A 72,089-nucleotide genomic window follows, 5' to 3' on the forward strand; every position below is an offset into this window, starting at 1 on the left:
GTATAGCTCAGTGGTAGAGCATGTAGTTAGCATCCCTGGGACCTTGGGTTCAGTCCCTATCACTGGGAAAAAACAAAGAAGTAATACCTTTTCCACAGGACTATTTTAGGAATATATGAAATATACTCATGAAGTACTCAAACATTAACTATCACTATTTCTATAGCAACATCTGCAATGGAAGGATCTGTCTGGGACTTATTAATGGTTTTGATAAAACAGACTTTCATTCAGATTTGCACTTGTATGAGGGTGGGAGAGAGTGGTATCAGTGAATCAGTGCATTATATCTGATATAATTTAAAAAGTATCCATTGGTGAATAAAGGAAGCACTTAAAATCAATCACTTAGATTGATTTATAAGATTAATAAGTACATGCAGAGTCTTTCCATCTGTGGAACAATGACCAAAATTAAAATATGTATATTTTTAAGCTTACCCAACACAATTCAACTGACCGAGTTTTATGTTTATTTATTTTTGGTACTGGGAATTGAGGCCAGGGGCATTCTACTTCCAAGATACATCCCCAGTCCCATATTTATTTATTTGGTGGTACTGGGGATGGAACCCTTCTACCTCTGAGCTACACTCCCAGACCTATTTTATATTTTATTCAGAAACAGGGTCTCTTAAGCCAGCGAGGCTGGCTTCAAACCCGCATGATCCTCCTGTCTCTGCCTCCCAAGCGTGGGGATTACAAGTGTGCACCACCATGCCCGGCTTTTTAATTTATTTTTTATTAGTTTTTTTTTGTGTGTGGTACTGGGGATTGAATCCAGGGGCATTCTACCTCTGAGCTACACCCCAGCATTATTTATTTATTTATTTATTTATTTATTTTGTTTTGAAACAGAACTTTATTAGGTTGCTGAGAACCTCCTATGTTGCTGAGACTGTCTTTCAACCTGTGATCTTCCTGTCTCAGTCTCCCAAGTACTGGGATTACAGGTGTGCACCACCATGGCAGGCTTTTATTTTTTATTTTGAAACGTCTCTCTAAGTTGTTGACATTAGCTTTGTATGTGTGATCCTCTGGTCTCAGCATCCCAAGTACTGAAATTAAAGGCATGTGCCACTACTCCCAGCTACACTCTCCTTTAAATGCAAAGTTGTTTTATCACCCGGGGTCTCTGTTACCTTTTTTTAAAAAAATTTTTATTGGTGCATTGGTGAGGATGTGGAGAAGTGGAAACTCGAATACATTGTTGGTGGGATTGCAAATTAGTGCAGCCATTTTGGAAAACAGTATGGAGGATCCTCAGAAGAATGGGAAGGAACTTACCATTTGATCCAGCGATACCGCTTCTGGGTATCTACCCCAAAGAATGCAAACCAAACTAACTAATGCATGTGTATCTATGTTCATAGCTGCACAATTTACCACTGCCAAACTATGGAACCAGCCAAGATGTCCATCAACAGATGAATGGATGACAAAACTGTGGGACATGTATACAATGGAATTTTACTCAGCCATAAAGAAAAACACAATTATGGGGTCTCTGTATCTACTAAAGCCTTTAGTATGGGGAGGGGGATACAAGTTCTTCATTTCTCAAACCCTCAATACTTTATACATTCCATGAACTGCATTTAGTACTATGGATACTCCAATAAATAAAATACAGTCAGTACCTCCACATAGCTACACACAGAAATAGGAGATAATTTTAAAGCTAAATGTAAGGTGCGACTATCTTAGTGATGTAAAAAGTGATGGCAGCATGGGATGAGGGTGGAGAGATCATCCACCCTTGGGTAGAAGAAGGGAAGAACGTTTTTCTGGGGTGGTAATGGCTGGGCTGAGCCTTAAAGGTTCATCAGAAAACGGGAGAATGAAGAACGTGCCGGAGCAGAGATGGCCGGGCCTAGGCACGTGGGAAGTGCCGAGTCCGTCCAGAGGAACAGCAGTTCCCTTTAGCTGGGGAATAAAGAGCAGGGCCTGTACCCTGAGACGTGGTTGGAAAGGAAGCCAGGATCTTCCACTTTAAAGAGGTATTTCTATTGACCATTATACCCCAAACCCAAGAATAGCCAGTCTTCACTCAGAGCTAAGGCTCGGTCCTGATTGTCCTTTTCGTTGTCATTTCTTTCTCCATGATGTTTAGAACATCTTCTTTCCGAGGGTGACCACTAGCTGTCGCTATTGAGCAGTTCTAGCTCCGGGGCTGCTCTAGGTCTGTTCTTGGGCGGAAGCAGTGACTAACTAGTAGGCTCTCTGGTTGAACCTGGCCTGGAATTAGGGAAAGAAAGGTGTGGTGCTCCACACCACCGCATGCAGCCCCTAGGGGGCGCTGCCAAACCCCCCCCCCCCCCCCCCCTGCAAACAGAGGCCTGTGAAGGAATGTCTTTGGTCTGGACTTTGCTCTTCGGGTCCACTGACACCTGGGCGCAGGTTACCACAGGACAGTTCAAGAATAGCGTGAGAGGCCTGGAATCACCCCACCTTTACAGTCCTGCCAATCAGTCTGCCTGGAGATAAATGACCATTGCCATTTCGTGTGTCTTTGGGCCTCTGCCGTCATAGCTCTGGGCTCTTTGTCCTGTCTTCACTTTGTACCCTCTGGTCAGAGGTTATGCAACATGCACATGTGTTCTCTATGTCCCTGTTTTTGTGTTTTTTAAAAAACTTCTCAGAAACTCTTCAGCGCAGCTACTGTTCATCAGCCACTTTCAAGTTTTCAAAATTTACTTATAAGCCAGATGCAGTGTTTCATGCCTCTAATTCCAGTACTTGGGTGGCTGAGACAGGAGAATTGAAGATTGGAGGCCAGCCCCAGCAACTTAGCAAGACCCTCAGTAACTTTGCAAAACCCTGTTCCAAAATAAAAAATAAAAAAGGTCTGAGGGTGTAACTCAGTGGTGAAGCACCCCTGGGTTCAGTCCTCTGTACCACACACAAAAAGGATTTATTTATATAAATGAATAAATAAATAAATAAACGTATGCCCTTACAATATTTAAAATATAAGTACTTATATATAATTATGTACGTAATTACTATAATAAAGCAAATTAATATTTCCTTTATCTCACGTAGTCACCTTTTGTGTGTGGGGGAGGAAGGGGATAAAAGAACCTAAAATCTTTCTTAGCAGAGTTCTAGAATACCATGGAATATTATTAACTACAGTCCTCCTGCTGTTGAAGATGCCAAAGTTCTGCCATTCTGGCATATTTACTACTTAAAGGCTTCAAAAACAGCAAGGACAAGATCACTGTGATCTTTGAATGCTTTGTTAAGAACAGAAGTTACAACTCCCATGTGAAACACATCCTCTCTATATTAGGAGAAAAAGTAATCATCAAGGACAGGAAATTGAGGCCAAGAGAAAGTTGCACAAACCAACTTCGGTAAACTCCTCTTCCTCTTCTCGCCACTTCTATACCCAGTTAAATCCCTGGGCCCAGACCCCTTTGCTTGCCACATTTTCACGTTTTGTAATTCTTTGTCCAATCCAGCATGTAAGTAACTGAACAACTGCTTCTCTAAATCTTAATTTCTGGCCGGGCGTGGTGGCGCACGCTTGTAATCCCCACGCTTGGGAGGTGGAGACATGAGGATCGCACAGGTTCGAAGTCAGCCGCGTGCACTGGCTTAGGAGACCCTGTTTCCAAATAAAAATGTAAAAATAGGTCTGGGAGTGTAGCCCGGAGGTAGAAGGGCTTTCAGGAACCCCAGTACCACCAAAAAAATAAAAATAAAATAAATAAATAAAAATAAAATAAATAAATCTTAATTTTCTTATGAGACTCCCCTGCCATGTAAAGCTTGTGTTAAATGCTCTTGAAATGCTTTTCTTGTACTAATCTATTTTGTGTCAGTTTAATTCTCAGGCCCAGGAGGGATCCTAAGATAACAGAGGTGGGATTTTGCCACCCATACACTGTAGTTAGGCTTATTTATCCTACAAAACCAAAACTTTGTGCCCTTTGGCTTCCATCTCTTCATTTTCCCTCCTTGTCCCCACTGGCAATCATCATTTTATTCTGTTTCTATGTATTTGAGTTTTTAAAAAATAAGATTCTACATAAAAATATGGTTATGTAGTATTTGTCTTTCTTTTGTAACTTTTGCGTGTCTTCTAGTCTCATCCATGTTGTTGCACATGGCAAGATCTCTCCCCCCACCTTTTTTTATTTTTGCGGTACTGGGGATGGAATCCAGGGGCATTCTACCTCCAAGCTACACCCCCAGCCCTAGTTTTTATTTTTATTTTGAAACAAGGCTTCACTGAGTTGCCAAGGCCCTCACTAAGTAGTAGCTGAGGCTGTCTGTGAACCGTGATCCTCCTGTCTCAGCCTCCCAAATGCTGGGAATACAAGCAAGATCTGTTTTTTTAAGACTGAATAATAGTCCTTTGTACGTGTGTGTGTGTGTGTGTGTGTGTGTGTGTGTGTGTGTGTGTTTCAGCAAGGAAAATGACAGAAGAAGTAGTATAACACTAGAGCTGATGCCACTCTTGAGTTCAATCCCCACTGTTTAGTATGATACAGATGTTGGAATTATCAGTCAGGGAATTAAACACAATGAGTACCACTATGTTGAAGACTTAGAAGGGGGAAAAAAACAGATAACATACCAGGTGGATATTGTCAGCAGAGAAATTGAAACTCAAAGGAATCCAAAGGAAGTGCTAGATATAAAAACCACAGCGACAAAATGAAGGCTTTTAATAGGACTGTCTCTAGATCTAACAAAGAATCAGCGAAAAGACTAGTCAAAAGAAATGACCTAATTGAAAACACAAAAAGATTTATATAAAAATTCATGGCATTATATCCAAGTTCTATGATAAAATATCAAGCAGCCAAACATCCATGTAGGTGGAATGTCAAGAGGACGTGAAAGAGAACACAGGCGATGAAGGAGAGTTGGTGTAGGAGTATTAATTGAAAAATTAAAGTCCCCAAAGCAAAAATATCAGTAGATGTGTGTGAGGGACTCAAAGGTTGACTAGTCAGGACACAGGATCTTTAGGGCAGTGAAGCTACTTTGTATGAGGCTATCTGTAGTGGTGGGCAGGTATCATTATATATTTATCCAGACCTGTAGAATATGTAATAACAAGAGTGAATTCCAATATAAAATAAGGACTTTGGGTAGTAGTGATGTACCAATGTAGACTCTGGTCATAGCAAATGTGCTAACCTGGAAAGAAATTTTGATAACAGGGGAGGCTGATGGGAACTCTACACATCCTGCTCAGTTTTTCTGTGAATCCCAAACTGCTCTCAAAATATAATCTACTACTACAAAAAAAAAAAAAAGGGAAAACCTCTCTGCAGGTGGCTTTACCTTTTGCTCTAGGTTCATGTCTTCATCCTTCGTGTTCTGGATCTGGTTCTGGATCTATGTAAACTTATTTTTGTGTCTTCTGGATTTTTAGCCTGTGGTCACTGGAGCTCTATGTTCTGTTTCACTTTATTTGAAATTCTCTCTTTTCTCATCTGCCTTTCCTCTCACGCTTGCCATATTCCCATCTCATCCCCTACCAGACCCCCTTTTTGAAAATGAGAGAACTGAGATAGGGTTAAAAATTACTGAAAGGAAAAGGCTGTTACATGTCAGAGTGACCTCAAACTGCCTTGGCATTTGCTATGAACCCGTGACCCTTGAGAATGGACAGAGAACTGGGGGTGCTGAGATGTTGACAGTGAGGCAGAATTACCGGAGATATGAGCACCCGTATCAGAGTGGCCAATTTGTTTTCCTTTTCTCTTAACACTACAAATTATTTTGTTTGCATACTTCTCTTGAGAAATTAAGGGATACTTAATTTATGTATGTGTTCCAGGGCTCTGGGCTGGTCTGAATGAAGAAGCATGTGGATTCTTGGAAAATTCCCTGGACTGTAGGCATTGCCAGAAAGGGTCATAGGTTCTATCCTATAGCACTTGATGAGAGAATGGAAGCTCGCCTTGAGCCAGGGAAAGGTTCACCCACAACTCAAGTCCCAAAAGACTAGTTAAAAACATAATATATGAGACTTCTGGGAAGATGGCGACCGAGAAAAGCGGGGCTTAAGAGCCCCGCTAACAACCAATCTCTATTACCACAAAATCAGTGCCTTTCATAGCCAGAAAACACCATCACCAGAGAAACAAAAAAATCACCAGCCCCAGAGAGGAGGGGGTCTCAGAACGGAGCTCAGAGCCACAGAGGAGATACACCGGCCTCACGCCCAAGGACGTGGCAGCAGCGTTTTACTGCCGGCGGCAGCAGCAAGTTCACCGGACGGCTACGGCTACAGACCAACACACTCAACAGCCCACCAGGCTCCAGAGAGGAGCGGCGGGAAGCCAGCCGAGGTGAGCCGTTGTGGATCAGCCCAGCGGGATTCGGCAGATTTTTCGGCACAGGGAGCGTCTAAAGCTCCCAGTGGCTGGGCTCAGCACATGCTGAAGGCACTCAGAGTGGAGCTCAAAACCAGAGAAGAAATACGCCAACCTCACGGCCGAGGGCGTGGCAGCGGCGCCATATTGCCACTGGCGGCAGCAGCAGCGAATTCACCGAGTTCATTACAGCTCCATCTGCATATTCAACAACAGTGAGTCAAATTGCGGGCCCCAGAGGAGAAATCCTAGTACTGACTACCAGGGACTTGACCCAGTGGGGGAGTGGCGGTGGCAGAGATATCACACCATAGGAGAACACACAACCTGGCACCCCCCCATAGTCTAAAGCAGCCTCGATTGACTCCCTGGGTCTGAGACTCTGTGATACAACCCAGTAAAGGAGTAGTGGGGTCTGAGATACCACAGACTCGAGATCCAGAGAGCCTTAAGTGAAGTTGTAGTGACCCAAGGGAAGAACCCAGAGAAGGCACAAACTTCCGAAATCATGGGAAAGAGGAATAACAATGGAGCAATGAATGCCCATAACCCCACAACATCAGAACCCGATAAAACAGAAAATCAGAGATTTCTAGAAGAGCAAATCAGGAAAATAACTGTAGAAATAATAGAGGTGTTTCAAAAAGAATTCAGAGAGAGCCAAAAAGAGATAAAGGATGCAATTAATGAAGTAAAGGCCTCAATTCAAAGTACAAACAACCAATTAGGTCACATGGAGAATAGAATCTCGCTCTTAGAAGATGAGCAATCCAAAAATGAAAGCATAGTTTCTAATCTAGAGAAAAATATCCGACAGTAGGAATATGACATTGAAGAAATATGGGCCCATTTTAAGAGAGCTAACCTAAGAATAATTGGAATAGAGGAGGGAAAAGAAGGTGAAACCAAAGGGATCAACAATCTCTTCAAAGAAGTAATAGGAGAAAATTTTCCAAACATAGAGCAAGAGGTCGATACACAGGTCCAGGAAACATATAGAACTCCCTTTAGACAGGATCAGAGAAGAGGATCCCCACGCCACATAATTGTCAAAATGACCAATGTGGAAGCCAAGCAGAGAATCTTAAAGGCAACAAAAACAAAGGGCCAGGTGACATTCAGAGGCAAACCAATTAGAATCACTCCAGACTTCCCAAACCAAGTCATGAGAGCCAGAAGGGCTTGGAGTAACATATTCCAAACTCTGAAAGAAAACAACTTCCAGCCAAAAATTTCCTACCCAGCAAAACTTTCTATCAAATTAGATGGAAAAATAAGAAGCTTCCATGACAAACAGAAACTGAAGGAATTTATGTCTTCAAAACCAGCGCTAGAGAAAATACTCAAAGAGATTAACTACAAAGAAGAAATAGGTAACACACACCAGAACCAGAGAAACAAGATTTTCCATCCAACAGACAACTAAGATTAGTTATCTGTGGAGATTTATTATTTATGTTAGTCTTATACCTATCTCTGAATTGTATTGTTTGCCTTTATTGTTGTTAATTTTTAGGATTTCTAGTTGGAATATTAATATACCTTCAGATACAGCATTTGGAAATATTTTATCCTATTCTATCTGTAACTTTTAACTCTGTTTACATTGTCTTTGGATATACAATATTTTATTTTTTAGTGAGTTTTTATACCCTTCTGTTGCCTGTGCCATTGAAATCATATCCAAGAAATCACTGCCAATTTCAGTGTTGTGAGGTTTTATGACCCAGATTTATTTCTAAAAGTTTATAGTCTTAAGATTTATATTTAGGTCTTTTATCTATTTTGAGTTAATATTTGTAAATATGTTAGGTAAGGGTCCAATTTTATTCTTTTTCATGTAATTATTATTTTTCAACAATATTCAGTTAAAAGATTATTATTTCCACCACCAAATGTTCGTGGAAACCTTGTCAAAAATAACTTGACAATATATGGAAGAATGTATCTCTAGGCTTTTATTTAACTCCAATGGTTTATATATCTGCCTTTATAACAGTACTACACTGTTTCAATTATTGTAGCTTTATATGGTTTGAAATCAGAAAATATATATCTTCTAGCTTTGTTCTTTTTTGAGATCATTTTGGGTATCTAGAGTCCATATTCCATATTAGGATAGATTTTTTTCTGAAAAACACATATATAAATATATGATAGTTTTGCCTAAAAAAAAAAGAAAAAATATTCTCTGGTAAGAAAGAAAGCAAAAAGAAATATTGAAATGTTATCTTTAAGTTATCAAAAGCTTGGTATCAGACAAATGAAACTGTAATGTGAGATTATCATTGTTAATTTTGGATAAATTGCTATAATACTAGATGTCAACCACTAAGCCAAGCATGGGAAGGAGGGATGGGGAGGGAATGGGGTGGGGATTGGATGGGGGCTGACTTGGCGATGTGTGCATGTAAGTCTACAAAAGATTTTTTGTATCCCACTATGATGTATGAATACAGTGCACCAATAAAAAATAAAAAAACATGATATATGCTGACTTCTTTCTTTAATGCAACTGTAAGCCATGGTCTCCAAAGGGGATATGTAAGAGAAACTACTGGTGTGTGAGAAGAAAATATTGGAATTTATACTTATTATTATTATTTTTTGGTGGTACTGGAGTTCCTGGAAGCCCTTTTATCTTCCAGACCTACTTTTTATATTTTTATTTGGAAACAGTGTCTCTTAAGCCAGCATGGATGGCTTCGGACCTGTGCTATCCTCCTGTCTCTGCCTCCCAAGCGTGGGGATTACAAGCATGCGGCACCATGCCTGGCGCTCTACTTAATTTTTATCTTGTCTTTTAAAGAATTCTATATCTGCCTATGTTTTATGTTGACAAATACTATGTGCATATGTTGCATAATACACAGCAATCGTGTCTCTCTTATAAGTATATATGTTTAATTATGATTTTTATGATTTAATGATGAAATATTTGATCAAAATCTTCGGAGAACATGACTCTGGAAAATCTTTGATTCAGTCCTTTGAAGCGGCCATAGACTATTGTCTCCATCTGACTTCTGTTGCTAGAACTGGATACCATAGACTGGAAAATTTATAAAGAAAAGAGACTGGTTTGGCTTATGATTCTGGAAGCTGGGAAGTTCAAAGCATCCTCTTACACCTAGCCCCAGCATCTGGGGGGGGGGGACCTCTTTCTACATCATTGTAACATAGCAGAGGATATAGGGTGAGACTGAGCAAGCAAACCAGAGAGCTTGTTTCCACAGATGGCTACTCCCATGTAAGCTATTCATCCATAAATGCAGTGATCTATTTGTGAGGGCAGAGCTCCCTTGAGTACACATAGTCCAAAGATCCCACTTCTCAACACTTGAGGACAAATTTACCATGTGAATTTTTGGGGAACACATTCAAACCATGGTAACTCTGCTCCGAAGTGGGTCTGAGATGCTGGACCAAAGTGGTCTAGCCACAGAGAATGGTCCAGTATGCATGGAGGACTGACGGTCTGGGGAGATTCTTCGTGGTAAGGTGAGACTTGTCCTTGAGAAGTAGCTCCTTGGAAACAGCAGGTGGGAAGTCGGTAACGGTGCCAATGTGAGTCACCTTCTCTAAGATCACCTTGTCAGGCTCCCTCCTCCCAATATCCAGAGCCTTTGATTACATTCTTCACTGAGGAGAGGCACTAAGAGTTTCCCAAAGGGAAATATGAAGAGGTGAAGGGCCTAGTATGGCCTCTATCATGGGTGAAGCCATGCTCAATTAGACCCTCCAGATGATCTTGGGAGCAGATGCTGTTACCATGGTAACAGCCTAATTTCTCCTCCTCCTCTTTTCCCTCTTTCTTTCTTGTTTAAGATACTGTAGATAGAGCCTAGGGCTTCCTGAATGCTAGATGAGCACTCTACCATTGAGCTACATCCTGAGTCCTTTTTTTTCCCCCCCTCAGTACTGGGGACAGAACCCAGGGGCATTCTACCTCTGAGCTACACCACCAGCTCTATTTTTTATTCTTTGTTTGGAAACAGAATCTTACTGAGTTGCAAAGGGCCTCACTAAATAGCTGAGGCTGTCTGTGAACTGTGATCCTCCTGTCTCATCCTCCCAAATGCTGGGATTACAAGTGTGTGCCACCACGCCCAGCACTCATTTGCTTTTCCATATGAAATGTATTAAATGAAAATGTGTTTTTCTTAATAATATCATCAGTAGCTGGAATTACAAGTGTGCCACTGTGCCTCTTTGAGAGCCTGGAAGTCATCTTAGGAATTATGTTCTTTTGCTGATTCTATCTCTCTGTTTCTATGGTGACTTATACTCATGACAAACACTACTTGTTGCCTAACAGAGCCTCGATTTTGTTTGAGATGGCAAACTGCCCAGCTGAATATGTCATTTCTCAACCTCTCCTACAAAGGAAGGTGGTCACATGGTTTGGCTGTGGACCATGAAAGGTAAGCTAAAGTTCCTGAATGGGGTTTTCCAGGATGCTCTTGATCAGGGCTCTGATTCAGCTCTGTGCACCTTTTGCTCTTCCCCTTCCCCCTTCTCTTGCCTAAAACAGTGAGTGATATTGAAGGTGGCATCACCACTTCTGGACCACAGAGCTACAAGGAGGAGTGTGGATTTTGAGGGGAGAGACAGAAGAAACCTGGGTCCCTGAAGGCCCTGGAGTGCCCCACCCAGACCTTTGTTATGGGAGGGAAATAAATCTCTTCTTTATTCAGTCGGGTGTTTTGTTACTGGGGAATGCAGAGCTAACAGACATGAAGGTCTTGACCGCAGGACTCTGTGACATTTAGCTGAGGATGTGGGTTCCATGTGAGTGGCAGATCCCCTTAGAATTGAAGAGCGAGTATCCCATATCTGTGTCAACGCTGGCTCTACTCTCCTTCTCTAACAATTGGGAAAAGATTTTCTGTCACTCTGCTAGTCATCTCGGTCATGCTTGCTGACAGAAAATACACACATGCGTGAGCACGCGCGCGCGTGTACACACACACACACACACACACACACACACACACACACACTTATGTACGATTAATCAATGTGCTTAGAGTTCAACTCCAAGCCGTAGCAGGGAGAGGCAATGAACTGGCTCTTTAAGACCCGGTTCTGTCAGGAGTGTGGAAGGTGAGATTGACTGTGATGTGCCCAAGCTGGCCCTGCAGGCTGGAGAAAGCGATGCTCTCCAGCTCTTCCTCACCCACAGGCAGCCATGTCACACAGGTAGCTTGGAACACCTGGCTATGATGAGAATATTTACGTCCTAGAAACAGGCAGATGCTACACATCAGCAAGTAAGGCCTTTCCCCTTCCTTTAACTGGAGTACTGTTTGTTAAACATTGATCAAGCTCACCCTCAGAAGAAAAAAAGGAAAGAGCTTTAGTTTATTAACAAATGTAGATATCGGCTCATAACTTCCATGCTCTCTAAAAAGTCACAAGTGGGGAGCATCAGGGAAAGGGTGATTTATACTGAACCATCCTGAAGTCTTAGTATGTCCTTGGGCCTAAGCAGAACCTGTAAGGGTTCAGGTTGAAGGCAAAAGCTAATTTTAACTTGACTTTGAGTGTAGATTTGCCTTCTGATCATGTTCCAGTCTCAGCACTCTTCTCCTAATCAGCCCTCCTGCCCCATCCTGCCCTCAATCAATGGGTCTGCTCTTGCAAACCTAGCTTCTTGTCCATTTGGAGTCAGACTCGGATACCCTGGCTTCTGGGTCTTGCACGACCGCTAGTCACTTGCATCCAGACACCTCCTGGTCTCCTCTGGCTCAGCACCTATGTTCCAGGTGTTTAGATGCTGGAGTATAAGGAACCCAGCAGACAAGACTCCTGCCCGCATGAAGCCATAAGTGGCCACCCCTTTTCAACTTGTTCTTTGGCATTCTAAATTCTAAAGAAAAGACACACCTCAATGATTTAGATGCTAACTGCGAAATAATCTTCCCAGAATTTCTAGTGACCATCGGATAACATCAGAATGTTTAACGCTACACCCCATTCTTTAATTTAGTGCATAAGTCAGGTGTGGTGATGCATTCCTGTAATACCAGTTCTTAAGAGACCAGAGGATCAAGGTTTGAGGTCGGCCTCAGCAACTAGCAAGACCCTCAGCAACTTAACAAGGCTGTTTCAAAATTTAAAAAAATTTAAAAAGGGGGCTTGGGTCTAATTTGGAGATAGAATGTCCCAGGGTCCAATCCTCAGTACCAGTAAAATAAAATTAAGAAAATTAAAAAAATAATAATTCAGTGTATCATCTAACCCTAAGAGTGTGAATTGCCATGATGTTGAGCTTGCAGAAAAGCAATATGTTTGTAACTAGCCTGAGACACCTGCCCTGGATGACAAGTCTTGTGAATTGCTCCTCACACTTCTCGTTCCCCTCCCTATAAATTTCTCTGCACCCCTGAATTCCCCAAGATGGAGCTTTGAAGGTGATAGTCCTTCCATTTTATTAGGGTTGGCCTTTAAATACATCTGATTTCCTTCCCATCAATTCTCATCTCCTGAAGATTGCCTTTCAAGTGGTGGGCATTTAGACCTGGATCCTTAACACAACCAGTTCTAATAGGGAGACTGTGGCAGATGGTACTTTTCAAAGATGTCTACCTTAGATGTAACCTATCTCACATGTTCTTATGATATGACAGAAACATTCTTCCAACAAGAGATAGAATTTGTGTTCTCTCTCCTCAAAAATGGGTGGCTCTTCAAAATTACTTTGACCATGGGTGTATGGCTGGCAATCTAACTTCTGTCTGGCTCTTTCTCTTATAACTTGTGCCTTTGGAGTCCCAGGGCTCTGTAAGAAGTCCAGCAACCCTGAAGCTGCAGTTCTGAGGGACAGTAGGAACATAGGTATGTCCAAGATGCTATAGCTCTGCGTATTCAGGTATTTCTATAACAGGAGTCCACTTTGGGGCTTCTGATCCTGGCAGCTCACAGATGGCCTGTTTCAAAGCTGACATTTTCCCTCTCTCCAGTCTTTCTTACTTCCTCTATCCATGTTAACCAATAACATGCTCTTATCAGTTTACTGACTAAAGAGATACAGTCTTGAAGACCTGGTACCCATGGGTATGAAAAAGAACTAACTTAAGACACCAACATGATTTGGTTTTTTTTCCAATAAGCACACTTGTATGATCCTGAAGATCTGTTAAAGGAGACATGATTCTTGTGTTTGGAGAGAATTTGGGGGTTGGTCCTGAATATTTAAGTTCACTGGTTTCTCTAATTTGCTAACCAAATCAATAAAAATTTCTTTTTCCTTCTTCCCCAAAATAGGTATGTCCCAATGATTTGATTTGATAAATTTGAACAAATATCGAAATTTGGATTCCTTTTCAGCAGAGGCACTGAACATCTGCAGGAGCAAGTGCATGATGATCCTAGCTCCTGACCTAGCCATCACAGCTTCACTGATGGAGCAGAAATGAACTATCCTTGCTAAGCCCTGCCCAGGCTGCAGGTTTATGAGTGATGCAAATGCTATTTTATGTTTTAAGCCATCAAGGTTTGCAGCCATAGTCACTGGAGCAGGAACAGACAATAAACAAGATAAATGAGCAGAAAGATAGATAATTATAAGAGATAAGGAGGAAAAAATAAAGCAGAGAAAGAAGTTGTAACATATCTAAGCAAGTTTTATTTAGGGTGGTTAAGTAAGGCCTCACTGAAAAAGCAATTTCTGAGTAAAGACCTGAAGGAATAGAGTTAGCTGGCCTCGTGGGTCACTCTAGGCACAGAGGAGTGGAAAAATGCTTAACATATTCCAGGAATAGGTAGGAGGCTGATGTGGCTGGAGAGAGGAGGGGAGGATAGTAGCAGATGGGGTCTAAGAGAAAATGAGGAACTATATCATGTAGGATTTGTAGATTTCTGTAAGAACTTTGGTCTTTTATCTTTTTTTTTTTTTTTTCAGTACTGGGAATGGAACTGGGCATTCTACTTCTGAGCTACATTCCAAGCCCAATTTTTTAGTCTTTTTATTTTTTTTTTAATTTTTTAATTTTTTTGGTGGTACTGGGGTTCCTGGAAGCCCTCCTTCCTCCGGGCTACACTCCCAGACCTATTTTATATTTTTGAAACAGGGTCTCTTACGCCAGCACGGCTGGCTTCGAACCTGCGCGATCCTCCTGTCTCCGCCTCCCAAGCGCGGGGATTACAAGCGTGCGCCACCACGCCCGGCAAGTCTTTTTATTTTTGAAACAGGGTCTCACTGAATTGTGAAGGGCCTCGCTAAGTAGCTGAGGCTGTCTGCAGACTGCAGTCCTCCGGTTTCAGCCTCCTGAATACTGGGATTACAAGTGTGCGCCACCACAGCCAGCCTTTTGTCTGTATTTCTACTCCTATCTTGGAAACCTTTGCCCACATTTAATTAATGTTTAAATTAGATCACATATTTGTATCAGGATTCCTAGAAGTGAAATTCCAGGTCAAGGGGTGACTTGCCTTTGTTGATAGCCTGAGGTTATTAATACTGCCGTATTCATTTCCTGGGAATACAGAACACCACAAACTGGCTGGCTTAAAACAGTAGAAATGTCTTAACTCACCATCCCAGAGGCTTGATCAAAATCAAGTTGTTGGCAGGGCCACAGTTCCTGTGACATCTGTAGAGGAGGGTCCTTCCTTGCCTCATCTTACCTGCTGATGGAGGTGTACAATCCTTGACATTTTTTTCCTGCAGCTGTGCCACTGGAATCTGCCTCTGTCACCACGCAGCCTGTGGTGTGGTTTTGCTTTTACAGGGCCGCCTTCTTGTAAGGACACATGTCATATTGCCCAGAATGACCTCATCTTGAGACAGGGACCAATCTGGGTTGGGCCTGGATGAGCTTTCTGCCATGGACCCATCGCTTACCTCAGCTCCTATCTTCAAGAGCTAAAGAATTCAGTTTAGCCTGTGATCCCAGTACTTGGGAGACGGAGATGGGAGGGTTGTAGGGTTGAGGCCAGCCTCAGAAACTTAGTGAGACCTTCAGCAACTTAGGGAAACCTTGTTCAAAACTAAAAAATAAAAAAGGCTATAAATGCAGCCAGGTGTGGTGGCGCATGCTTGTAATCCCAGCATCCGGAAGGCTGAGACTTGAGGATCACCATTTGCGGACAGCCTCAGCTACTTAATGAGGCCCTTTGCAACTCAGTAAGACCCTGTTTCAAAATAAAGAATAAAAAAATAGGGCAAGGGGTATAGCTCGGAGGTCGAATGCCTCTGGGTTCCATCCCCAGACCTGCAAAAAAAGAAAAAGGCTACAAATATAGCTTGAGGGTAGAATGTCCCTGGGTTCAATCTCTAATACTGTTAAAAAAAAAAAGAAAGAAAGAAAAGAAAATTCAACCCAGGAGATTCAGGAGTCAGAGTACAGTGTTTAATAGAAGGAAAAAGGAAAAGGCAGTGGGGCTTCTGAACGGGGAGAGGGGTCCCCAAAAGGTAGCTGCACCCTGGGGCTCATGCTGGGCCTTGGTTGTAGCTGTTGCCAAGGAGGTGCCTCTGTTGCTGCTACTCTCGCTGCTGCTCCCCTCTGCAGCTGCAAGTGTTGCTGCTGGTGGTATAGTGCTGCTGCAGCTGCAGGTAGAGCCCGAGGGCTGCAAGTGTTCTGCTCTTTTTTTGTGTGTGTGTTGTACTGGGGTTCTTGGAAGCCCTTCTACCTCCGGGCTACACTACCAGACCTATTTTATACTTTTTATTTGGAAACAGTGTCTCTTAAGCGATCCTCCTGTCTCCGCCTCCCAAGTGCGGGGATTACCATGCCCGGCTTGCTGGCCTTATAGCACTGCAAGTGTTGCTATTCTATTGCTGCCACCTCTCCTCTCTGGTTCTTCCTCCCCTCTTCTTTGCTGCTCTCTGGGTTCTCCCTACCCTCCTCTTTTCCTGAGCCTCTCCACTGCTCTGCTTGAGGCTAGTTTATATAACTGGTAACTCTTCTGATTGGTCCTTAGGTCTAGCCCCTGAATGGTTCTTAGAATGGGTCCTGACTGGTCTATTTTCAGACCCTCTCTGGTCAGACCTGAGCAGAAGTCAGGGAGTACTGCCAGTGTCAGATCTTTCCCTGGCTCACTATCCTTTATTAATCTTATTTTTTTTTTCTTGTTTGTGGTATTGGAGTTGAGCCGAGGGACATTCTACCTCTGAGCTACACCCCCAGTTCTATTTTATTATTATTTTTTTAAATTATAAAACTTGGTCTCACTAAGTTGTGCAGGGCCTCACTAAATCTATGGGGCTAGCGGCAAACCTGTGATCTTCCTATTTCAGCCTACCAAGTACTGGGATTACAGGTGTGTGCCACCATACTCAGCTCAATCTTGACCTAACTTATTACATCTGCAATGATCTACCACATAAAGTCACATTATAAGATATTAGGGATGAGGACTTCAGCATATCTTTGGGGGCATACAATTTATTTATTTATTTATTTTGGTGGTACCAGGGTTCCTGGAAACCCTTCTACCTCTGGGCTACACTCCCAGACCTATTTTATACTTTTTATTTGGAAACAGGGTCACTTAAGCCAGCGAGGCTGGCTTCGAACCTGCACGATCCTCCTGTCTTCGCCTTTCAAGCGCGGGGATTACAAGTGTGTGCCACCACGCCTGGCTTGGGGATACAATTTATAAGTCATAACACTACCGCTTTAAGAATCAAAAGTTTTTTCCTCCCAGAAGTGACATTCCTAACTGTGAAATGCCTTTTGCTAGTTAGCCTTCCAGTCCCTCACCCACCCCTGCCCACTCCATATGCCTTGGAGGTTCTTCTGTATGAGTACATATAAGTCAACTTGATCCCTTGTTGTTAGGACATAGTGATTTCATAATACTGATGTCTTCTGATTTAAACATTTTCTTGTGGTTAGGCATTAAGGTTGTATTCATTTTTTTTTTTGCTACTACAGATGTAATATTTGTTGAAATTTCTTTTTTCCTAGTAGGTAATATAATAATTCATTGTGGGAAGATTTTTGTTTAAATAAAGATATTGCTGGGTGGCCTCCAGCTAGAGCTAGTATCAAAACTATGCATGATAAATAAGAGAGAAAAAGGAGAGATTGGACTCTCTGGTACTCTGATTCAGAAAAGCAGGGAAGCTGGGAAGAAGCACTTTGAGAGGGATTTGGTAAGGGGAAAGCTACAGAGTTAAGTGAACACTGAATGAATGTAAACTCAATCTTCTGTATTCCCTTCCCCCAAATACTGGGAAAATGCTGTACTGCCCACTGATGCGTATGGTGATAGCAGAATTACATTTGGAGTTTGCAAAGAGATGCTGAATTTTTTTTATGTTAGCATAGGTGAGAGGTGCATGATGCACGTCTGGATTCCACATGGGATGTGAACATGGACCTTCTTGTACATGTGTCATGAAGTTCATGAGCAAGTGAGTTAAGAAGGACAGGTTCTTTTAAGTAGAACTTGTCCAGTGATAAGGGCTTGATGGTACTCCTGAAATTAGAGCTTGGCTTCAGGGGCTGAAAACCATGTCACTCCAAAGAGATGGGGCAGGCATCCAAGTGGCTGGGGAGCAGGTTAGAAACGGAATGAGAGTTCTTAAGATGACCTCTTGTTTAGGGCTTGTTGAATGCTGTCTTTCTGAAAAGAATAGGAACATCTTGATAAAGCAAAGCTGGATTCAGTCCTTACCCAGGTGAGGGGAAGTCCTACCTTGATAGAGCTGTAGCCTTCTGGAGTCAGGAGGGCAGAGCCATGTTGGTGGGGTACTGGTATCTCATTTAAGGTGGGCCTCAACAAGGTGACTGTGTGAGGGCTGGGTAAGGATTGTGATGCAGAGTTTGAGATTGGTGAACTCGCTGTAGCCAGGGCTTTGAAGTCAGGGTTCCAAAGAGTGTTGAGGAGTATCCTGCATCTGTTGTTATCTACTGAAAAATTGAGGATTTTAAAATAGGAGGGCTTATATTATCTTCAAGGTAAAGAGTTTCTTAGAATAGTAAAGCTGCATTGACAAGGACAATGTAATTTTAATGCCATGTTAGTGGAGATAATAAGCTAAGTGGGTGTGCATGGTTTCAATTCTCAGACCTACTTTTGGAGATCTTTCCCTCTGATTCTGGGGAAGCCTCACTTAGAAGGAGGTTTCACCTTTCTCCAAGCCAATTCTAACTCAACTTTAATATTGCCTTTATCCTTCATGAAAGGAATTACTGTGCTCTCCCTCCTCACTGAGAAGGGGAAGCTTCATTTCTAAGAGAGACCAAGTGACATTACTCTGATTGATGAGAAATGGAGACAGCATTTCACTAGTGCTTGTGCCTACCAGTTTGTGTTTTGGTATGCTATCTAGTCAGAAGCCAGACTTCATGGTTTGGGTTTGTTTTCCTCACATACAAGTGCAATCAGGTCTCTCCCGCTGCTTTGTTCGGATCACAGCCTGGAAAGGACCTCTTTCTAAGAGAGGTCTAGCCATATTCACATTTTCAGATCTGCCTTCTTATCTGCGTGGCTGGTAGTCTCAATAGACTCTATTCCACTACCCAGGCATTGAGAGTGAAAGGCAGGAAAGGGGAAATTTCCCCCTGCATCCATGTCTCAACATCACTTAGCTGGGAAGCTTTATGTTTTGGAGTGTTGAGCTCATGCTGGACACACACACACACACACACACTCCATCTATCCCTCCGGAATACTGTCCATTCCTTTCCACCCTGCTTGGAGAATCTGACCTGTGTGATCTATACCCCTGTTCAGCTAATGGAAAACACCAGCTAGAGATCAGAGAGGGGGAAAGGAATGGCTGGGGTATTTATTCCATCCAGTTCCCTTCTTCATGGTCCTGGGTGGGAAGACTTGCATCCCCTAACCAAATTTCACAGCTTCTATCATGTGTCAGTCTCCAAACAAGCCTCTCTCTATCCTGGGTTCTGGTAATGGTTCTCTCCTCTTGTCTGTGTAGGCCTGTTGGTGGAAAGAGATTTAACTAGCCCTGAGAGTCTACACTGTTGTGGTTTCTCTTTGCTTTGTTCACAGGAAAAGAGTTTCTTTTGTTTTTTATTTGTTTGTTTTCTTTTTTTTTTTTAACTAAAATCACCCAACATGAAGGTGCTATCTCTTGCCTTTTGGGTTTTGACTAATAAGTGGCTTTGCTGAGTTGTCAATGTAGCTGATAATTTGTTGCCCATTTGGACAATCAGGTGATAACCAAAAGTGTTTGATAAATACCTGTAATATGAATAAATGAATGATTAAATGAGTGAGTGGTGAGATTTAAACTCCAATCCCTCCTCTCCAAATTTCTAATATATAATTGAACATTCCCATGTAATATAGATGCTTAGCTGGGTGTGGTGGTGCACATCGATAATCCTAGTACTTGGGAGGTAAAGTTCAGGATCAAGATCAGCCTCAGCAACTTAGTGAGGCTTTATTTCAAAATAAAAAATAAAGGTGACTCTGCTGACCGCATGACTCTGCTGCTTGATTATCAGTCCCTTCCTCCACAGTCGGCAGACCTCACCTGAAGGTGCTGGTTGATTAAAGAGGCTTTAATAACTTGGCTGGTGTTTGCCTCCTTCGTGACCTGCAACTCAATTTCAACTTTAAATCTGGTGCCAAAACCCTCCCAACCCGAGAGGACTTTTTGTTTCTTTTTTTTTTTACCCCTCCCTGAACCCCAGTGACTCCCCTTGGGAGCCCTCCTCTTTAATCCCAGGAACCTGGACTCTCCAACTCTTAATTGGACCAACCACTTCCGCTTTCAAGCAAGGTAAGTTTCTTCCCTTCCTCTTGTCAGTGGGTCTGGCTTTCTGCCTTCCAGCTTCTTGCCTCCAGCTTCTCTGTATTGAAACACGTAGCCACCTCAGACTTGCCCCTCAGACGACCAGGTTGTTTTCTGGTCTTCAGAAAGGAGTGAGACATCTCTCCCAACCTCTTGACTCCCGTTTCTGAACGTTGATCAGGATAATTGGGGACACCAGTTTCCTGTTCTTCATTTTCGCCCACAAACCAGACACGGGAAGCCAGAATTCCAAAACAATGGGTCACCGTGGCCCAAAAACGGAACTCTGGATTTTAATACCCTGACCGATCTCAGCAACTTTTGTAAGCGGTCTGGTAAATGGTCAGAAGTCTTTTATGTCCAGGTTTTGGAGGGATGGGAGTGGTTTTAAAGGTACCATACTGAATAAACTCAAATTATAACTACTAGATTTGAATTTATAAAGTTTATGTGACCTTTATTATAATTTACATTGTATTAAGCATGGTAATATTATTGTATAGAAAAGGCAAATTTGGTTTAAGTACCTTGTAATTATACTTATGGTTACTATTGAGTTCACAAATACAGGATGCAAAGAGGTTTATAACGTTTATTGTAATGTTTATTGAAATTTCCACTGTGTGAGTGTTAGAGAAACTTTTTCCAAGTGTGAGATGTAGCCTGTGACTTGCGTGTCTCTGGGGACACTTTAGTTATCCCTCTGGAAAGATGCTTTCATGGATAAAGCTTGCAGAGATGTTGTGCAAAACAGTTCCAAGATCCCTTACCAAGCCCATCCATAAGAGAGTTCTTAGTTGTTTATAAATTTGTCAAAATTATAGTTCCTCATGGTGAGAAATTCCAAGATCCTCCTCCCTGGATTTCCTAACAGGAAATAGGTCAAGAGTGATTTGTCATAGAACATTTGATCTTGACGCAGAGCTGTGCCTTTGATGATCTCCAGGGCACACTCCTCCTTTGGAGCTCCTTCTGCCTCCAGTATCCCAGAAATTGCCTCCTTGGCTGTGTCTGTAGAATGATGAGGGAAGAATGGGGTTATGCCAGACTAGCAGACACTGTATGATAGAAGATCTGCAGACACCTGCCTCCCTTTCTTTTTTCTCTTTGTTTTTTTCACTTGGTTCCACTGCCTGTCTCTCTTATTCTGTAATCACTACTAAATTAACCTTTAAATACAATATTCTTAGAATACCTCATTGTGCGTTTTAGGTAAACTTTTATTTGGACTTAGAGAAAAGTTGTAAAAAAATTGTTCCCTTATATACCTTACCCTGTTTTTTCTAATTGTCACAGTACACATAGTCATTGTGCAATGGCCAAGAACCAGTAATATAAAATTAACTAAGTTACAGAACTAATTTTTCACTAAAGTCCATTTTATATTCTGGGATTATACTGATGCTTGCACCTAGTAGTAATTTCTTTTTCTTTTTTCTCCATCTGTGACAATTCTTCAGTCTTTTCTTGTCTCTCATGATTTTGACATTTTGAACAGTACAGATCAGTTGTTTTGAGGACCTCAGTTTGGGTTTGTTTCTTGATTTCTTTTTTTTACAACTGGGGTAATACTATGCATTGTGGGCAAGAATACTACAAAAATGGTGGTGGGTCCATCTCAGTGCATCACAACAAAAGGTTTATGATATTAATATCTGATTGCAATTGATATTATTAAAATACATTTGTATTTGATGAGTCTCATACAGAAATTAAGATGGCTGTGGTGGTATATGCCTATAATTCCAGCTATTTGGGAGGCTGAGGCAGGAGAATCACAAGTTCAAGGCCAGCACAGGCAACTTAGCCAGACTCTGTTTCATAATCAAAGAGAAAGTGGTGAGGATGTAGCTCAGTGGTAGAGCACTTGTCTAGCATGCAGAAGACCCTGGGTTTCATCCCCAGTTTTTTAAAAAAGAGTAATGGCTGCTGAGAGTTCATGAGAATATACAACTTTCAGAGAAAGAGAAAGTGATGGATGTGTTGTCACCCGGCAAAAGTGGTGGTCAGAATGGAAAGGAGGGTCAAAGAGTGGTTGAAGATTCCACCAGTGACAGAAGGGCTTCATTAAATGAGAGGGCTCTGTGCTTCTCTCAGTTTCTGCTTCTTAATGCATTACTCATGTGCCAGGGAGTACAGTAGCCTCCCTGCCCACAGTGGTAAGGCTGGCCAGTGATTCCAATGTCTTAGCCTTACCTGTGTTTATGAGGCCGAGGATGCACAGAGTGATTGACACGTTGACATTGGTCACGGAATATTCTTTCCTAATGGAAGAGAAGAACCCATCCAGAGCAAACTTGCTTGCAGAATAGGAAGCAATCAGAGGATTAGCTATTTTCCCTAAGTGATAGATTAAAGGTAGGCATTAACAAGGTAGTCAGTTTTAGCTTCAAATACAGCAGATTTGCAATAGGCTTTGTAACCTCTGTGGGGTCTTCTTACTTCTTTGAGTCTTAATTTCTCACTATTCTCTAAATTACCTGAATTTCTATTTTGAATTTCTGCAGGGAAAAACATTAAGTTATTAAAGGTATGGGATGTAGGGTGGGCTGTAAGACAGACTTCATGAAGAGGGATTTATTAGTTTTCTAGTAAAAGTGGTAAATTATCGTGGCTGCAAAAAAGCCATGCAACCCCACAGTTACTATATCCTCTACTGCAGACCCAATGGAGCTGAGAATCCAAAGGGTTGACAAGAGCTCTCTGCTTGGCCTGTCACTGATAATGGAAAGGATATATTTTACTTTCTTATGCAAAGACAATAAAACCCTTGACTTTGATTTGTATTTATTTATTTTATATTATTTTATTTATTTATTTTGCAGTACTGGGGATGGAACCCAGAGGCATTCTACCTCCAAGCTACACTCCCAGACCTATTTTTTATTCTTTATTTTGAAACTGTGTCTCATTGAGTTGCATAGGGTCTAAGTAGCTGAGGCTGTCTGTGAACCATGATCCTCCTGTCTCAGCCTCCCAGATGCTGGGATAACAAGCATGCGCCACCATGCCTGCCTTGACTTTGACTTGTATATATACCCTTCCTGTCTTTAAAAAATTTTCATTAGAGCCGGGCATGGTGGCACACGCTTGTAATCCCAGCATTCGGGAGGCTGAGACCAGAGGATCACGGTTCGTGGACAGCCTCAGCTATTAGAACAAATGCTTTAAAAACCTTGTTTGCCAGGCATGGTGGCACATGCTTGAAATCCCAGTATTTGGGAGGCTGAGACAGGAAGTTACAGGTTCTAGGAAGCCTCAGCAAGTAGTGAGACTGTCATCAACCTACTGAGACCCTATTTCTAAAAATAAAAAAAAAAACTTTGTTTGTTGATTCTATAATCTGGGTCATTTTGCCATTGATTTGCATTTATCAACTCCTTCCTTACTATGAGTCACATTTCCTATTCATGTATATGCTGTAATTTTGTTTTGTATCCTAGAGGTCATGAATGATAAATTGTAGACTCTGGATTCTGTCATATTCCTCCAAAGAGCATAGAATTTTTCATTTAAGGTAATAATTAACTTGGACAGAACTCTGTGTCTCCTATAACAGGCACCTGCTGACAGTTATCTGTACTTTAATTTGGCTGCACTGCCTATGAAGAATTGAAAGAACAAGTAGTTAGATTTGGGTAGTGATAAGATAAAAAATTCAGTGCTTCCCCATTATAGCTCTCTCCTTTCTAGGGTTTCCCTCTTTCCAGCTGCTATCATAACCCCAACCTCTCCTTTGGCTCTCAAGCTAGTAAGAAATTTCTGTTCCAGATATGGCACTAATTGAGGATGCTCTTAGGTATAAAACTAAACATTGGAAAACTTGTTAGATACAGTGGTCCACTTCTTTATTTTATTTTTTGGTGGTACTAGGGGTGGAACCCAGAGGCTTTCTACCTCCGGGATATACTCCCAGACCTATTTTATATTTTATTTGGAAACAGGGTCTCACTAAGTAGCCGAGGCTGGCTTCAAACCTGTGCGATCCTCCTGTCTCAGCCTCCCAAGGGCAGGGATTACAAGCGTGCCCGGCTTGTGGTCCATTTCATTAAACCCAGCTACTCAGGTGGCTGAGGCAAGAAGATAGAAAGTTAAGAGACCAGCCTGGGTAACTTAGAAAGACTGTCTCAAAATTAAAAAAAATAAAATAAAATATAGAGGGCAGTAGAGTGCCCCTGCATTCAATCCTCAGTATGGCAAAAACAACATTAAAAAACAAACCAAAATGAACTGGGAAACTCACCTAGTGACATTTCTTTATCTCAAGTGTCAACAACTCTCTCGTTTCCATCTGCTTTTAGTAACTTGCCAGTCCTTTGAACGGTTGTTTTTATATTCTGTCAAAGGTTTATAGTTATCTGGGGAACATCAGTCTTTATTTTGTGTGTGTGGTACTGGGTATTGAATCTAGGGGTGTTCTTCCACCAAGCCACATCCAACTCTTACATTTTTAAGTTTTTAATTTTGAAACAAGGGCTCACCTAGTCGCAGAGGCTGGGCTCAAACCTGTGATTCTCTTGTCTCAGTCTCCGAAATACTGGGATTACAGTCTTGCTCCACCATGCCTGGCAGAATATTGATCCTTTAGGTATCACTTTACCATTACTGGAATCAGAACCTCTGTTTTTCAATATAATATAGTTGTATGCCAAATCAACGAAGACAGAATTGTTTATTCAGTAAAGATACTGGAGCCGAGCATGGTGGTACACACTTGTAATTCCCGTACTTAGGAGGCTGAGACAGGAGGATCACAGGTTGGAGATCAGCCTCAGCAACTTAGTAAGACTGTTTCAACAACAACAACAACAACAACAACAACAACAACAACAACAACAACAACAAGGCTGGGGGTGTAGTGCAGAGGTAGAATGCCCCTGGGTTCAATCCCTAGGACATAAATAAATAAATAAATAAATAAATAAATTAGAAAAGTTGCTTAGCTAATTGAAAAATTAAGCTAATTCTTTGTTTTATATATCATATGTCAAAAAGTGCTAGATGGAAAATTGTGGCAAATAGTGTTGCTTATCTGATATTTATTATTTCTTCTTTAATAAAAAAATTACTTCATTCAGGACAGCAGAGCGCTCAGATGAAAATATCATCTTCCCTAGACACCTTTGCTGTACTTGGCTATGTGATAGTCCTGGCCAATTAGAAATCTAACTGATGGGGTTTCCAGGAAAGATACTGATTTGCTGATAAAATAGATGGGTTTAGGAGAGTTGCAGCTTTTTATATTTTGCCCTTTCTTTTTCTTCCTGAATGAACCTCAGATGTGATGCCTAGATTAATACCAGTCATTTTGTGTGAGGAAAAGCTAAATGTCAAGGATAGTAGAACACAAATGTGTAATGAGCTTGGATTATTGATGACCTCATAAGACCACCAAATGGCCCTGAACTTATTGCCTGAAAAAAGGAGCCCTTATTTCTTGAGGCATTATAGATGAGGTTTGGTTATAGCAGAATGCAAATTATTACTGACATAAAAATAATTCAATTAGAAGCTGGGCACAGTAGTACATGTCTGTAATCCCAGTATTCAGGATGCTGAGGCGGGAGGATCACAAGTTCGAGACCAGCCTCAGCAACTTACTAATATCCCTGAACTTACCAAGACCCGGTTTTAAAATAAAGAAATAAAATAAAATAGGGCTGGGAGTGTAGCTTGGAGGAAGAATACCCTTGGGCTCAATCTCTAGTATCAAAATAAAAATTAAATCAGAGGGAAAAAATAGGTGGATATTTGATATATACTTGGTTATAAAAGATCATTCTAATAGAAAAGTAAGAAATATGTAAAGGCACAGAATATTTGATTTTATAAAATGTTAAGCCAGGCATGGTGGCGCACGCTTGTAATCCCTGAGGTTGGGAGGCTGAGACAGGAGGATTGCATAGGTTTGAAGCCAGCCTCCACTGGCTTAAGAGACCCTGTTTCCAAATAAAACAAATAAATAAATAAATAAATAAAATGTTAAACTGTACATTAAAATAATAGCTATAATATCACTATAAAAGTAAAGGGCAAATAAGTAATAAACTAGAAAATCATGTGCAGCATATTAGACAAAAGTGCAATATCCTAAATTCTCAACATATAAAGAGTTTTTACAAATTTAAAAAAAATACAGAGAGCTCCAAGATAGCTGCGGCCAAAAAGGACAGGTATTCCTCTGAGAAACCCTGAACATCAGATTTTGGCTTAATATCTGATTGGGACAATATATAGAGACATTTATAGCCATTACTTCCTAACTAAAACATGAAAAAGAAGAGACGGACCAAGATGGTGGAGAATGCGGCAGCATCAGCAGCCAGTATTCGGGAGAGGTAGATAAAACCAATCCAACCCACCTTGAACTGTTGGAGAAATCTTCCCCCCCAAAAGAGACTGCTCCTGCCCCACGAGCTCAGGAACCCTGGACAACATACTATGTAAGAAAAGTGTTTGGGATACGTCAGATGGAGCCCCACACAGTCAGGTGGGCCTGCGCTGTGCATTCTGGGAGCCAAGAGCGCTCCTGGCCGCTGTACTCCTCTGCACAGCGCTGGGGCTGGGTGTGCTCGGAGCAGCAGAACCCGCTCTCCATGGTGAAGCTGTGGGCCTGCGCTCTTGGCAGGGAGATAAAACACATTGCTACTAAGTACTTGGGCCCCCAACTCCTGCAAAAGACATGTACTATGTTCTTTTGTTAAAAAAATATTGAGGGAGGGGCCAAGATGGCCACGGCTGCCGCTGCAACCACGACAATAGTTGGCAGCATCCAAATAGGACATGTATTCCTCTGAGAAATCTTGGACATCAGATTCTGGTTTAACATCTGATTGGGACAACATATACATTTATAGCCGTGACTTCCTACCTAAAATATAAGAGAGAAGAGATGGACTAAGATGGCAGAGACGGTGGCGGCAACGGACAGTAATCGGGAGAGCTAGATAAATTCAATCCAACCTTCCTTGAACTGTTGGAGAAATCTCCCCCACCCCACCCCCCAAAAAAAAAAAAAAAAAGACTGCTCCTGCCCCACATGCTCAGGGATTCTGGACAACATACTATGGAAGAAAAATGCTTGGGAGGAGGGCCAAGATGGCGGTGGCAGCAAAGGCCAGTATTGGGGAGAGGCAGGTAGATTCATTTTAATCTACCCTGAACTTTTGAGGAAATCTCCCCGAAAGTAGACTGCACCTGCCCCACATGCTCAGGAACATACTATGTAAGAAAAATGTTTGGGGTGCATCAGATGGAGCCCCGCACAGTCAGGTCAGCCTGTGTCATGCATCCCAGGAGCCAAGGGTGCTCCTGGCCGCCATGGTCCTCTGCGCAGCGCTGGGGCTGGGTGTGCTCGGAGCAGCAGAACCCGCTCTCTGTGGCGAAGCTGTGGGCCTCCGCTCTTGGCGGGGAGATAAAACACATTGCTACTAAATATTTGGGCCCCAGATGTTATGGATTTGGAGTATGGTTTGAGGAAACTGTTCCCCGGGAACCCCTGCGAGGGTCCTGGACATACTTTCCCCCAACCCATAACAAAACCCAAAAGGACCGCAAACAAAAGAAAAAACCGTGGATTCTTGTCCTAAGCTAAGAATAAATATGCATAGCTTGGACAGTTGCTGAAGATTTAAAGAAGTTTATTAGAAAGATAGAAATACAGAAAATAGAAATACAGCCCCATGCCAAAATGGCATAGGGGGGTGACCCGAAATGAATACACCAAAGGGCTTACATGTGGACTCGGCCTTTTATACCCATGACCTCCATCTTGTTTGCGTGACTCTGACTAGTGAACCTCCCTGTAAGGTACCTCCCCTTAACCCTGAAAGGTACCTCCCCCAGCAAGGTGTGGCAAGGTGTCTTCTTTCATGAAGCACAAGGTCAAACCCTGCTCCATCCTCCCTAGATCATCATGTAGATCTGTCTTTAGATAAAAGCCTAGTTCTCCTCTCTTAAGATCTGTCTTTAGATAAAGGCCTAGTTCTCCTCTCCTATTGACTGGCTAATTACTTTGAGCTAGGTTAATTTACATTGGAATAGCTGCCTGTTTTAGGCAGAAATCAAGTCCTTTCTTTACCATTTTGACACAACTATTTTGAAATATATCAATTATTTTCTTTTGAAATATATTAATAATCAGAGCTTTCCCAAATCTTCCTAGGCTGTTCCCAATACTGGTACACAAATTCCTGCAAAAGACATGTACTGTTGTTTTTTATTTAAAAAAAAATATTGAAGAGTGAGGAAGATAGCAGCGGCTGCAGTTGTAGCTGCAGTGGCAACCATGGCCGCAGCAGAGATGGTTAGCAGCGGCCGAATAGCATCTGCATCCCCCTGAGAAACCCTGGACAACAGATTTTGATTTAATAGCTGATTGGGACAACACACAGAAACAGTTCTAGTCATTAATTCCTATCTGAAATATAGGAGAGAAAGTGGAAAATGGTGGAATTAGAGGCAAGACTGCAGCGCGGTACCTGCCACTGCAAGAAAAGTGATTTTTGGAGGGATATCCCAGAAGAGATCAGAAAGTAGACTGTTCCTGCCACACAGGCACAGAAATACTTAACAACAACATACTCCAGGAGAGACCAAGAAGGCGGCAGCGGCCAGTATTCAGGAGAGGCAGACAGAACCAACCGAATCCACCTTGAATTTTTGAAAAAATCTCTCCAAAAGTAGACTATTCCTGCCCCACATGCTCAGGAACTCTGAACAACATACTATGTAAGAAAAAGTTTTGTGGAGATGAACCAAAATGGCAGTAGCGGCGGCAGCCAGTATTCAGGAGAGGCAGACAGCTCCAATCCAATCCACCTTGAATTTTTGAAAATATCTCCCCAAAGGTAAACCGCTCTAGCTGCACATATGCAGGAATTTAGACAACACACTATGTAAGAAACATGTCCAGGGCAAGTTGGAGAGGCCCCGCCCAAATTGCTGGGCTGATTCGCTACACTGGGTGTCCCGGGAGACCTCAGCTCATGGCCACTGCGCTCCTCTCACTGCGCAGAGTGTTAGGGTGTGCTTGGAGCAGCAGATTTCACTCTCTATGGTGAGACTGTGAGCTTCTGCTTTTAGTGGGAAGATAAAATCCATTGCTGCTAGAGAATTGGGCTCTCAGCTTCTGCAAATGACATGTGCTGTTTTCTCCTACTAAAATATATGTGGAGGGAAATATGGGAACATCTGTAAACATCATGCCCACAGTGATAGGAACCAGAACCTGCCAGGCGGCGAGCCCGGAGCCTGGCGTGTGGCGAGGTCAGGTCAGAAGCCAGTGGGTCAGGCCCAGAGCCTACTGAGAGGCTAGGCCGGTCAGGAGCCAGTGGGCTTGGCCCGAAGCCTGCCGTGGGGCTGGGCCGGTAAGGAGCCAGAGGGCCGGGCCCTGAGCCTGCTGTGGGGTGAGGCCAAGTCAGGAGCCAGTGGGCCAGGCCTGGAGCTTGCCGTCGGGTGAGGCCGGGTCAGGAACCTGATGTGTGGCAGGCCTGCAACTGGAACTGGGGTCTGCCTCACAGCAAAGGGCCAGCAGATTTCTCCAACTGTGTGGCCAGGAACCAATAGAAGCTGCCACTGCCTCACCTAATCTCTTAGCAGATTTCCAGATCCAAGTGACTTCTATTTAAGAAAAATTTGGTTGTGAGTGGATCATCCTATAAAAGTTACTCACCTTCTGGCTTTCAGGTTTTCAGTAAGTGGGAACAAGTGTGGAGAAATAGAAGCTCTAATACATTGTGGGTGGGATTGCATGTTGGTGCAACCACTTTGGAGAACAGTATGGAAGATCCTCAGAAGAAGGAAAACGAACTTACCGTATGATCCAGCAATACCACCTCTGGGTATCTACCAAAAAGAATGAAAACCAAAATACCAAACTAATGTATGAACAACCATGTTCATAGCTGCACAGTTCATCATTGCCAAACTGTGGGACCAGCCAACATGTCCTTCAACGAATGAGTGGATTTTAAATCTATGGGATATGTACACAATGGAATTTTGCCCAGCAATAGGGAGAACAAAATATGGCATTTACAGTGAAATGTCACAAAAAATAAGAAATCAGATGCTTTTCTTAATGTGCAAAATATTAGGGAGAAATGGGTAACAGGAGAAACTCTAGATGAAGAAGGGCCCCTATAGAGGAGCAATGAAGGTGACATATCTGAGGGGATAAGAGGGAGGATAAGGGAAACTAAACTCTTTAAAGCACATGATGTACTTAAACATATCAAAGTCAATCAGGAAGCCAAGCATGGTTAGGAGGGAGGAGGAGGGAAGGAGTTAGAGATTGGATAGAGAAGCTGATTGGGTGATGTGTCCGCATGTATATCTCCACCAGGTTTTTTTTTTTTTATCCCATTGAGATGTATGAATACAATGCACCAATAAAAAATTATTTTAAAAAACTCTATCTTTCTAGGGGACTACCCTAACATCATCCTCAATCATGAGGTTTGGGTTGAGATAACTCATGGTTAAGTTTCAGAAATGGCTGTGTGGCACAGAATGTTCAACTTGAGCATCCGATACTAGGTAACTACTGGATAGTCCAGAGCAAGGCTTCAGGGCAGTTGATTGCCTCACCAGTCTTTAGTTCTCTTTCTTTATTCTCTAACATAATCCTAGTTGAACTCATGTCTACCTCTTTACCTCTAGAACTTTATCAATATCTCTTCTTCCATTCCTCTTATTGATACAAATAAGTAGAACCCTCAATTTATATAGGGGGTCATACTTATCTAAAGTCTACATTCCATAGTTTTCCTAAGCCACAAGTAGTCATGTGACTAAGGTCTGACCAATGGGGTATAGACTGAAGCATATCAGGTGATTTCTGGAATGTCCTTAAAGGGAGAAGTCGGTCTTTCCCTTCCCACTTCTTTGTTGGTGTCTGAAGGTAGATATGATGGTTGTGACTCCAAAGCAGTCTTGGGCCATGAGACCAAAGTCACGTGTTGAGGATGACAGATCATTGAGATAGAAGGAGGGAGCCAGAGTGACTGCATCTGCCGAATTAGTACACTCTCTTCAGACTTAATTTACCTTTTTTTGTGTATGTGTGTGGTACTGGGATGGAACTCAGAGGCATTCTACTTCCGAGCTACACCCCCAGCCCTATTTTTTATTCCTTATTTTGAAACAGGGTCTCACTGAGTTGCAAAGGGCCTCACTATGTAGTAGCTGAGGCTGTCCGTGAACCATAATCCTCCTGTCTCAGCCTCCCAAATGCTAGGATTACAAGCATGTGCCACCACGCCCGGCTTTGACTTACCTTCTAAATTGCTTAATCCACTTACTTTAACTTTCTGCGGCTGAAAGATAAATTTAATCCTTGTTGATAGTCCCTCTCACTTCTATACACTCCAGGTGCCGAAGGAAATCAGACATTGTCTCTTAGCTTTAGTGGTAAGCTTGTATAATAATGAGATTAAATAAATCTCGTGTTTTTTTACTCATGATTGATCCAAGAATGGGCATGCGACCCATTTGGAGCAATGAGACTTGAGAATTTTGTTTGTCTCAGAAAGTCCTTTTCCCTTCCTACAGTGTTTCTGAGAGTAGAGATCCTCTTTGTCTTCCAGAGGGCATTTGTGTGTATGGACATGGAGGCGGGGAGTGCTGTAGCTTACTGCCAACCTGAGGATGAAGCCACACTGGAAGAGAGCAGTGTCAAGGGAATTGTGGGGACACTGAGCTTGAGCCAAGTCAGCTGTGAAGCCCACCCTATATATCTGAACTTCCAGTTATATCAATAATTTTCCTTGAGCCCACTGTGGTGGTGATGCCTGTAAGCCTAGTCCTTAGGAGGCTGACACAGGAGGATCACAGGTGTGAGGACAGCCGCAGCAAGTAGTGAGATTCTCATCAGCCTAATGAGACCCTGTTTTAAAATAAAAATAAAAAATTATGGCTGAGGGTATAGTTCGGAGGTATAATGCCCCAGGTTCAATTCCTAGTGCCACCCCCCCCACAATTCCTTATTATTTAAGCCAAAATAGACTCAACCTATTTATAGGAATAGCATAGTAGTTAACAGTATAAACTCAAGCCAGACGTGGTGGCACATGCCTGTAATCCCAGTACTTGGGAAGCTGAGACGGGAGAATTGCAGATTTAAGGATAGCTTCAGCAAGTAGTGAGACTCTCATCAACCTAGTAAGACCCTGTTTCAAAATGAAAATAAAATGGGGCCGGGGCATAGCTTGGAGGTAGAATGCCCCTGGTTCCATCTCCAGTATTCCCCCCCATCAAAGTATGAGCTCTAGCTGGTATGGTAGCACAAGCCTATAATCCCAGTATTTGGAAGTCTGAAACAGGAGAATTGCAGGTTCGAGGCTAGCCTCAGTAATTTAGCAACTTAGTGAGATCTTGTTTCAAAATAAAAATATAAGCCTGCGTGGTGGCACACGCTTGTAATCCCAGCATTTGGGAGGCTGAGACAGGAGGAGGATCATGGTTTGTGGACAGCCTCAGCTACTTAGTGAGGCCCTTTGCAACTCAATGAGACCCTGTTTCAAAATAAAGAATAAAAAATAGGGCTGGGGGGTGTAGCTCAGAGGTAGAATGCCCGATGGGTTCCATCCCCAGAACCACACACAAAAAAATGTATGTAATATATATATGAAGTGGGGTGGGGATGTAGCTCAGAGGTAGAATGTCCCTGGGTTGAATCTCCAGTGCCCCCACCCCCAAAGAATGAGTTCTAGGCTCAAATCAGCTGGGTATGAATCCCAAGTACACCATTTCTTAGCTATAATGAGCTGATAATAATATTACTAAGCTGAATAATTTATGTAATATACTTAGCACAAACTCTGGCACACAGAGAACATTCAGAGAACACCCTTATTGTTGGCAGTATTAGTATTCAAATTGGCAAAAAATATATGAAGTATTAAAAAAATCATATTGAGCGGGGCGTGGTGGTGCATGCTTGTAATCCCAGTTCTTAGAAGGCTGAGAGAGGAGGATCATAGGTTTGAGACCAGCCTCAACAATCCAGTAAAACCCTGTTTCAAAATAAAAAGTAAATATCTAGGTGTGGTGGTACATGCTTATAATTCCAGTAATTAGGAGGCCGAGACAAGAGGAGCACAGGTTTGTAGCCAGCCTCAGCTACTTAAGTGAATCCCTCCACAACTTAGTGAGACTGTTTCAAAATAAAAAATAAAATAGGTATGGGGGTGTAGCTTAGAGGTAGAATGCCCTGGTTCAATTCTCAGTTCCACAAAATAAATAAATAAGCAAATAAATGAATTAATTAAGAGGGCTGGGGGTATAGGTCAGAGGTAGAATGCCCCTGGGTTCAAAATCCACAGTACTATTCGTATACATACATACAAATATTAGGACAATTATCTAGTTTCTTGGAGAAAAGAAGAATGCAATTCTAATAGATAAATTAAAATTACATTACAGAATATAAATGGACAATAAGAGAATAAAATACCTTATGGGAAAATTTAGGATCTCAAGGTAAGACATACTTTTAAAGCATGAAGTCAAAGGCATATACTGTAGGTTTGGATATGTAAAAATAAAAAAGACTCAACATACGAGCAATGCTCACCATTGCCTTCCTACACATAACCCCTTCAAAGAAACTATTTTTCTAGCCTTAGAAGGTTATCTTAAAGCTAGGCATAATAGCACATGCCTGTAATCTCAGTACTTGGGAGGCTGAGACAAGAGGATTGCAGGTTCAAAGCCAGCCTTAGCAATTTAGCAAAGCTCTCAGCAATTTAGCAAGACCATTTCAAAATAAAAAATAAAATAGGGCTGAGGGCGTAGTTCAAAGGTAGAATGCCTTTAGGTTCAATCCCGAGTACCCACAAACAACAATAACAACAACAACAACAACAACAACAACAACAAAACAAAAGTCATCCCAGTGATAAGTAATGTATGTACGGGATTGCACCACATCATGGTCTCTCTTTGAAGAAATTGAATTACGTGCCAGGCATTGTGGTGCACACAGGTAATCCTACTACTCTGGAGGCTGAGGCAGGAGGATCACAAGTTAAGGGACAGCCTGGGCAATTTAGTAAGACTCTGTCTCAAACTCAAAATTAGAAGGACTGGAAATGTATTTCAGTGGTAGAGTGCTGCTGGATTCAATCCCCAGTAGCAACCAAAAAAAAAAAAAAAAAAAAAAAAAAAAAAAGAAAAAGAGAGAGGGAAGAAATTGAAATAAGTAACACAAGATTCTGATTGCTATTGGAGTTTAAACTAAAAGGTTATATAAATTGAAACTCTGGTATTCATTTCCAGATATGAAAAGGTTTAAGAGACAAGTATCTTGCAGAAATAAGCAGGAACATGGGTAAACATAACCACCAAGTTGTAGCTGCATAGTGGCAAACATTTTTATTTATTTATTTAGCTTTTATGTGTAATTCTAAAGTCCAGAGGCTAAAAATACTGCTCAAAGTTGCAGGGCTAACAAACAAGAAAACCAGGGGTTAGGTTTGACTCTGGCAGCACAAGCTTCCAAGCGCTAGGTGGTATTTCCTCCACTGACAGACACAGCTGTCTTTTAGAGCGTGTTTTCCGGGAGTCAAACATCAAACACAGCTCTTCTATTGGTGAGAATTCTCTCTGTTTTGACAATCCAGCCCCAAGTAGGCAAAATTTATAAATAGCAATGCTTTTTTTTTTTTTTTTTTTTTTTTGGTGGTACTGGGGGTAGAACCCAGAGGCTTTCTACCTCTGGGCTATATTCTTAGACCTATTTTATATTTTATTTGTTAACAGGGTCTCACAAGTTGCTGAGAGCCTCACTGAGTAGCTGAGGCTGGCTTCAAACCTGTGCGATCCTCCTGTCTCAACCTCCCAAGTGCTGGGATAACAAGCATGTGCCACCATGCCCGGCTATTTCTATTTTTAAACAGACAGATGAGGGTACCCATAAATAGGTAAACTAGTCATTCCTTGGCCTTTGTTTTCCTAGAGCTGCCGGAACAACTTACCACAAATTTAATAGCTGAAGACAACAGAAACTCAGAGTTTGGGAGGCCAGAATTTCAAAACCAAGGTATTACCATGACCAATTTTCCTTGGAAGGCACAAGTGGAGAATCCTCTTTCAGTTTTTGATGTCTGCCGGCAGCCCTTGGTGGTCCTTGGCTTATAGATGTATCACTCCAGTTACTGCTCCTGTCTTCCTATGTTTTTTTTTTTTTTTCTCTGTGCCCTCTTCTTCTGTCTGTGTCTTTTAGTCTTCTTATAAGGACACTTCCCATTGGGTTTTGTCCCTTTCAAATAATCCAGGATTATTTCATCTTCAGATCTTAGTTACACCTGGAAGGACCCTTGTCTGTATAAGGTCACATTCACAGGTTCCAGGTACGAGTATCACTTGGGGATACACTTGTGGAGCTCACCACATCCCCCCAGTGGTGAGGAAGATGCACGTAATGTGTTTTTTCAGATGGCACAAGAGATGCAGAACAGAAAACCATGGGAAACCATGAATTCCTGCAGCAGTGATTTCTGTGCCGTTTATGGAGCTCAGTGCATCCCATTTCCTATCCTTAATTAAGCCTTACGTTATATTCCAGGAATAAAGAAGGATTCTAAATGGATTTTTCAGGGGAGAAAAATTAAAAAGGAAAGGAAGGTGAGAAAAAAGAGACAGGACTGAAAGTTCAAGGCCAGCCTAAGCAACACAGTGAGCCCCTCAGCAATTTGAAACAGCAAGACCCTGTTTCAAAATAAAATAGTTAAAAGTGCTGGTGGTATGGCTCAGAGGTAAAATGCCTCTGGCTTCAATCCATAGCACCAACAAACAAACAAACCCCCCCCAAAAAAAAAATCAAAAAGGGCGAAAGGTAGGGCAGGATCCAGACATAGAAGAAACCCTACTGAGAAATTCACAAAATAGATACATCAATTTCAAAAAATGATTTTAAATGATGAAAAATACTGTATCATTAGGCCAGGGTTAAGTCTAGATGAAGACTATCAAACAATTATTATCCTTTATTATGAAGACTATGCACGAAATATATTGTAACATAGCTACCTGTAGCTGCAGCTGTCAATGACACTCATTATAACCATATTTCACCTCTCAAATTTCATAACCTACCATCAATTTGCAAACCTTTAAACCAGTAGTTCTCAAATTGAGTGCACATCAAGACCATGAGTTGAGACTGTCAACCTACCAGGAGATGAAGTGTACTGTAATAATATGCATGAAGCAGTCATACAAGTGAGGAGATTAAAAGCCTAGGTGCTTTCGCCCAAGGTCAGGTTTTGGTTTATTTGCAGAGTGGAGCCATTATGAGACAACAGACATATGACAGTGAGATTTTTCTTCTATGACGTTTTAGACCACAAAGTAACAGAGCGATGGTGACCATATTTTGTGAAGCAAAATATGGGACGATGCGTCTGACACGTATGAATGCAGACGTGGTGATAAATGGGACAGAATGTTTGCAATTAGCTCTGTCCCAGAAACGCTGGGACTTAGCCACTGTAGAAACAGCAAGAGCCGGAGAGTTGGCAAGGAAGCTGTGCACTGGGGCTTGTTAGCTGAGCAGAAGAGGTCAGGGGGAGGCCTTGGTGCTTTTGTTCACCCCTCCCCACACTCCACCCTCAACTGCCTTGCTGAGATTTTGAAATGATTTCCATTTCAAAGGCGGATTTTCAGCTGCTTTAATTGAATGCAGCGAAGAAAGTGTACGGGATTGAAAAGCTTCATTTCTGCCTCCCTTCAGACTTTTAGAGTGACCCCAGGCAAACGAGCCACATGCTCTATTGAGTGAGCCCCAATTTAAGGTTCACCAGGTTTCCATGGCTTCAAGGCTGGAAACTCATCCTGGACACCCTCCCTCCTCTTTCTTTTCCCCGTGCTCTTTGTAAAAATCTTTCCTCATGGTCTCAACTCAATAGTTTTTTTTTTAAGCTGAGTCAGGTTCTAAAGACGAATCTGTCTTCTCTAGGTCCTGGAAAAATCTCATCACGAGTATTTTTTGTTTATTTGTTTATTTTGATACTGGGTATTGAACCCTCAGGCATTCTACCTCAGATCTATGTCCCAGCCATAATTTACTTTTTATTTTGAAATAGAGTCTCACTAAGTTGTGGATGGTCTTGCCAAGTTGCTGAGCCTGGCCTTGAACCTGTCATCCTCCTACTCAGACTCCCAAGTACTGGTATTCCAGGCGAGCATTACGATTTCCAGCTTCATCATAAGTATTGAGACAACCCGCAGTCCAGTGATGACTGAGGCAATGGGACTGTCCAGGGGGAGTGTGCTGAGTGAACAGAGAAGTGAGTTTAGGATGGAAGAACCCCCAGGAAACCAACAATTAATGTTAGGAAGATGAAGAAGACCATAAAAGACACCACTTAGAGCTGATGGAGGAAATACAGGGGAGAGTTTTGGCTGATGACAAGGGAGAAGGTTATGGTATGGCAACAATACAAACTACTCCAGAGATAAAACAAACCTGCTGCCATTTGCACAAGGTGACTTTGGCGAGAGAGTGTTTCTCTGAAGGTATGGTGCCTGTGCAACAGGATGTGAAATGTGGTTCCTCCTATTACCTTAGAGTATCAGCGCCTCTCCTCAGACGATAATAAAAGAATAGATTTGAAGAACCTCCACAGCTGAAATGTGGGCCCAAACCAGTTCTACCAGCATTACCTCACCACTCATGGCCAGCTTAAATAGTTGTTCTTGGAGAAGAGAGAGCTATAGTGCCCGTGTGTTTAGCTACCCAGGCTCGGGGAAACACTTTCATCTCCCTCACCTTAAGCCAGATGAGACATGTTACAAGAACATGATCTGGAGAACTGCCTAAGTGTCCCCTGAAGTTCCAGGACTGGGGTAAGTCTAAAGACAAACTTGCAAGTCTAAAGACAAAAGTCTAAAGACAAAAGACAGGGCTGGGGCTGTCTTCAATTGAGAACAAGCTGAATACATTGTGGGGTCAATTATGTTCATGAATGGCAGGCCTCCTAGAGACCAAATTTGGATCCTGTGGAAGGGCGCTGGCCTGGGCACCTGTTTGGGGACAGTGGGATGGACTGGACCAAAAGGGCTGAGCTCACCAAAGCTGTGGAGCTGAGAAGGAAGCTGAAAGTAGTGACTTAGGAAACTGCAGGAATGGTGGCCCTGGTTCCTGCAGGGGATCTCCAAAGAACCCATGAAAAAACACACAAAATCTACTTTCATATCTCCTCCGAGTCACTAGACCCCCTAACATGGGATTTTTGTTTGTTTGAGAAAATAAATCATTTCTTTTGAAAATTTTTCTTTTCTTACAGAAAAGTTGCAAGATTACTAACATACAATCTAGTTGGTCCCCCCCACCCCAAGCAATTTGAGGCTGACCCATGTCCTATCACTCCTTATACTTTAGTATATCTACTTTTTCCACCTAAGGACATCGTCGCATGTAACCACCGTACAATCATCAAAGTGAGGGAAGTAATTCTTTCATTCCTTAGGGCTGCTGTAATAATTTAGGGTGAACTGGGTGGTTTAAGATAGGAGAAATTTTGCTAGGCATGGTGGCACACACCTATAATCTCAGTAGTTGTGATACTGAGACAGACAGGGTTTGAGGCCAGCCTTAGCAATTTAGAAAGATTCTCAGCAACTTAGCAAGACCTTGTTTCAAAAAAAAAAAAAAAAAAAGAGGGGGGGATGGAGGTGTAGCTAAGAGGTGGAATGCCACTGGATTTCAACCCCAGGACCACAAAACAAAACAAAGATAAGATAAATGTCTTCTTTCTTAGTTCTAGAGTCAAGAAGTATGAAATCAAGGTGTTGGAAGGGCCATACTCCCTTCATAAGCTCCAGAGAAAACTTCCTGTTGGCAGCATTCCTTGGAGTGATATCACTTCACCTCATCTCTGCCTCTGGCCCTCTCTCTCTCCCTCTCCCTCTCCCTCTCATCTCTTCTTGTCCATAAGATACCTGTCATTGGATTTAGAGCTCATTTGGGTAACCCAGCATGATCTCATCACAAAAACTTTATAATTGCACCTGCTAAGACTTTCTAATTAACTTCATCTCCATAGGTTCATCCTGTTAGAATGTGGGTATATCTTTGAGGGGGGGCACCATTCAACCCACTACAGTGCTATTGATGTATTCCTGTCATGTAATCCACAGACTTCTTGCAAATGTCTTGACATTTGTCTCAAAAATGTCTTTTATAGCAAAAGGATCCAATCAAGAATCATGTGTCAGCCGGGTGTGGTGGTGCACGCTTATAATCCCGGAATGTGGGAGGCTTAGACAGGAGGATCACAATATGTGGATAGCCTCAACTACTTAGTGAGGCCCTCTGCAACTTGATGAGATTCTGTTTCAAAATAAAGAACAAAAAGTAGGACTGGGGTGTAGCTCAGAGGTAGAGTGCCCCTGAGTTCCATTCCCAGTATGGGAAAAAAAAAAAAATCATGTGTCACATTCAGTTGTCCTGACTCTTCAAGCCCTTTCAGTTCAAAGCAATTCTGCAATTTTTTTTTGACTTTCATGACCTTGATACTACTGAAGAGAAAATTCAGTTATTTTGTACAAGTTGCTATGCTAGGACTGGCTTGTCCTATATCCCAAACATTGTTTATTAAGTATTCATGAATTTTGCAAGCAAGTTGACATAATGTGGTTATGGCTCCCAGGGAAATGTTTATAGTATGATGTTACAAATCAGTTAAAAATTTAAAAAGCCTGGCGTGGTAGCACACGCTTGTAATCCCTGCATTTGTGAGGCTGAGACAGGAGGATCCTACAGGTTCAAAGCCAGACTTAGCTACTTAGTGAGGCTCTCAGCAATTTAGTGAGACCCTGTTTCCAAATAAAGTATAAAATAGGTCTGGGAGTATAGCCCGGAGGCAGAAAGTACCTGAGTTCCACCCCCAGTACCACAAAAAAAAAAAAAAAAAAAAAAAGAAGGAATCTTCTGGAGAATTTGTTGTTAAACATTTACTAGCAAATGACTGATGCATGTTCTTCAGTTTGAATCTGTCTGATGTTTCTTCATGATTCTACTTGGGCCATGCATTTTTGGCAATATCACAGAAATAATTGAGTTCTTCCCATCCCATCCCATTAGGTGATCTAAGCTTTCAATGTATTCCATTAGTAATGATGTTCATTAACCTCGGTCATTTGTTTCAGGTGGCAACTATCATGTGTCTCCACTGGGAAATAATTCTTTCCTTCCTTTCAATCAATAAATATTTTGTAGAGTGGGATTTTGCTAACAATCTTGAGAATTTTTAAGTACCCAGGTCAGTGGCCTCATGTACATTCACATTGTTATGCAATCGTTACCACTGTCTATCTGCAACTCTTTATGTTGCAAACCAAACTCCATACCCACTAACCAGTAACTCTCTATATTCTCTCCTCCTCTAGTTTCTGACCACCATTCTACTCTTTTTCTTTTTTCTTTTTGTGGTACTTGGGATTAAACCTAGGGAATTTCTACTTCCAAGCTACACCTCCAGCTGTTTTTATTTTCTTGTTTTTATTTTTGCGGGTCTGGGGATGGAACCCAGGGCATTCGACCTCCGAGCTACACCCCCTGCTCTATTTTTTATTCTTTACTTTGAAACAGGGTCTCACTAAGTTGTGGAGGGCCTCATTAAGTAGCTGAGGCTGGCTGCAAATGGGATCCTCCTGTCTCAGCCTTCCAAGTACTGGGATTACAAGGGTGCATCACCACACCCAGCTTAGTTTTGTCTTTTGTGATTGTCTTTTGTGATTTCATTTTGCAAGATGCCTGCAAGGTTCGTGTATGTGTCAGTGTTTTCTTCCTGTGTGTGTGTGTGTGTGTGTGTGTGTGTGTGTGCCTGAGGCTGGCTTTGAACCTGTAATCCTCCTTTGTCAGCCTTTCAAGTACTGGGATTACAATTATGTGCCACCACGCCTGGCTTCTTTCCTTTTTAAGACTGAATAATATGCCATTGGGTACATGTACCACATTTTACTTATCCATTTATCAGTAGATACTTGGTTGCTTGTATGTTTTAGCTATTGTGAATAATTCTGCTATGATCATGGGTGTACAAATGGGTCTTTTTGAGGCCCAACTTTTGATTCTTTTGACTATATTCCCAGAAATAGAATGCTAGATTATTTGGTAATTCTATTTGTAATTTATTGAGGAACTGAGGTACTCTTTTCCATAGCAGCTGCACTATTTTACAATCCCATCAACAGAATATGAAGGTTCTGTATCATTGCCAGCCCTTCTGTCTTTCCTTCCTTCCTTTCTTCCTTCATTCTTTCATTTTCTTACTCTCCTTTCTCTCTCTTCTTCCTTCCACCCTTTTTCCCCCACAACACCCATTTGGATGGATGTTGAGTTGATATCGCCCTTTAGCTTTGATTTACATTTTCCTAATGAAAAGGAATGTTAAATTTTTTTTTAGGAGAGCATCTATTATCTCTTCTTTGGGGGAAATGTCTATTCAAGTTCTTTGTCCATTTTGAGTTAGGCTGTTTTTTATTTTTGTATAGGGTGGTATTTTGAAACTATGCAAACCCCCTGTTTCTTATTAAACATTTACCCACTAGTTTTAACATCCCCTGATACATCATCCTAGCTGAATTACTACCATGAAGGTTGCTAACTGGTGATTTTTTAATTTCCTCATTCTGTGTATATGCATCACTTGACTTCCTATTATATGAAAAACTTCTCTCCTACTTATTTTTATGTATTTATATCATCGTATACATTTTGTTTTCCTGTTATATGTAATGGATTATAATATATTATTGTCATTATTACTTTAGTGTTCCAGTGGTTCCAGATTTGGCTATTGGGACCCCTTCAAAGTTAGCCTCTAAGAGCCAGGAGTGGTGGCACATGCTTGTAATCCCAGCATTCGGGAGGCTGAGACAAATGGATCATGGTTTACCGACAGCCTCAGCTACTTAGTGAGGCCCTTTGCAACTCAGTGAGACCCTGTTTCAAAATTAAGAATAAGAAAAATAGGGCTGGGGGTGTAGCACAGAAGTAGAAGGGCCCTGGTTCCATCCCTAGTCCGGCAAAAAATAAATAAATACATTAAATAAATAAGTTAGCCTCGGTGTCCTAGTAACAAATACCTATTATTTTTTAAGCAGTTCTTTGCTTACTGACAAAACAAGATTTTCAAGCTCATCTAGTACCTCTCCTACCACTGCCCCAAGAATCCTTGGTTCCTTTTAGTGGAGGGAGACACTTAGAAGACAGGCATGGTGGTACACGCCTGTAATTCCAGTCCTTGGGAGGCTGACACAGGAGGATTGAAGGGTTGAGGACTTTATCAGCAAGTAGAGATACTCATCAACCTAGCCAGACCCTGTTTCAAAATAAAACTTAAAAAAATAGGGCTGGGAGTGTAGTTTGAAGGTAATATGCCTCTGTGTTCAATCTCTAGTACCACCAAAACAAAAACAACAACAACAACAACAGCAGCAACAACAACAACAACATACTTAGAAATCAAGATCTGGGTGGAGCTAAGTGTCTTCTCAGTGGACAGAATGAGGGGAGCAGAGACATAGCTAGACAGACATACACATCTGGATGTATTTCCATATCTACCCATGTATATAAAAACTCATAGCCACATCACCAATTCTAGTAAAACACCGCAGGGTTTGTTTCAGATTTCTCTCTTTTTATATCTGTGACACCAAGAGTGAGCCAGGCTTCCATTACCCTCAGTGTATATTACTTATTTGACTAATGCCCCCTGGTGTGATCCTGATTCAGCTGGTCTCTGCGCTCCTCATCTCACCTGGCTCTGACAATCCATATTAGCCACATGAATACCCTCTTCACACAAGAAAGAGCTGTCCCTCCCTGCAAGCCAACAGCGCCCTGATTAAGAAGCCCTGCCAGGAATGCCTAGAAACAAGAAAATCACAGGGGAATATGGCTGAGGATCATTGTCGCAGTCTAAGGAAAGACACAAAATCAGAATTTCAAGTACTAGCAAGCCAGTTTACCACCTATTCATTCAAGAAGAATGTGTTGATTATCTGCCAAATTTGAGTCAGAGATGAATGAACAGCAGGCCAGTTCTTGAGAAATGCCCAGCATAGTCGTTGTGGATGAAATGCTGTATTTTATCAGCTCTAAGAGGCAAGTGGTACCACACACATATATTTTGTGTACCAAGAAACAGAAAGGCTTCCAATAGAAAGATAACATGATTCTCAAGCCTTGGAATTTTTTGATACTTGCTGAAAACGTTTTATTAGCCAGGTGTGGTGGTGCACACTTGCAATCCTAGTACTTGGGAGGCTGAGACAGGAGGACTACAAGTTCGCAGCCAACCTCAGCTACTTAGTAAGGCCCTCTGCAATTTAGTGAGACTCTGTTTCAAAATAAAGAATAAAAAATATGGTTGGGGATGTAGCTTGGAGGAGAATGCCCCTGGGTTCCATCCCCAAAAGAACCAAAAAAATTTTTTATTAAACTTATAGTTGTTTTTTTTTTTTTTTTTTTTTTGGTGGTGGTGGTACTGGGGATGGAACCCAGGGGCCTTCTACCTCTGGGCTACACTCCCAGACCTATTTTATATGTTATTTGGAAACAGGGTCTCTTAAGCCAGCTGAGGCTGGCTTCGAACCTGCGTGATCCTCCAGTCTCAGCCTCCCAAGCAAGGGATTACAAGTGTGCGCCACCACGCCCGGCTAAATTTATAGTTAAAAAAAAAAAAGCCGGGCGTGGTGGTGCACGCTTGTAATTCCAGCATTTGGGAGGCTGAGACCGGAGGATCACGGTTTGCGGACAGCCTCAGCTACTTATTGAGGCCCTCTGCAACTCAGTGAGACCCGGTTTCAAAATAAAGAATAAAAAATAAGGGCAGGGGGTGTAGCTCAGAGGTCAAATGCCCCTGGGTTCCACCTCCAGACCTGCAAAAATAAATAAATAAATTAATTAAATTAAAATAAAATAAATAAAGAATAAAAACGGGGCTCGGGTGGAGCTCAGAGGTAGAATGCCGCTGGGTTCCATCCTGAGTTTCGCAAAAAATAAAAATGAATGAATGAAAAAACCAGGCATAATTTCTACACATTCATAATAACACTTTTCAACCAAAGCCATTTATCCCATGCAATTATCATTTAATGTATAGTATTTCTTAATGCAGTATTTCTAATACCTATTTTGCAACTTTTGATGGTGGTACTTTTTCATCTTCTAATAAGATCTTATTTATATCTTATCAGATAATTAAGAGGACTAACATAAATTCATTATTTCAGCTGATGTAATTATATATGTGTGTGTGTGTGTATGTGTGTGTGTGTGTGTGTGTCTATGTGTGTGTTTATGTGTGTATGTGTGGGTGTAGGTGTGGGTGTGTATGTGTAGTACTAGAGATTAAACCCAGGGGCATTCTACCTCTGAGCCATACCCCAACCCTATTTTTAAATTTTTATTTTGAAACAGGGTCTGGCTAGGTTGATGAGAGTTTCACTACTTGCTGAGGCTGTCCTCAAATTGTGATTCTCCTGTCTTAGCACCACCACTGTACTTGGCTATCCTAGTGTAATTATTATTTATTTTTTTGTGGTACTGAGGATATAACCCAGGGGTATTCTACTCCAAGCTGCACCCCCAGCCTGATTTTGTATTCTTTATTTTGGAACAGGGTCTAACTGAATTGCCAAGGGCCTAAGTAGCTGAGGCTGTCCTTGAGCCACGATCCTCCAGTCTCAGCCTCCAAAATGCTGGTATTACAAGCGTGTGCCACCATGCCTGGCTAGTGCAATTATTTTTAAAGAGGTTGATCACACGACGTACCACAAGCAAAGTGATGGCAGTAGGAACAGCAATGGCTACATTTGGCGTGCAGGTGATACCAACCTTGCCGCAACCCTACTGAGCTGATTGTAAGATACAGTCTGTACGAGCTGTAGCTCTCTTTCAGTATAATTAAGATGGGAATAAGTGTGCATTTTGAGGTCAACAAAACATGTCATAACCAGTAGCCTCCCTTTGCTCTGATTCCATACTTGCCAAGCACTTTTACATCAATCAACTTGGGTTCCTCAGTTTCCTGATATACTCTGCATTTGAATGGCCTGGAAATAAAAACCTGGTTGGCAGAAGCAATATTTAGAGAAAGGTGCACAAGTGATTCAGACTGTCTCCCTTGCTTCTGGTCTAACACGGCCCTTCCTATGGCCTCAGCAGATTAGACCTGGCTCAAAGGTTGTACCTCTCTAGGCTGGTCAATATGAATAGCTTGGTGGGATTGGCTTTTACCATGCTGCTGGATCAACTACATACCTCTTCTTGGGGGGAAATCTGGAGTTGAAAGAAAAAGTTGAGAGACTGAGATAGTGGGCAGTGCTTTGGGAGTTGTTAGACTGAGAAGAGTACTGTTGAACTATGCACCAGATGAAGAGGCAGAAGCCAGGAGACAAGAAAGAAGAGGCTTGGGCACAGTGAGAGAAGCAGGTACCAGCATGTCATCCCTGGAAGACCTGGGTGGTGCCATTTCCTGGAGGCTTCTCAAGTGCAATTCCTGTAAGGCCAGCTGTCTCTGCAAGTAGATTTTTACTGCTTGTGTGGAGATGTGTGTCCCACAAGGACTGAAGCATTGATGCACTTTCAAAATAACAATCTTTAAATGTTGCCCAACATTTGTTTATTTAGAGTATAAGGAAAGACCTACTGCCAGGAAGGAAAAGATTTATTTTATGCACTTATTGTGTGGGATTTTCTGAACTAGACAACTTCATGGGAAACTATGAAATGATTCAAAGCTAACAGTAAAATCAACAAAAGCATATATTAATTGGGCTCTGACATTCTCTTAACTGTGATGGCTGCCTTAAAGCATATGTCAGGCGGCTATTATCTTCAGCATTAGTATCTGCTTATAAGTTCATGGATCCGTGGAAAAAATCCTACAATAAATGTTTTGCAACTACATCTGTGACTGCATTGATGATTATTCCTTTTGTTGTTATTGTTCTGGGGATTGAACCCATGGACATTCTACTTCTGAGCTATGTTCCAGCACTTTTTAAATTTTGAGACACAGTCTCATTAAGTTGCTAAGGGTCTCCCTAAGTTGCTGAGGCTGGTCTTGGCAATTCACTTGTCCCAGCCTCCCAAGTTCTGGGATTATGGACTGTTCCACCATGCATGGATAATATTTTTTGAATGAATAAATATATTTGGGAAGCACTTGTGCAAACTCATTGATAGAATAAGTTTCTCACATATGAAATTATACATTCTTTCCCTAACCATTCCTCTTCCTGAGGCACCTCAAGTAGACTTCAACTCATTGAAATGAATCAACAGGAATTGTCTGTGGGTCAAGATCAGACATGTAAGGCTACATACTCACACCCTGTCAAATTTGCTTTCCACTTTATTAATTTTATATATGTCTGTGTTTACATGATATGCCCTTTTCAAGTTTGTAACAAGAAGCTAGCGTGAGGTCAACTTACTCTTTTAGAAAGGTTTGGCTAACATGTCATTGGGCAAGCCTATGGAAAAGCAATTCACAGGAGAAAAGACACAGCCTATAAACATATGAAAAAGAAATTTGTTTGAGCTCTAGACTTTTATTTATTTATTTATTTATTTATTTATTTATTTATTTATTTTTGCAGTGCTAGAGATAGAACCCAGGGACAGTCTACCTATGAACTACATTCCCAGCCCTAATTTTTTATTCTTTAGTTTGAAACAGGGTCTCACTGAGTTGCAAAGGGCCTCACTAGTAGCTGAGGCTGTCCATGAATCATGATCCTCCTGTCTCAGCCTCCCAAATGCTGGGACTAAGAGTGTGACACCACGCCCGGCTACTAGACTTTTATTAATGTTAACTACATGCTAGATTCTGTGGTAAGCATTGAGGATACAATGATAAACAAAAACAGAAATGGTGCTCTCAGCGGGAGAGGACGCTCATGTTCCAGTTCACAAGAAAAGAAGCTCAAATTATATCTACTAAACATCTTTTTCTTTTAACCACAAAACTGTCAATTCTGAGAACTGCGTTAACTCTGCAAAGTAGGTATGAGATGCGGACTCACACAGCTATTCTGAATGGGAAAGGGACATGATCTTGAATTCATTTTAAGTGTTTTTAAATTTTGTATATCAAAAAAAGAATGTATTTCTTGTAAGCCTCCTCAAACCCATTAGTGGGTAAAAATAAAGCCACAAATAATGCTGGAAACTGGCTATTTTCATCCAGAGGTGCATGTGAATAAAACTTATGGCCTGGCAGTTAAGTATTCCTGACTACCTAAGCTTCAGCCTTTAAAGGGGAGAACTTGGAGCAGCCATTATTGTGAAGAGCATTATATTGTTTTCAATCTGCACGACATCATTGCTGTCTTCATCCCTCTTTTTTTTTTTTTTTTTTTTTTTTGCAGTATTGTGGATTGAACCACCAGGGGCATTTTATACTCCCAGCCCTATTTTTAAAAATTTGAATCAGGGTCTCACTGAGTTGTGGAGGGCCTCACTAAGTGTCTGAGGCTGGCTTTGAACCTGTGATACTCCTGCCTCAGCCTCCCAAGGTACTGGGATTACAAGCTTGTGCCACCATGCCCGCCTTCATTCCTCTTTCAATTCTCCTTCATCTCCATTTTTGGGGGGATAGATACTTGAACTTTTAAATAAATTTAGCAGGATCTGTCTTGATCCTCAGGTTTTGCCTAAATATGCTTTTAGGCAACAATGACTCCTAGAATTTTTATACCCATGTTATTGAATCTTATTCTGATCTTCCTTGGCATTCTTCCAGGTCCTACATTTGATGCAGCTATACACACAAGCCTCATCTCTGCTTACTTGCTTATTTACTTGTTTACTTTTGTGGTATTGGGGATTGAACCCAGGGGTATTCTACTTCCAAGTTGCACCCCAATCCTTTTTATTTTATTTTATTTTTTTTTTTATTTTGAAACAGGTCTCACTAAGTTAGTAAGGATGGTCTTGAACCTATGATCCTCCTGTCTCAGCCTCCTACGTATTGGGATTACAGACATGCACGACCCCTGGTTTCACCTTTGCACATGTGTACTCACCTCCCTGCCAATGGATTAACCCTTTAACTGTCTCCACATGCTTATACATTTCCCCTCATCTTGGAAATAGTGTTCTTAAAAATTGTTTCTTAGCTGGGCGTGGTGGCGCACGCTTGTAATCCCCGCGCTTGGAAGGCGGAGACAGGAGGATCGCGCAGGTTTGAAGTCAGCCGCACTAGCTTAAGACACCCTGTTTCCAAAAATAAAAAAGTATAAAATGGGTCTGGGAGTGTAGCCCGGAGGTAGAAGGGCTTCCAGGAACCCCAGTACCACCAAAAAAAAAAAAAAAAAAATGTTTCTTTGGTGATTGGATTTAAGGAAAAAGACGCATGTTTTCTTTGAACTATTTGAACAATTTTGATGAGAGACAAATTATGGCTTTCCACTCTAGTTCCAAGCCCTTTCACATCCTGGATTTTGCCCCCCCCCCCAACTCTGCTACATCCCAAGGCATGCATATACATCGAGGAACTGGCCAACCTTTCAGGAAGGCGTGGGTGCCAGAGCTGAAGGCGGGAATGAGATTAACATCTGTATATTTTTGTCTCTATGTAAAACAGCATTATGGATATTCCAAAACCTGTTGAGTGAAACATGTTCCCTCCCATACCCTTTATAAAATGCTGAATTCTTGAAATAGGTTTGGACCACACAGGCAGACCTCAACTGACTAATAGTTTAAGGTCCAACAAGTGACTTCATTCCTTGTTCTGAGTTTTCTCACTAAAAGATTGCCTTTATGAGACACTTGCTCTGGGCTGGTTTACTTGATGTGCCTGAAATACTACACATTTACATTTAAAAAATAGTATGGGATGATGGCTGCTGTAAAGGAGTAAAACAGGAAAGGAATGCATCTGAATAAAAAACTATATATATATATATGTATATATACACACACACACACACATATATATATATATATATGTTGAAAGTTGATATTTTTAAAAGATTTGGAGCAAAATTAACAAGTAACTGTAGGTGACTGGGGCTTCTAAGGAGAGGTGTGATGAGCTCTCAGAGGTTATAGACAAGGCTCTTTTTTTTTTTTTTTTGGTACTAGGATTAAATCCAGGGGCACTCTACCTCCCAGCTACAGCACAGCCCTTTTTATTATTATTTTTTAAACAGGCTCTCGCTGAGTTGCTGAGGGTCTCACAAGGTTGCTGAGGCTGACCTCGAAACAATGATCCTCCTGTCTCAGTCCCCCAAGTACTGGGATTACAGGTGTGTTTCGCCACAGCTAGACTTGACAAGGTTCTTTATTCCTTTTAGACTATTTTCACTTTAAAGATCTATGCAACCCAGCCTTATTATAGTTTCACTTAAAATATGCCTTTCATTTTCCTTAACACAGAAGAGCTATCTCTACACTTATTTTTTGTGCAGTGTGTTTGGAATTTGTATTATTACTGTTATGAGTAGTATTGAGGTCAGTGATGAAAGCAAAAAGGAGGAATAGAGAGGAAGGAGGATTTCTAAAGATAACTTATCAAAACGTAGTAAATTCAGCTATACCACTCCTGGGTATCTTTCCAAAGGGACTTAAGTCAGAGAATTACAGTAATATATACATATCCATGATTCTGGCAGCACAATTCACAATAGCCAAATTATGGAATTAACCTAAGTGTCCATCAACAGATGAATGGATTAAAATTATATGCAATGGAACTCTACTTAGCAATAAAGAAGACCCAAATCAGGTATTTTCAGGAAAATGGGTGGACCCGGAGAACATTATGTTAAGTGAGATTAGCCAGTCACAGAAAATGAAGGGTCATATATTTTCTCTTATATGTGGAAGCTAGGGAGTAAAGGGGATACCAGAGGGGCTTCCAATAATGGAGGAGAAACCTCAGTGGAGCCAGGGAGGTGGTCTAGGCTAAAGAGAGGGGGAAGAGGGAGGATCAAAGGAGGAACTACTTCCATGGACATTGTATACATATGTGAGAATACCAGTGTCAATCTCAATACCTTGTATGGAGAGGAGGGAGTGGGGAGGGAGCCAGGGAAAGCCCGCCAAGTGCTGTGTGCATGTCTGTACCATCACTATGATTTACATTATGATGTGAGACTTGAATGCACCATTCAAAGTATATAAAATGTAGTAGAGATGAAGAGGAAATGTTCATGTGGTGAGTCCTGGAAAAGCCAACAGGAAGCACGGGATAGATTTTAAGAGGAGAAAAGCAGAAAGACAGCAGGTTGTCTGTGAATCCTCCGAGAGACATTCTCAGTTCTAGGTGTGTGTGTGTGTGTGTGTGTGTGTGTGTGTGTGTGTGTGTGTGTATGTGTGTGCAACTAGTGCAATGCTCCACTATGCATCACACAAGGGGTTCACAAAGCCAAAGGACTCAAAAATGGAACCAGTTTTACCTTCTAGATTTATACCTAAGATAACCCATTTTGACTAAAGGCAGATAAACTGTTTTTTCTCCCCTATATTTTCAACATTCTCTGCCCAATCCAGTGATTTTTAAAAACTCATAGTCAAGTATTAATGTTTAATAAATAATAGCTCTATCTCAATTTATTTAACAAATAACTACAGGGCACCTTCTTTCCATTATTTTCTCTGCCCTACTGAGCCTGTATCTAGTGCTTGGTGGGACCTTGAATGGATAAGAGAGAGAGAGAGACAGCCTAGGTGTGTATGAGTGTCTGTTCACATACATGTTTTTGTGTGTGGTACACATGTGGAGGGCATATTTTATTCTAGTGTTCAGTATTTTTTGGCATGAACAACATGGGGGAGATTGCTAGTTGCTTAGCAACATTGATGCCGTTTACAGAAGTAGATCTCCTGATATGTTTCCACTTTGAAGAATGGCTGCAATTGCAGCCAACAACAACAATAAAAGAGTATAGCTTTCAGGTTGTACCCTTCCCTCTTCATTTTTCGCTAGCTAAAATTCAGACATAATGACAAGCTGAAAGGGACACCATGGGATGGTGGTTCTGAGACAGAAGGGTTTTTATACAACTAGAGGGGACAGAACTACCATGTCAGCCTGGACAGTCTAACCTAGACTTTTTTTGTGGCAGAAAAAAAAATTTAGATTTCCTTAAGTGTTGTAAATTGGGGTCTTTAACTTATGTTCAAATGAGCTCATGGTAGAAAGAGGTGAGACTAATCAAAGTAACTGGATGTTACATATACAAGAAATTTCATTAGTAGGTGCCAAACTAAGGTGGTAAATTGGAATGATATATACCATAAAGATTTCCAGAAGCATTAATACTGTCTCTGTTAATACTAAACAAGTAGCTGAGCCTTTAAAATGTATTAAAATATTAGATTTTTACACAGTGCAATACCTGGGAATATTGGCGATTAACTGCTTATCATTGTACTTCAATAAGTAATTTAATGCATTTTCTGAAAGAAGTGATTAAAACTCTGCCCTAGTACTCTTGCACTGACCTGGGACCAATTTGATGTCTTCCATGTTTGTAGAATTCAAACTTTAGGGAAGAAAGATTAACAAACATTTTTAGTTCAAAAGAATATACCATGGAGCACAGAATATTTTTTAGTTAAGGAGAGAAAGCAATATATTTGCACTTTGTAAGCTCATAGACATGAATCAAAGCAAAAAAGTTAAACTCTTGCCTACATAAACAATGGGCACAAAAAATAGTTATTCAACTAAATTTCTACCTCCTAGAGTCCATGGAATTACCAAGTGCCATTGTGTAGGAATAGAAGATATATGGAAACAGAGACAATGAGAATTTCATCATACCCTGGGGCTGTAATAATTCTTACTCCTTCTAAGTGCATTTAGATTTTGTATATATTGTAAAAGTTAAATTCTCTAACCAGAGCTGAAGCACATGCCTGGCCCAGGGTGGATTTATTATTTAATCAATTGAAATCATTAAAGCCAACTACATCATGACTGATGTGAAGGTTTTGGCCAATGCCCTGGGATGGGTTGGGGATGTGCCCAGCACCCTCTCACTCAGTATGCATCTGGAAACTCTTCCTTCCTTTCAGCCCTGAGAGTCTGTGGCTGGGGAGGGGTGGGGAGTCTGTGTTGGCTGGGAAGCACAGGGATGCATATCAATCACTCCATTTGTCGGGTAGCACAGACACACTGCCTCTTTATCAAACCACTACACAGGCCTTTCCTGGGCCAGAGAAGAGAACTGTTTACAACCTAGATGGTACTATTAGGTTCAACCTCAGAAGTGACACTTAGCAGCTCACAATGGAAAATCTTCCAAGTCATCTGCCAGGAAGGACATTTAGATGGCTGACTTTGACCATGGCATTTTAGACTTTATAGCCACATCCTTTTAATTGACTAATCAACAAAGATGTGTGGATCTTGGATCCATGGTGAAATGGATCTGGGAATCCCTCAAGCTGGAAACCCTCTGGCTTTTTACTGGTGATAGCTTCTGCTGCAGCCACCATCCTAAGTACTAGGGACCTCTGCAAACCACAGAGATCTCTTCATGAACCTTTATTTCCTCTACATGTTTACTCACTACCACGTTGGTTGTTTAAATTGGACTTTTCCTGAAACAAGTTGAGATTTGTGTGTGTGATACCAGGAATGGAACCCAGGGACATTCTACCTCTGAGCTACACCCCCAGTCCTATTTTTTTATTCATTATTTTGAAACAGGGTTTCACTGAGTTGGGAAGGGCCTCACTAAGTAGCTGAGGCTGTCCACAAACTGCGATCCTCCTGTCTCAGCCTCCCGAATGCTGGGATTACAAGCGTGCGCCACCACGCCCAGCAACAAGTTGAGATATTGAAGAATGCCCCTAATATAGGCAGGTTTGTTGGTCTCTTGCTCGTGATGTCACTGCTATTGTTCATTTTATTTCCTTCTGGCTAACCCCTTCCTGTACGCTGTGAAAGTCTTTCTTGTGTGTGTGTGTGTAGTAGTAGTAGTAGGGATTGAACCCAGGAATATTCTGCCTCTGAGCTACAGCCCCAACCCTTTTTTAAAATTTAGTTTTATTTATTTATTTATTTCTATTTTTGAAACAGGGTCTTGCTAGGTTGCTGAGGCTGGTCTGAAACCTGCACTCTTCCTGTCTCAGCCTCACAAGTACTGGGATTACAGGCATGCACCACCAGGTCTGGTTTGCGAAAGTATTTCAGTTTTGACTTCTACCTTTGTTTCAAGAACCTATGGTTCTTGGTCATGGAGACTGTGAAATTCTTCTTGTTCTTGTTCTTCTTTTTTTTTTTGATACTGGAGATTGAACATAGGGGGGTATTTTACTTCCAAGCTGTACCCTACACCCTATTTTATTTTACTTTATATATTGTGGTACTGGGGATTGAGCCCCTCAGAGGAATTCTACCTTTGATCTACACCCCCAGTCCAAATTTATTTATTATTTGGAAAAGGGTCTCACTAGGTGGATGAGTGTTTCACTACTTGTTGAGGCTGTACTCAAACCTGTGATCTTCCTGCCTCAGCCTCCCATGTACTAGGATTACAGGCACCACCACATCAAACCTATTTTTTTTTTTTTTCAGGTCTGGGGATGGAACCCAGGGACATTCAGCCTCTGAGCTACACCCCTTCCCTATTTTTTATCCTTTTCAATTTGAAAAAGGGTCTTATTAAGTTGCGAAGGGCCTCACTAAGTAGCTGAGGCTGTCCGCAAAACACGATCCTCCGGTCTCAGCCTCCCAAATGCTGGGATAACAAGCGAGCACCACCACATCCAGCTCTATTTTTTATTTTGAAATAAGGTCTTGCTAAGTTATTGAAATCCTCACTAAGTTGTTGAAGCTGATCTTGAACCTGCAATCCTCCTGTCTCAACTTCCCAAGCACTGGGATTACAGAACCTGCACTACCATGCCTGGATACAAAGTCTTTTTTATCCGTTGTGACTAGATCTCTAGTAGAGAGACCAGGACAAGTTATACTTTCAGTAGCCTCTTGGTATCCTTTCGGTCTTCCATTTGTAGATCACAAACCACCAGGCTTACCCTGGGAACCTTGACTTACTGCTTTTTTCTCTTCTACTCTCACTGATTTTGTAACCTACCTACTTTAAGCAATCTAATTTTTTATGGCCCACTAGTTTTTGTTTTGGTTTTGTATGGGGGATTGAACTCAGGGGCTTTCTACCACTGAGCTATACTCCCAGTGCTTTAATTTTAAATTTTTAATTTTGAAACAAGGTCTTGCTAAGTTGCTGAGACTGACCTCAAATCTGCAATTCTCCTGTGTCAGCTGCCCACGTACTGGAATTATAGGCATGTGCCACCATGCCCAGCTTGGCCCACTAGTTCTTAACAATGTCTCTTTTACTCAGCATGCATGTCTCTCACTGAGTTTACATACCCCAGACCCTTCGTGCATCTCTCTGTCCACGCATAGCTATCAATCATCTCTTGTTTAATGTCACTACGATAAGTCCAACTTCAAGTTTACATTGTGTTACTTCTCTCCATTGAAACTGAATTAAAAAAAAGTCACGTTCATTACAGAGCCTAGCCCTATCCCTGGTCTGCTCCTAGCTTCTGCCCTGGTTCCTGTCCCACTCACCAGCCATCGAGGAGACGACAGCAATGCTTCCATTGCTCTGTTTCAGCATGGGCAAGGCGGCTATGCTCAGGACAACGTAACTGAAGAAGTTGACCTCCATGCTTTTGCGAACTTCAGAGATATCATTAATAAAAGGACTCATAGACGTTTGGGCGATGTGGTTGAGAATGAGCATATCTAGTCCACCTGCAAGAGACAGCTGTGTTGAGAGAAACTATCTGGGGTTGATACTTTCCTCTTCCCCTCCCAAAAGCTCTCTGGTGCCCCTCTAGTGGAGAGAAGAAGACAAGCAGCCTTACCCATGAGCTTTCCTGCTTTGGCAACAAATTGCTCTGCGAAGGTCGTGTCTTCCATGGTGCCAGCAATGTAGTGTGCAGAGGCTGCTCCAAGCTCTAGACAGTGGGATACCACCTGCAGAGACACCACAGAAGTGGCATCAGTCTTAGCTCTAGCCTTTTGGGCTCAGTCTCTGAAGTCCTCAGAGCTTAAATGAGAGGTGCCTCACAGCTCTGTTTATAGAAGAGATAAAGTGTGTGTGTGTGTGTGTGTGTGTGTGTGTGTGTGTGTGTGTGTGTGTGTTCCTAAATATACTCTTCATGTTCACTGTCCTGTGTCTGAAATATTTCTGGAAGATGATGGGGTTTGAGTGAATAAATTATGACTATGCTGAGGTATACGTCCCTGATTTCTGCTCATGGAATTTAGGATAGTTGTTTCTGAATGCATATGGATATGGATGCAGATTTTCTATATAGGCAGCTCAAGGTCTGTGAATGTTAGCATATCCTTGGGCTTGCGCCTGAGAATCTGCATGCGTATGAGTCTCATAAGTATTTATGAGCAGGTACTAGAATTTTAGCATCTGAATATATGTCTGTACATCTATTATTTCATGAGTAAATGTGTGAGTGGGCATTTGACTGAGTGTATACAACTCAAAAACTTTGGGGCTGAATGTATATTATATGTGTATGTGTGTGAACAAATATTTTAATACATATTTTTTTTCTGGTCTGGGGATGGAATCCAGGGGCATTCAACCTCCGAGCTACAACCCCTGCCCTATTTTTATTCTTTTTATTTTGAAACAGGGTCTTGCTAAGTTGTAGAGGGCCTCATTAAGTAGCTGAGGCTGGCTGCAAACTCAAATCCTCTTTTTTTTAGCCTCCCAAGTACTGACTGGGATTACAAGCGTGTGTCACCTTAATACACATTTTATATTCCTGTGGGTGGGTGTTTGAACCTTAATGTGAGAGTGCAATATATATGGAGATAGCGATACACACACACACACACACACACACACACACACACACACACACACGGAGACAGAGGTAGAGACAGAGGCAGAGAGAGTGAGAAGAAAGTGAAAGAGAGAAAAACAGAGAGAGAGGGGGGAGTTCATGTATATATGTGAGCATCTGTAAGAACACACACCTGGGCACATGAGGATATAGTCACATGTGGGCAAAGAACCCTCACCTTCTGCAGACTTTCCTTTGACCTTGCTGTTACCACCACATGGGCTCCCATCTTCGCCAGATGATAAGCAATTTCTCTTCCAATCCCTTTGCTGGCCCCTGTAACAATCACTTTCTTTCCTCGGAGCATCTCTGGGGAACCCCAAAAGGAAGTGAGATTATACCCACCTTGGCTGCCACATCCCTTCCCCTTCTCAGCACATGGACAGCCTAATTTCCCTTTCCAACTTTCAAGGTTATGAGACCAGATCGGTTTGTCCCCAACTCTGTTGACCATGGAGAGCACAGTTCCAGTTGTTTTTATGAATAAACATGCTCTCAAGTGAGAGTTTGGCCTGGCTGCTCCAAACCGAGTCTGTCTGCTGCCATTCCTAAAAGCCTCCATGTACAGAGATCATGAAAACAAGGTCAGCTAGGTCATGACTCAGCCAAGACACGGGAATTCCAGACATTCCTGGACTCAGTGAATTTTGCTTAATGGAAAGAAAATTAAAAAAATGATCAAAATACTGTGTTCATAGAGATTCTGGGGTTTCCCCTCACTTCTACATAGTCAATCGGTGCTAGAGTCCTTTTTAGCCTCCCAAGGATCAGTCTCGCCTTTAAGCCCAATTGTCTTGTGATTTTGGGCATCACCTTCACTTTTACGGATTTGAAATTGCTTTCTCTTAAGGGTGCCAAGCAAATCATGGCCTATTTGGCAAGCTCTTGGTTCACGAACACCCCTCCTTACAACCTTCCATACACCCCTCCTGCCCACAGCCCGTGGCTAAAGGACACAGAGGAACAGTCCCACTTCAGGGTGCCTTCCTTTTCAGCAACTTTAGGGACCAAGAGCACATCTTAATCCTTAGGAACACTCCAGCATCCCCGTGTTTTCTAACTATTCTTCCAAAATGAGACACACATTGGTACTTACCTGGTCTGAATTCCTCATTTTCAGAATAGTAGTAGTAGGCCAAGAAGAGCACCAGAATGGGGAGAAGATATTTTTTCATAAAAGCCATCAGACAGGAACCTGGCCCAGAGAGCCCTGTAGGACACACGGAGAGAACCTACAGAGCTTTCTACAACCTCCTAGGCAGGCGGCAGCCTCTGAATTGTGACATCAGGGACGGGGGAGGCTGGAGTAGTCTCAGGCAGTGCTAGCCAATTTCCCTGTCAGAGCAGCGATTGGCTTTGGGTGGGATCCCATTCGTCCCTGGCAGCCTGCGTGGTGGATTTCATAATGGACAATGTTTACTCCATTTCATTGAGCAAGAGGAGACTTCCAGATGGCCAAGCTCATGACTGTACAGGACTGGATTCCTGAGCATCCTTACCCCAAGCCCATCTTCCTCTTAACACAATTTACATCAGAGATCAATGGCCTTTCAAAAGTGGTTTGTCAAAGGCAGAGAGAGAGAAAGAGAGAGAGAGAGAGAGAGGGACACACACACACACACACACACACACACACACAGAGGAGTGCATGCAGGACTTCTGGGGAAATGTGAGTAATCACAGAGACCCAAATTCAAGCCAAATCTCACCCTCAGCCCCACCCCCCAGTCGGAAACAATTAAAAGTAACAGCACAAAACAGCAAAATAAGCTCAAGAAAAATTGTGCACATCTTAGGAGGAAAAAAAAATAAATAAAAGCAAACAAGTTCTATAAGCCCCACATTCAAGCTTAGGGAAAAAAGTATTACAGCATCAAAAGGAAATTGCAATCCAGCCAGAACCCAGATGGCGGGAAATCCAAGACCAGTTCAAGACTTTTAGGCAAGAGCAACAGAGCGTATGCTTATTACTTTAACAGGAAATAAAGAAGAAATAAAGAGTGCCAAAAAAAGCACTAAGCTATTAAGCTGGGTCACGTAAATGCTATAGAGGAATGAGAAACATGGAGAGTATGCTGGGTAGAGGAGACCTGGGGCAGAAGGAAGAAGACAGACCTAGTTAGCTTTCTCTCTTTCCCCTCTGGTACTGGGGGACTGAACCTCTGAGCTCACCCCCAGCCCTTTTAATTTTTATTTTTTTATTTTGAAACAGGGTCTAAGTTCTCAAAGGTCTCACTAAGTTGCTGTGTCTGGCCTCGAACCTGTGCTTTTGATGTCTCAGACTCTCAAGTATTGGGATTACAGATGTGTGCCATCGCACCTGGCAACCCAGCATTCTTGAAGCAAAACTAGTGTGGATGCCCTGATCCTAGCTAAAAATAGATTTAGTAACAAGAACAGGGCTGGGAGGGAGAAACTCTTAGCAATTTAGAATTTATTATCAGGGAAGTACAGAAATCACTTTGGTATATCTGTAGCAATATTTCATTATGCATAATCCTCATATAAAGAATTTAAGATGTGCCATTGTTAATTTTTTCAACTTAAAGCCAATCAACTGAATCATGAAAATTACCCCATTACAAACACACTCAAAAATCCATAAAGTCAGCCGGGCGTGGTGGCGCACGCTTGTAATCCCAGCATTTGGGAGGCTGAGACCTGGAGGATCATGGTTCGCGGACAGCCTCATCTACTTAGTGAGGCCCTCTGCAACTCAGTGAGACCCGGTTTCAAAATAAAGAATAAAAAATAGGGCAGGGGGTGTAGCTCGGAGGTCAAATGCCCCTGGGTTCCATCCCCAGACCCCCCCCACACACACACACACAAAAAAAAAAATCCACAAAGTCATAAAGTAGGAAAACAAACTTAAATGTCATATTAAGAACTAACATCTTTTGTGGGAATATAGAGACAGGGGAGGGAGGGAAGCTGGAATTTACACAAAGTTAAGAGGAATCAAATTATGGCCCTAATACAGTATCTGGAAACAGTCAGTGAATTTTTATTTCAGAGTAAGAGAAAAATCATTTAAGACCCAGAGGAGATGAAACAATTTGTCAACAAAGGCTCACAGCTGTGAAGTTCACTTCCAGAAAACAATGAGGATTTGAGAACAGTGGAGAACTAGATAGAGCTCAAGGTTCTTGGAGGTCAAAAATAGAAAAAAGATACAATTCAAGTGAAAATTAGATTACACACTATCAGAGCTGCAAGATATGTTTGCATAATTTTATAAAGGAAGCATTATGGATCAGACTCCATTTTTCATCCCTAGAGGAAAGAGAATATAAAGTTTATTTTCTTGATCTTCTGCTATTAATAGTATAATTACAGAAAACGATGAAGAGCTGCTTTAAAATATGACAATGCTAAAATGATAGAAAGATGGGCAGAGTGGGAAAGTTTATTGTCTGACAAAAAAGAAATAAAGAATCATAAAGTTCACTACAGAAAACATAAATTTAATGAAAGCAAAAATAATGATGAGTAAGATAAACTGCAGATTAGAAAACAAATGTCCTACTAATTGTTGATTGTTGCCTCACTTAAAGGAAGTCCAACATTGTGAAGCCTGGAAAGATCCATTTAAAACCAATGACACAAGCAGATTAATAATTAGATGACCTATTAATCACCATGCTACAAAAAATAGGAAACATCCAATAAATTAATTTTCATGGAACAAGATAGAATAATTGTTATATAAAATGGGTGGATAAAAAAGTACACTGTAATGGTAGTGATATATTAAGTCTTTGTGGTTCTCAAACATTTTGGTCTCAGAGCCTCTTTACATCCTGAAAAAATTATTATTATTATTATTATTATTATTATTGTTATTATTGTTTTATTTTTATTTGTAGTATTGGGGATTGAATCCAGAGGCATTCTATCTCTGAGCTCTTTTTTAATTATTAATTTTTGTTATGAAGCAAGGTCTTGCTAGGTTGCTGAACGTATCATTAAGTTGATGAGGCTGTCCTTGAACCTGTGATTCTCCTGTCTCACCCTTCCAAATACTAGGATTACCGATGTGCACCACCATTTCCTGCTAAAAGAACTTTTGCATGTTTGTTTTACCTATTGATATTGATGTAATAAAAACTAAGACTGAGAAATTTTTTAAACTCATGAATACAGAAGCATTAGCAGCCAGGGCACTGACATTATCACATATCATGTGTCCTCTAGAAAAGTAATGTCTTCGTATGATTATGAAAATAATTTTGACCTTATGAACTCCTAAGAAGGTCTTGGGACCCTTGGAAACCACTTTGACTACAGTATGTAATAAACATTCAGTCTACTACATGTTCATATTTACATGGCTGGTTCCCTCATTAACTTGTAAGCTCCGGGATGACATGAATTACGTCTTTTTTATCTCTCCGTTTCCTGTCAGTCTTGTTCCAGGAAAGACGTTCAATAAACGTTTGATGTTTTAATTTAGTTTCTGAGGGGCTGGGATGTAGCTCAGTGGCAAAGCGCCTGCTTTGCAGGTGTGGTGCTCTGGGTCCGATCCCCGGTTCCAAAAAAGACAAAAAAAAAAAAAAAAAAAAAAAAGAACCCCTTTAAAAAAAAAAATAAGCGTGGTGGCGCACGCTTGTAATCCCCGTGCTTGGGAGGCGGAGACAGGAGGATCGTGCAGGTTCAAAGCCAGCCGCGCTGGCGTAAGAGACCCTGTTTCAAAAATATAAAATAGGTCTGGGAGTGTAGCCCGGAGGTAGAAGGGCTTCCAGGAACCCCAGTACCACCAAATAAATAAATAAATAAATAATTTAGTTTCTGAGATGCAAAAGCAGTAAGAACATTGTCATCTTCTGGAGCCTGATTTAATCCAGGAAAATCACTGAGATTCAGCATTCTTGTCAGAACAGATCAAACCTACTCCCTAAATCCTCTTCTGGGGTTTTCACCAAGTTTAAACAAAACAACAATTAAAAAAAAAAAAAAAACAGACAGAGCCGGGCATAGTGGTGCATGCCTGTAATCCCAGTCCTTGGGAGGCTCAGACAGGAGGATTGTGTGGTTGAGACTAGCCTCAGCAACTCAGCAATTTAGCCAGACTCTCTGCAATTTAGGGAAGCCCTGTTTTAAAAACCCAAGAAAAAATAGCCGAGTGTGGTACTGCATGCTTGTAAACCCAGTACTTGGGAGACTGAGATAGGAGGAACTCAGGTTCATGGCCAGTCTTGGCAACATAGTGAGGCCCTCTGCAACATAGTGAGATAATGTGTCAAAATAAAGAATAAGAGCTGGGGATGGTGGCACATGTTTGTAATCCCAGCATTTGGGAGGCTGATACTGGAGGAGTGCGGTTCAAGGACAGTCTCAGCTACATAGTGAGGTCCTTTGCAACCTAGTGAGACCCGGTTTCAAAATAAAGAATAAAAAATATGGCTGGGGGGTAGGTCGGAGGTAGAATGCCCCTGGGTTCCATCCCCACATCCCCAGTACCACTAATAATAAATAATTAATAATAATAATAATAATAATAATAATAATAGGGCTGGGGTGTAGCTCAGAGGTAGAATGCCCCTGAGTTTAATTCCCAGTGCCACTCAATAAATACATGCATACGAACAAAAGGAGATTTTGACTGCCTCTCACAGCATTTGTTTTTGAGTTCCTTTTTCCTGGATGGATCAAAGTTCCTTTTCCTGCCATAGCAGGGAAGCTAACTGTTGGCTCCCCTCCTCCAAGCCCCTCTTTGGTCACATACTCACTACCTATATGCTAGAGACTTCCAGAGGAGGCCTTAAATACAACCCAGAAGTTTGCGAATACCCACGCAGGGTGGATTCCGCAGCTCAAGGTGCCTGCCCGAGCCTGGCCAGGTTCTCTATTGATGTGGCCGCTTCCACCTGAAGGCACGGGGTCAGGAAGCAGCCGTGTGGTGAGCAAGCACAGCTAGGGGGTGAAGGAGAAAGAAAGGAATCCCGAGGGATCTGCCAGATCTAGGCGGATGGATAGGAGATGGCAAAAGTGTGAGGAGGAGCTGCCAGGGGGTGGATTTCTATGCATTTGGCATAAAATACAGGTCATGAAAGGAACACCTGTCATTTCTGAAGCTGCAGCTGTCCTGCTTTCCGTGAAGAAAGTGGCCTTTTCCTTTTGAAAACAACTCCTGCTGAGGCGTAGCGGGTGGCCTCAGAGTAAAAGGTGGGTGTCGGGAGGCTCTGCCTTCCCCTGGGAGGACACCAGCACCTTGAAACTGGCAGGATCTTGGCGTGGTGGCAGAGTGTATCCCATTCTTCCTCTCTCTGAGCCCCCCTCCCCTCAGTACAGTGTGCTTCAGGTCTGATTTTAGATCTGTGCCACAGTTGACTAAATCTGTTCCCCAGGACAGAAAATATTGTCATTTTATATAATTTTATCCCATAACAGGATCTCATCTTCCCTTTCTCCTTTTCTTCCCTCTTCCCTGTATATCTCACGGGATATGGGGGATGCTGGGCCAGGGTCAGGAAGATGAAGTCATAAAGTCGGGGTGGGATAAATCACCTAGGGTGTCACATCCTGTCTCCACCTGCCTTGCATGTAGCCTGCAGCAGAGGCACTGGCGGGTTAGATGCCAGAAATCTATTTGTCTTGGAGAGTCACTGCCTCTTGAGAACGAAGGGACCCTCTGGTGCTCATAGCTCCATCTAATCTCTGCCTCCTGGTGCGGTGGGGACTGAGACGATGCTGGATGGGTACAGCTGCAGTTTTTTAGGCTTTTCCTCTGGCCCGGCTTCCAGGGACTCACATCTGAGTACAGGGAAGAAGGGACCACACAGTGACTGCAAAAGGATGCCTTGGAAGGCTTGGTGAAATGTGGGTGGCAGAAGGAGCAGTGGGTGAGCCCCGCAGCTAGAGGACTGTCTGCAGCGTACCAGCCCAGCTCATGTCTGTTGAGTGCTTTCTCTGTCTGTCTGTCTGTCTGTCTGTCTGTCTGTCTGTCTGTCTGTCTCCCTCCCTCTCTCTCTGCCTCTCTCTCTCTCTCTCTCTCTCTCTCTCTCTCTCTCTCTCTCTCTCAAAAGCAGGGATGGAACCCAGGGGCATTCTATCTCTGAGCTACACCCCCACCCCCGGCCCTATTTTTCATTCTTTATTTTGAAACAAGGTCTTACTAAGTTGCAGAGGGCTTCACTGAGTAGCTGAGGCTGGCTGTGAACCTGCGATCCACCCGTCTCAGCTAGGATTACAAGCATGTGTGCCACCATCGCCAAGCCCCGCTGAATATTTTTTCCTGGTGGGTCAGTTCCACTTTTAGGGGACACAGCGAGGTGACATAAGCAGTTTCAGCCAGGTGACTTCAGCATTAGAGGTATGTCACTTTCCCTTTAGGTTGCCTTTGTTTTGTACTAGGGATTGAAGCTGGGGGACATTCTGCCTCTGATCTACACACCCACACTCTTTAAAAACGTTTTGTTTTGGAACAGGGTTCCGCTAAGTTGTTGAGGGTCTTATTAAGTTGCTGAGGCTACAGATGGTCCTCCTGTCTCAGCCTTCCAAATACTGGGATTACAGGCCTTTGCCACCATGTCAGGCTCAGGGTTGCCATATTTCACAAATAGAAATATAGCTATCCAGTTAAGTTTGAATTTTGAATAAATGATGAATACTTGTAAAGGATATTTATCTCTCTGTCTCAACTATTAGAGAAATATATTATGCTAAAATATTAGTCATTCTTTACCTGAAATTTAGATTAAGCTTGTCTGGTTTTATTTAGCAACCTTAGAGGTGACATAGGACTTTGGAAACATTGCAAAAATCTGTTTTAGGTGTGGATAAATGATCCTGGACAGTGGTTGCTAAAAGCCACCTCTCCTACCTTTGCCATAACAGAGTCCAGCAGGCTGGACACGGGCAGCCTCCAAGGGCCCTAAGTTGGAAAAGAAGAAAAGGGCGCTTAGCACATGGCAGCTGGGTGGCCGATTCATCTACTAACCTTTATTTAGTTAGGTATCTACCATGGGTCAGGTACTAGGAATAAGAAAGCAAATAAAATTGTCTCCAGGCCCTAGAAGACAATCTGGAAATAAATGTGTGAAGCATTACCAGCGCGCTGTTGGAAGACTGCTGGGAGGGTGTGAGCAGGAAACAGTCCATTCCTCTTGTGGGATGGGCAAGTAGGAAAGGCTTCAAAGAAGAAGTTAACCTCGCGCCATATTGAAATGCCAGCAAGAATCCTCTGACAAATGTGGAAGGGTGAGCCGAGAATCAGCGGGGTTCCAGGAGTGCGTGGGGGAGAGGGAGGGTTGGTTTGGGAACATTCCTTGTAGAGGAAGCTGTGTGAGCAAAGAGAAGGAGGTGTGAAAGAGAATGGCATGTTTGGGAAACTGCAAACAGCTCCATGTGGCTGGATCACTGACTCTTGCAAGGTGGGGTTACATACTGAGAAGGCAGTCCCGAGGGGTAATCAGGGGCCACGTCTCTGAGGGTCTTACTGTGAGCCATGACTGGAGTCTATAGCGCCGGCCATTCGTTTTCAGTTATGAAGACTCTGAACTTTGTGGCCTTTGCATCCCCACCCAGCACCCTGCTTGTCCACCGGCCCTTTGTGGCTGCTCATTGCCTGGTGCAGAAAACTGTGGCTTTTCTGCACTCTTCAGTCTCGCCAGCCCAGCTTACGTTCTCCTTGAGCACTTCACTTTACCTGCCATGCTACTTACGGTGGCCTTGTTCCCAAGGGTTGCAGTCCTCTGGAGCTACGGCCAACACTCTTACTGGGCTCTCCCATGCCTACCTAGATTTGCTATCATCCGTGTGTGTGTGTGTGTGTGTGTGTGTGTGTGTGTGTGTGTGTTTTACTAGGGATTGAACCCAGGGGTATTCTACATCTGAGCTACATCCCCAGTCTATTTTTTAAAAAATATTTTATTTATTTATTTATTTATTTATTTATTTATTTATTTATTTTGGTGGTACTGGGGTTCCTGGAAACCCTTCTACCTCTGGGCTACACTCCCAGACACCTATTTTTTATATTTTTTAAAATTTAATTTAATTTTTTGGTGGTACTGGGGTTCTTGGAAACCCTTCTACCTCCAGGCTACACTCCCAGACCCATTTTTATATTTTTATTTGGAAACAGGGTCTCTTAAGCCAGCAAGGCTGGCTTCAAACCTGTAGGATCCTCCTGTCTCCGCCTCCCAAGTGCAGGGATTAGAAACGTGTGCGCCACCACGCCCGGCTTTTTTTTTTGTAGTACTGGGGGTGGAACCCAGGGGCATTCTACCTCCAAGCTACACCCCTCCCCCAGTCTTATTTTTTATTCTTTATTTTGAAACAGGGTCTCACTAAATTGCTGAGGGTAGCCATGAACCTGGGATCCTCCTGTCTCAGCCTCCCAAGTACTGGGATTACCGGCCTGTGCCACCACACCCACTTCAAATCGTTCTCTTTTTGATTCTGTGTGCCTGCCCACTCTGTAGCCCTAGCCACTTTTACCTCCCCTGCCCCAGGCCCTTGGCCTCTTTCCATTCATATTCACTGGCCATTCTTCCTCCTCTCTCTTTGCTTCTTGGTTTTCTTTATTGGCTGCTCCTCCCTTTTGGATTCCTTGAAAGTTGGATCTGGCCAGGAACCTATTCTCACTCTTTCCTTCTCTTTATTTTACCCCTGGCTGAACTCCCTTACCCTCATGATTTTAATAATGCAACCGGTCCTAGTGATATACGCCTGTAATCCCAGTACTTGGGAGGCTGAGACAGGAGAATCGAAGGTTTGAGGACAGTCTCAGCAAGTAGTGAAACTCGCATCAACCTAGTGAGACCTTGTTTCAAAATAAAAATAAAATTGGGCTGGAAGTGTAACTTGGAGGTAGAATGCCCCTGGGTTCTATCCCCAGTTATACACACAAACCCCAAAAAACAAATAAACAAAACACACACAAAAAAAAACTGCTTTGCACTGTTAAGTCCTAAAAATCTCTCTGTCATGTAGCATTTTACATTAGCTTCAGGTGGGATAAACACCTGATTACTCAGCATCTTCTGAACACCTCAAACTCAACATGCTGAAAATGTCATTTTTAATAATTTTATTAAAGTAAAATATTTTTTACCAGAAAATGATCTGATTCTATTTAATTTATTTGGTGCTATAACCCCAGCTCTTTTAAATATTGAATATTTTTGAATGTGATACAGGAGGTTGAATCCAGGGATGCTCTACCTCTGAGCCCCCAGCCTATTTTATTTTTTATCTTAAAACAGAGTCTAACTAAGTTGCCAAAGGCCTCACTAAGTTGCTGAGGCTGGCCAAGAACCTCAGAGGAAGATCAGGGAGGGCGTAAGGGAGATCAGTCAGGAGAGAGAAGGAAAGAGTGATTCTCCTATTTTAGCTTCCCAGGCACTGGGGTTACAAGCATGCACAACCATGCCCAGTTTCCAAAACATTTATTATTATTTATTATTATTATTTTTGTGGTACTGGGGATTGAACCCAGGGGGATTCTACTGCTGAGGTATACCCCCAACCCTATTTTTTATTCTTCATTTGGAAACAGGGTTTCTAAGTTGCAGAGGACCTCACTAAGTAGCTGAGGCTGGTCCAAATAATTTATTTTTTAAAAAGGTTATGGAACATTTGGTATTCACCAAAGAATACATGAAAACACAAGTAACTCGTGAAACAATGGAAAAATACAACGCGAGGCTGTGTGTCCACCATTCAGTTGAGGACATGGGCATTGCCGCCTAGAAGGCCCTCGCGGGCTCCAGTCCATCAGTTCTTCGTGCTATGCCTGGCCAGTGCATTCCTCAGCTCCAAAAGAGTCAATGGTTCCCTATTATTCCTAGGATAAAGTCCCAACTTCCTAGTTCTGCTTTGCAAGTTCTTCATGATCTTTGAAATCCTTTCCCAGAAACCTTCCTTCCTCCCTCCCTCCCAGCCCCTTCTTGTCCTACTCTTCATCCTCACACCTGTGGGGAAGCCTGCCCCGCCCCCCTCAGGCCAGGTAAGGTGTTCACCAACACTGGACATTTCTCTTTTCATGAACTCATCACTTCTTGTTCCTAGTTGCTCCTTTTTTTCCTCTCTAGAAACAGCTCGGTAGGGCAGCAGCCGGGCCCATCTTGCTTGCCAAAATATCTTATCGCTAGCATGCTGCTTGGAAAACAGTAGGTGCCGAGTAAGCATTTTGTGATACATCCAGATGCAGATGCCTGGTCAGTATTTGGGGACCAGGAGAAAGGCTTAGGATAGAGACACACATCTGTGAGCATTAAATCAGGTAGTTAAATTTGAAGGGGTAGGAGTGGATGAAACCATCAGGGAGAGTGTGAAAGCTGAGAGGGTGGTGCTGTGCTAACATTTGAGAGTCAGCCTGAAGAGGAGAGACAGTGAAGGAGAGCGGGAGAGATCTGAGTGCTCTTGAGAAAACATGAACCCCAAGATGGAGAAGCCCCGAAGATAAGACAGGCTGAGGAGGGGAGACGGGACCAGATGCTTTGGGTGTGGCATATAGGGGTGACTGGAGATCTATTGCAGGGCATTCATGGGCACGGACGCTGGAATGATATGAGTTAAAGAGGGAAGGGGTCTAGTGGGGACATCTTTTGAGGACCTGGAAAATCAGGCACATCTGACGGTTTTGCTTTGGGGGCTAGGAAGGAGTTAAGCGTTGACGGAAATGTTTCTGAGCATTTCCTCTATGCCAGACACTGCAGAGCTAAGCATCTTTTCAGTTTGTGGGAAAGACCTCAATAGAGTGCGAAGACAGACTTGCTGGAGGGACATGATTTATGGAGTCTGGTTCCAGATGACATGGCATATGGCTCTGGAAAAGGAGACCACTTTGTCTGAGGATGGAGGAAAACAGGGTGGATACTGAACGCTTGCCTCCTGCTTCCAAATTTAGTGATCTTTTGGGCTTAACTTGTTTCCCTCCTTCCATTTTTGGCTTCCCCGTCTACCCATAAATCTCGAGCAAGGGTGAAGAAAAGAAGGTGGGGACTCTCGTTCCTTCAGTGTCTCCTCCTCGGTCTCGACCACCACGTGCGTACACCTCTCATCTTTACTTTTGCCTCAGCCTGATCCCTCCTCATAGACTCACACTCGGAAGACCAGAAAATCCTTCCCAGGTTTAATTTTCCATTTTCGGTCTGATGGGAGTTTGAAGGCTTGGCAACGGCCTTGCAAAATGACCTAATAGGGAGGAAACAATTTCTGGGTTTAGGATGCTAATGTTTTAACAGGCTTTTGCCAAGAGAGGGCGCCCTAGGGTTAGAAGAAAAAGCTTGGGCTGAGGGGAGTGTGTGTGTGTGTGTGTGTGTGTGTGTGTGTGTGTGTGTGTGTGTGTGTGTGTGTTTAAAACCAGAAGCCACGACTTAATTTCTGGCAGTGTTTTCAGTAGTCCAAAGGGATTTATGGATTATGCTAAGATAAAAAAGGATGAAAGATGGAGAGAAGGAGAAAGATAGATTCATAATGCACTGACATACACCCAGAAACAGCTACACAGGTGAAATACAGACCTTCTGTCTCCCTCACCCCTCCCAACACACTTACAATTTCTGCTGGAGTTGGGTGGTTCCCAGACTTTCCTCAATCATCTTGGAGGACAAAGGGCAGACTCTCAGACTTCACCAAGGCCTATCAAGTCAAACTCTTCAAGGGTGGGCTCCAGGAGTCCGTAATTTACAAAGCTCCTGGCAAAGATTCTCAGCTTGGTCCAGCTATAGCTGGTCTCCTGTACCTTGTGCAAGGCCCCTCTGTGCACCTCCTTGCAAAATCCAGTATTAGTAAGAGCCACACTAAGTCATTAGCAAGGACACCCCCCACCCCGCAATATCTGTTCACCTCGATATCTAATCTGATCAGGTTCTCCATCCATTACCATCCCCCAAGTGATGTGGATTACCCTGGCCAGGCTTCCAAAAGAATCCTGCTGGGTTGGTTTGGTCAGAGCTCTCCCTCCTCCTCCCTTACCCTCCATGTTTCCTCTTAGTAATTTTCCATCCACCAATCACCATCCTGCAATTGGGTTATGAATTCTCACTTGTCTGTGCTGTATTCTGAACAGAGCCCACTTCTGTACTGAAGTCTCTCTTCCCTTATCGCGAGAATCCTGCATTCAATCCATCTTTACTATTTTAACCACAGTCCAGCTCTGGCTTTTTCTTGCACTTTCCCGGTGATTCAAAAGTGACCTGTGAATAGACTAGGGAACTTCTGCATTAGGTAATTAGGGAAATTCTTCAACTAAAGCTTGCTTGAGATGTATTGGCTCTCAATTTCCACACATTGCTGACAGAATGTAATGCCTGGGAGACTGCTGTGCAATAACTAAGCTATTTCCTTTATAAAATTAACTCTTATATTTATCAATATGATCCATGGGGAGGATTTAAATGGTCATATAGTACCAAAAGGCTTATAATGAATAACAACAATTTTTCTTCTTCCTGTCTCCATCCCTTTACTCCCATTCAGAGGCAATCACTTTTAAATCTCAATTTCTGCCCCCTAGAAATCAACTCCATATTTTTAAAACAATATACTTTTACTGCTATTTCATGGTTTTGTGACTTCAGAAGTTAATTCATTGATTTCCTACTGAAGAATGCTAGGACTTTATTTTTATATTATTATTATTATTATTATTATTATTATTATTAATTATTTTGGTGGTTGGTACTGGGGTTTCTGGAAGTCCTTCTACCTCCAGGCTACACTCCCAGACCTATATTTTATTTTTTTATTTGGAAACAGGGTCTCTTAAGCCAGTGTGGCTGGCTTCAAACCTGCGCGATCCTCCTGTCTCCACCTCCCAAGCACGGGGATTACAAGAGTGTGCCACCACGCCCGGCCCAAGGACTTTTTTTTAAAGCAACACACATAAACACTCTTTTTCCTTCTTCCTGGTTCTTAAAACTGTAAGATTATAGCTTTGCTGGGCATAGTGGCACACACCTGTAATTTCAGTATTCAGGAGGCTGTGACAGGAGGATCACAGGATAGTCTCAGCAAATTGTGAGACTCCGTAACCTAGTGAGATCCTTTTCAAAACAAACAAGCAAACATAAAAAGGGGTGTAGCACAGAGGGGAAATGTCCCTGTGTTTACTCCCTACTAACACACACACACACACACACACACACACACACACACACAATTTTAATGAAGTCACTGATCGGTTCTCACATTGTTACGACTCATTGTTTAAGTGGAGTGATGTCGTGCACTATGACTGCATTTCTTTTCTCTTTTTTGTTTTCCCTGGGGAAATCTCACTTTTTAAATTTGTTTGCTTCTTTAGTTTTTCTCTAAATCCTTTGTCAAGAGCTATAAACTCTAATAAATACGTTGAATTCACCAGATAATCTCTCAGTTTCTTTTCTTTCTTTTTTTTTTTTTTTAAATTGGGGCCATGCCTGCCAGAGTGCTCCTCCTCCTCTTCTTCCATCCAGGACTAGGAGTATCCCCAGGCCATCCTTCTGCTCTTTCTGTGAACTCCTTTTTTGCCATACTCATGAATGGTATGGAATTGTTTTGAGACTTTGAATGGAGGAGTGATATTTCACATTTTTAACATCTTTTCCTGGGTAACAATTCATCAAACACTGGCCACATAAACACCAGTGTGGTGGCTCCGGTCAGCCCTGCCTACTTGTCCTTATTTTACCTTTTCTTGATTATTTTTTGTCTGGGGAAGAATTCTAGATGGGAGATTATATTTTTTCTTAAAATTGAAAGACACTGCTTTGTTGTCTTACAGATTTAGCTTTTGATGTTAACACTGAGAAGTCTGATTATTGTTTTGGATTTCTGATCCTTGGCTCTCGCTCGCTCTCTCTCTCTCTCTCTCTCTCTCTCTCTCTCTCTCTCTCTCTCTCTTTGTGTGGTACTGGGAATTGAACCCAGGGGCTTTTTACCTCTGAACGATACCCACAGTCTCTTTAAAAATTTTTTTGCTTTAAAAGTCAGGTGTGGTGGCACATGCCTATAATCTCAGTACTCAGAAGAGGCTGAGGCAGGAGGATCACTGGTTGAGGGGCAGCCTCAGCAAGTAATGAAGCTCACATCAACCTAGTGAGACTTTCTTTCAAAATAAAAATAAAATAGGGCTGAGGATGTAACTCAGAGGAAGAAGGCCCCTAGGTTCAGTCCCCAGTATTATAAACAAATAAATATTTAAAAATTTTGAAAATAGCTCTTGCTAGATTGCTGAGAGTCTTGCTAAATTGCTAAGGCTGGTCTCGAATCTGAAATAGTCTCAGCCTCCCACATCTGGCCCTAGAGCTTTTCAGATCCTTTTATTTTGGGGGTTCTAACATTCTCAGTAATGTGCTTTCAGGACAGTTTTTTTTTTTTCTTCTTCTTCAGTACCGAGGATTGAACCCAGGAACATTCTACCTCCAACCAACCTTCTTCCCTCCCTCCCTCCCTCATTCCCTCTTCCCTTCTTTCTTCCTTTCTTTCTTTGGATTGAACCCAGAGAGATTCCACCTCTGAGTTACACCCCCAGCCCTATTTTTTATTCGTTATTTTGAAACAGGTTCTCACTATGTTGCAGAGGGCCTCGCTAAGGAGCTGAGGCTAGCTACAAACCTGTGATCCTCCTGTCTCAGCCTCCCAAGTACTGGGATTACAAGCGTGTGCCACCATGCCTAGGATGTCACTAAGTTGCAGAGGGCCTCACAAGTAGCTGTGTCTGGCTGTGAACCTGTGATCTTCCTGTCTCAGCCTCTCAGGTACTTGGTATTACAAGCATGTACCATTGCATCTGGCTCAGGACAGTTTTTTTTTTTTTTTTTTTTTTTTTTTTTTAATTATCATTAAGCCAGGAGTGGTAGCACATGTTTGTAACCCTAGTACTTGGAAGGTTGAGACAGGAGAATCACAGGTTCATGGCCAATCTACACAACTTAGTAAGTCCCTTCAAAATTTAGTGAGACCTTTTTTAAAAATAAGAAGTAAGTCAGGCATAGTGGCATATGCTTGTCATCTCAGTATTTGGGAGGCTGAGACAGGAGGATCACAGGTCTAAGGCCCTCGCAAGTTAGTGAGACCCTGTTTTAAAATACAGAATAAACAATAGGGCTAAGGGTATAGCTCAGAGGTAGTGGGTACTGGGCTCAATTCCCAGTACCACCAAAAATAAAAAAAAAAAAGAAGAAGTAAAAATAGAGCTGGGAGTGCAGTGCAG

General features: G+C 42.1%; 1 protein-coding gene across 2 annotated transcripts; it reads right to left on the reverse strand.

The window, feature by feature from the left end:
- Positions 1–20,851: 20,851 nt before the first annotated feature.
- Positions 20,852–57,150, reverse strand: HSD11B1 (hydroxysteroid 11-beta dehydrogenase 1; the record flags this gene model as incomplete). Of its 2 annotated transcripts, XM_080698576.1 has the most annotated exons (6): positions 57,042–57,138; positions 56,124–56,254; positions 54,941–55,052; positions 54,642–54,827; positions 22,255–22,398; positions 20,852–21,069 (listed from the first exon to the last, which is right to left on the reverse strand). In XM_080698576.1, exons 1-6 carry the CDS (start codon positions 57,127–57,129, stop codon positions 20,852–20,854), a joined length of 879 nt encoding a protein of 292 aa, XP_080554702.1. In that variant the 5' UTR covers positions 57,130–57,138. The 2 variants fall into 2 exon arrangements, with proteins under 2 accessions (XP_080554702.1, XP_080554703.1); XM_080698577.1 differs by lacking the exon at positions 22,255–22,398 and having other exon boundaries at positions 57,042–57,150.
- Positions 57,151–72,089: the final 14,939 nt, after the last annotated feature.

The sequence above is a fragment of the Muscardinus avellanarius genome, assembly GCF_963383645.1.
Source record: "Muscardinus avellanarius genome assembly, chromosome: 7".
Classification (NCBI taxonomy): domain Eukaryota; kingdom Metazoa; phylum Chordata; class Mammalia; order Rodentia; family Gliridae; genus Muscardinus; species Muscardinus avellanarius.